The 72,089-nt window shown below is 42.1% G+C and overlaps 1 pseudogene; it reads left to right on the top strand.

Moving 5' to 3' along the window:
- The first annotated feature begins 30,864 nt into the window (after window positions 1–30,864).
- LOC147437423 (uncharacterized) lies at window positions 30,865–39,048 on the top strand (annotated as a pseudogene).
- The last annotated feature ends 33,041 nt before the right edge of the window (window positions 39,049–72,089 follow it).

Raw genomic sequence — 72,089 nt, 5'->3', positions numbered from 1 at the left:
CAAGTTTCCTAAGGCTCGATCAAGGCAAACGACGGGCAAAAATCCTACGGGCCTTCAAAAGTATTATGCTAAACTAGCAAAAAGATACTATGGTCCTTTCCAAATCTTGAAGCCCATCAATGAGACGTCTTATCAACTCAAGTTGCCCAACCATTGGCTCATACACAACGCCTTTCATGTAAGCCTACTTAAGCCCTACAAAGGAGAGCCACCAACTGAACCAATTATTGAAGACCCTCCCGAAGTTGAAGACCAAGAAGAGGTTCTACAACCTGAAGTTGTTCTTTGGCATGAATACAAGGTACTACGACATGGTAAGATTATCAGACAGTATCTTATTAAGTTCAAAAATTATCCTTTTGAAGATGCTAGATGGATGCAAGGAATACAGCTTAAGGATAGTATGAACCTTGTCAATGCTTACAATGCTACATTAGAGTAAGCGAGTGTACAAATTTCTTTTAAATAACTCATGTTTTTGTCTTATAAGACTAGTCCTCTTTTTAATTGTGCACAAATTTAACTAGTATGCATGCTTAGAATCATGTTTGTGATGACGACGTCTCTCAAACACCAAGTAGAATTTGTCACTCTACTTTGGGAGAATGAAATGGACTAAAGAGAAGACATGCTTGCGGCAGCTATGTCTCCCAAGCACCAAATGGATTAGTCATCCATCTTGGAAAGATATCGTAGGGTAAAAAGGGATCCTCTACCCGCTAAGTAAGATTGACTAATGACTAAGGCTTTATCTCTTCTACCTCATAGTCGAGGACGACTATGATTTCAAGAGAGAGGTAATGTCATAAAATCTAATATCTAACCAACCCAAACAATTTTCTCATATTAAATTGATCACTTCATGTGGAAGAATAAACGGGAACAAGTGTTAAGATATAGACATGTGCTTATAGATCTATCTCAACACGGGGCCAATGGTAAAGGGGCCCAAATGAAAGATGGTCTATCAAAGAGCAAGGCTAACAAATGGAGCATAAGACCTTAGGGTTAGCTTCATTGAAGACCTTCAATAATGTGTGTAAAAGGCCTTTGACCTTAGGTAAGCTAGGGCTAAGCTGGAGGCGCGGGAACCCGACCTAGCTCGAGGTGCTTGTCCTGCTTGATGACTAAGGTGCTTGATGATTGAGGTGCTTGAGATGCTTAATTATTGAGATGCTTGAGGTGCTTGGCATGCTTGAGATGCTAGGGTTGCACTTGAGGTGAGAACCCAGCCCAAGCTTAAAGTGCTTATGAGCCAAGCTTGTGGTGGGAACTGGGCCTATGCATGAGGGGCTTGAGGTGTCAAAAAGTCAAACATTCAATCCCTACAAGGAGTGGGCGAGCCCTACATGAGGGGGGGATGAGAGAGAACACCCACACACTCACACAAGGCATGCATGGTACAAAGAAAGCAAAAGGGACACTTGTCAAGTTCCTCCTCATGTTGCCCTCATGGTGTGCCTGAAGCCTATTGGTTGGCCACCCAAGGGGTCCAATAATAATTTAGGAGATTTAATTAATTGATTTAGCATTTATCTAGCCCTCTCTCTCAAAGGGGAAAGGGGGACACTTGTCTCAAGGCTACCCTTGCTGCTTGTAATGCCTCCTACTTGTGATTGGCTAGGCATGGAGGGGTCCAATGAGCTTCAAGTATGAGCTAAAAGGGGGGTTGACCCAAGCAATCTAGGGGGTTGCTTAGGGGGTATAATCACCCACACACACTCACAAACACTCTCATTGTGTGCTATGCAAAGTGCAAGAGCTCCCTCTCCTTCTCCAAGCAAGTAGAGGTTGAGAGCCTACACCAACACTCTTGGATATGGAGTGCAAATCCAACCAAGAGCCATGCTTCAATGCTTAAGCTTGCCATCTCCTTCTTCATTACTATGCTATTATGTATGCTAGCAACAAGAGTTATGATAAGTGAGGAACTAATTCTTTCTCCTACGAAATGTTTCTTCTTCCTCTTCCCTACCCTCATTCCCTGCTAGCTCTCTCCACCTTCGAAGGTGTTTGAGGTCTTGGGATAGTTAAAGCTTTCTTCAAGTTTATGTTATGTTCATGAAGCTTTCCATCTTCATTGCATTACCTAGGTCACAAGGAACGCAAAGATTGTATTGTAACAAGTCTCTCTTAATGGGAGAAATCATAATACAAATGCCTATTGGAGGGGGGACCGGCTCCACATAAATCCAGTCCTCAACTGTTGTCATGTTCTCTAAATTCTCTCGCTTGCAAAAGTATTGTTCATGCCAAGTTAACTAATTGCTATGATTATGTTGCTGTCTTCAATTATGTTCACCCGCTATGCTCACAAAGTCATTTCTCAAAAGTACTCTCATTAATTTCCGCTACTCTCAAATTAAATAGGCCAATTCCATTACATAAAACCTGAGAACTAACAGAGTTGCCAAAGGGAAAACAAGACTTGCCTTGCAAATGGATGTCACAATAACTAATATCTAATTACCCTAAATGATTTTCTCATGTTAACCTGATCATTTATATGGGGAATTACCATGGGAGAAAAAGCTAGATTATTGGTAAGGCTAGCAGACTGGTCACAATAAGGATCCAAAGGAGGGAAAATAGGGATCCAAAGGGGGACCATCCAAAGACCTAAGGTTCAGCCCATTAAGACTTCCAAAATGCTAAGGTACCAAAATTCAAAGGTTAAGTCCAATGGTCATTGCTTAGGAAAATTGGATGCTTGGTAGTGTGCACAAAGTCTTCAAAGACTTCTAAAGAGGAGGGGACGAGCCCTAAAGGTAGGGGAAGTGAGAGAGTGAGGTGAGAGATGACATAATAATCAATATCTAATTCTCGTAAATGATTTTCTCATGTTAAACTGATCATTTAATATGGGGAAGTGCCAGGGGAGAAAAAGCTAGAATATTGGTTAAGCTAGCAGACCGGCCACAGTAGGAATCCAAAGGAGGGAAAATAGGGATCCAAAGGGGCGGCCATCTGTAAAAGAGCCATGTGCAACAATGGGCTAAAAAGACCCTAAGGTTCAGCCCATTAAGACTTCCAAAATGCTAAGGTTCCAAAATTCAAAGGTTGTGTCCAAAGGTCAACCTTAATGAAATTGGATGCTTTGTGTGTGTACAAAAAAGTCTTTGCAATCCCTACTTGGGAGGGGGCGAGCCTTGCATGTAGGGGATGAGAGAGAAAGCCACACACACACACACACACAAGCTCCCTTTACACAAAGGGAATGAGGGACACATGTCAGCTCCCTAGGCCATATGCCCACAAGGTGTGCCCAATTCCTATTGGATGGCCTTGGAGGTGGACCAATGAGAATTAGGCTAGAGTAAATCTAGTTTAATTAATTTAAAAACACTTAATAAAAGAACCAATGAGAATTAAGTCCTCTAGAAGACTATTGGACAGTCTCCCAAGGGGTCCAATGAGCATTCAGCAGCCCAATGGCTTGCCTGATTCCTATTGGCCAGGAGGCAAAGGGGTCCAATGAGAGTTTAGTTGAATTATTAAATTACCTAAAGTTCTCACAAAAGGGAAAAGGGGGACACATGTCAGAAGGCTATCACTTATGCTGCTTAATAGTCATTGGCTTGACTTGGGGAGGTCCAAGGCGGGTAGTGCAAGAGCAAATAGCAAGAGGGCTCGCCCAAGAGAGAGAGGGGGCTGATTTTTGCAAGGCATTATCACACACACACTCACACAATCTTATGTGTGAAGAAAAGAAGACTATCTCTTCCCAAGCTTTAATGGAGAGCTTATCACCTACTCCAAGCTTGTGAGATAGAAGCCTACATCGACACACTCTTGGCATGTGGATGCAAATCCAACCAAGGGCCGAGCTTCAATGCATGCTCATCTCCTCTACCAAGCTAATTACTAAGCTAAGCTATGCTAATATGAGTGATTATGTGAGGAGATGTACATCTTTCTCGTAAGATACTCCTTCTTCCTCTCAATCTACTCTCATACCCTGCTAGCTCTCACCATCTTCGAAGGTGTGTGAGGTCTTGGGTCTGAGACCGGGGATAATTAATGTTGTGTTTGCTAAGTGTTTTGCTTAGTGCTTGAAGCTTTCATCTTCATTGCACTAGCTAGTATTGAAGGAACACAAAGAATTGTATTGAACAATGTCTCTCTTGATGGGAGAAACCATAATACAAAGCCTTTTGGAGGGGGGACTGGATCCATGCAAATCCGGTCCTCAACTGTTGTCAATAGCTTAATTTCTCTCTCTTTTGAAAGTATTTTTCATGCTATCTAACTAGGTGTTATGCTTTTTGTTGCTCTCTCAACCCAAGCACTCTTGTAATTCTCATTAGGAATCTATTCTAATGAAATGCCCACTATGTTCATGCTAATTTCCGCTACACACAAATGTTACAAGAGAATACACACACACATGCACAAAGGCTTCCCTTTACACAAAGGGCATAATGGACACATGTTAGGTTCCTAGCCCAGTTGCCCCAAGATGCATTCAATTCCTATTGGATGGCCATAGAGGTGAACCAATGAGAATTAAGTAGGGTATATTTAGTGTAATTCATTTAAAAACACTTGATAAAATAATCAATAGAAATTAAGCTCTCTAGAAGACTATTGGACAGTCTCCCAAGGGGTCCAATGAGCATTTAGCAGCCCAATGGCTTGCGTAATTCCTATTGGCTAGAAGACTAAGGGTCCAATGAGAGTTTATATTTAATTACCTAAGCTCTCACAAAAGGGGAAAGGGGGACACATGTCACAAGGCTATCACTTATGCTTCTTAAGTATCATTGGCTAAGCTTTGCAGGGTCCAATGGGGTGCCACCATGAGTAAAAATCATGAGGGGTCGACCAAGAGAGAGAGGGGGCTGATTTTGGCAAGGCATTATCACAAACACACTCACAGAATCTCATGTGTGAAGCAAAGAAGACTCTCTCTCCTTCTCAAGCTTTAATGGAAATCTCATCATCTACTCCAAGCTTGTGAGAAGGGAGGCCTACACCAACAACTCTTGGCTTTGTGATGCAAATCCAACCAAGAACCAAGCTCCAATGCATGCTCATCTCCTCTACCATGCTAATTACTAAGCTATGCTAAGCTATTATGAGTGATTATAAGAGGAGATATACTTCTTTCTCGTAAGAATACTCCTTCTTCCTCTCAATCTACTCTCATCTCCTCTACCATGCTAATTACTAAGCTATGCTAAGCTATTATGAGTGATTATAAGAGGAGATATACTTCTTTCTCGTAAGAATACTCCTTCTTTGTCTCAATCTACTCTCATACCCCGCTAGGTCTCACCATCTTCGAAGGTGTGTGAGGTCTTGGGTTTGAGACCTAAGGGAATTGATGTTGTGTTTTACAAGTATTAGCTTGGTGCTTGAAGCTTCCATCTTTGTTGCACTAGCAAGTTATTGAAGGAACACAAAGTATTGTATTGTAAAATGTCTCCCTTGATTGGGGAAACCTATAATACAAAGCCTTTTGGAGGGGGGACCGGCTCCATGTCAATCCGATCCTCAATTGTTGTCAATAGCTTAATTTCTCTCTCTTTTTGAAGTATTGTTCATGCCTATCTAACTAGGTGTTATGCTTTTTGTTGCTCTCCATATCCTAAGCACTCTTGCTATGCTCATTAGGGATTTATTCTAATGAAATGCTCACTATGTTTATGCTATTTTCCGCTACATACAAGTTACTAGGCCAGTAAATATTACATTTGTATTAGAGCACAAGGTTTCTCTTTTCTTGCTCAAGAAGGGAGATCCTCAAGCTAAATATAAATGGTTGGTACTATTAATTGAAAATTGAATAAGTAGAATAGGGATTTTTCAGCCTTGCAGTGCGCCTGCTTTGTGCAGATAACGGGGCATCACCATCGAGAGCTATGGTCTTTATAGTGGAGTCCTACGGGGCTTGCCTACGACTTAACCTCTATTGAGCTATTAGAAGCTTGATAGGAGCTGGCACTGTTTTGGTGTTGAAAGACCCTCTATTCTATTCCTTGCAATTAATGATTTTCGAGCCACGGGTACAGGAGCTTGAGTGCTTTTCTAAAAGGGTAAAGAGGAGTAGCAACTAGGGCTTGAAGTGCAAAAGTACTGTCATAAAAACTAATATCTAACCAACCCAAATGATTTTCTCATATTAAACTGATCACTTAATGTGGGAGAATAAACGGGAACAAGGGTTAAGATATAGACATGTGCTTTTAGATCTATCTCAACATGGGGCCATTGGTAAAGGGGCCCAAATGAAAGATGGTCTATCAAAGAGCAAGCTAACCAATGGAGCAGAAGACCTTAGGGTTAGCTTCATTGAAGACCTCCAATAATATGTGTAAAAGTCCTTTGACCTTAGGTAAGCTAGGGCTGAGCTTGAGGCGCGGGAACCCGACCCAGCTCGAGGTGCTTGTCCTGCTTGATGACTAAGGTGCTTGAGGTGCTTGATGATTGAGGTGCTTGAGATGCTTGAGGTTCTTAATGATTGAGATGCTTGAGGTGCTTGACATGCTTGAGATGTTAGGGTTGTACTTGAGGTGAGAACCCAACCCAAGCTTAAAGTGCTTATGGGCCAAGCTTGTGGTGGGAACTGGGCCTATGCATGAGGGCTTGAGGTGTCAAAAAGTCAAAGATTCAATCCCTACAATGAGGGGGCGAGCCCTACATGAGGGGGGGGATGAGAAAGAACACCCACACACTCACACAAGGCATGCATGGTACAAAGAAAGCAAAAGGGACACTTGTCAAGTTCCTCCTCATGTTGCCCTCATTGTGTGCCTGAAGCCTATTGGTTGGCACCCAACGGGTCCAATGATAATTTTAGGAGATTTAATTAATTGATTTTGCATTTATCTAGCCCTCTGTCTCAAAGGGGAAAGGGGGACACTTGTCTCAAGGCTACCCTTGCTGCTTGTAATGCCTCCTGCTTATGATTGGCTAGGCCTGGAGGGGTCCAATGAGCTTCAAGGATGAGCTACAAGGGGGGGTCGACCCAAGCAAGCTAGGGGGTTTCTTAGGGGGTATACTTACCCACACACACTCACAAACATTGTCATTGTGTGCTAGGCAAGGTGCAAGAGCTCCATCTCCTTCTCCAAGCTCCTTGAGAAGTTGAGAGCCTACACCAACACTCTTGGCTATGGAATGCAAATCCAACCAAGAGCTATGCTTCAATGCTTAAGCTTTCCATCTTCTCCATCTTCATTACTAATGCTATTATGTATGCTAAGCAAGAAGAGTGATGATAAGTGAGAAATTATTTCTTTTTCCTATGGAATACTTCTTCTTCCTCTTCCCTACCGTCATTCCCTGCTAGCTCTCTCCACCTTTGAAGGTGTTTGAGGTCTTGGGACTGAGGCTTGGGATAGTTAATGCTTTCTACAAAGTGCATGTTATGCTTATTGCAAGAAGGCTAATGGTTTATTGAAAGTAGATTAGTTACTTAATGCAAGTAGATTAATTGTATTGCAAGGTAGATTAATTGCTTCTTTAGGCACAAGTTGATGCATAAAAGTATACATATTCATGCACTCAAATGATTCAGGGAACACAAAGACTGATGATGTTCACGAGTTCTTGATTGTTTTCAAGCTAAGATTGATTGTTGATATTATGCAAAAGCTTGGTATATGAAGCTTCCATCTCCATAATGCCAAAGAGGTCTCAAGGAACACAAAGATTGTATTGTACCAAGTCTCTCTTAATGAGAGAATCTATAATACAAATGCCTTTTGGAGGGGGGACCGGCTCCACATAAATCCGGTCCTCAACTGTTGTCATATTCTCTAAAATCTCTCTCTCTCTCTCTCTCTCTCTCTCTCTCGCAAAGGTATTGCTCATGCCTAGTTAATTAAGTGTTATGATTAAGTTGCTACTACCAATTAAGTCCACCATCTATACTCTCAAAGTTGCTCACTCTAATTCTCTTAATTCTGCTATTCTCTAAGTTCATAGGCCATTTCCATTTCATTGGTATCAGAGCATTTGGTTTCTCTTTTCTTGCTTAAGAAGAGAGGTCCTTAAGTAGCCTATAAATGGTTGATGTTGTTAATTATATTAGGGTAAGTGAAACTGGGATTTATTATCGGTTTTGTTGAGCCCACTATGTGGGATATGGTGCACACCTCGGGAGATTTGGACTTAATAATGGAGTCTTTTTAGACTTGCCTACGGCTTTACCATTATTGAGCCATAAGAAGTCCGAAAGGAGCTAGCCCTCAACAACTCTGCTATGTTAGACCTACTCCTCTACTCTCTATAATTAACCACTTTGAGCCATGGGTGTAGATACTTAAGAGCCGATTTTCAAAGGCTAAGAGGAGTGGCAACTAAGGTTTTGAATTGCCAAAGCATATATTAACTACATACATAAATTTTGTTGACATGGCTGACAATAATCAAGAGAGTAGAACGAACATTGATAACTTTGATTTTGCACATGAAGGTTCTAATGATGATGCTCCCATGTTTATCAATTGTCTTATTTCTAAGCTGCAACAAGCTATGGGAAACCCATACCTACAAGGTGAAGTTTTCCAACAACTTCATAGTTATGGGATTCTCCAAACTCCCCCAAAAGAGAGAGCACCTGAGAAGTCTCTTCGAGAGATTTCCAAGAGAGGGCTCTCTACGGTGAGAGTAGAGGAGAACCCATACGAAGCGCTTAAATGTTTACTAGCGGGCTTACCTCCATCCAAGAAGAGAGGTGAAGTCTCTACTATAGAGCCTTCACCAAGGGAAGGAGAAAGAAGTGAGTCTCCCAATACTTCCGAAGATGTGGCTCCAAGAAGACGACAGCCTCAACGATCTCCAACTTCCCCCAAGAGGGAAAGATTTCCGCAAAGTCCTCCTCCTTGTTATCACAAAAAGGAAGAGAAGTACGAAAAGAAGGAAAAGGAGAGAAAGAGGTCACACTCTTCTCCATCTTCATCACCTTCCTCATATTCCAATGAAGGTAGCGGCTCTTCTCTCAAAGAGCCCAAAAGGAAAGGCCATCGCAAGTCCTATCCGGTATGGAGAAGGTCCAAGAAGTTGAAGAAGTTCAAGGAGGGAGGAAAGGACACCACTTTTCTTACCTATGATGGCACCTTTGGTGCTACGGACAAGATCTTGGCCTTCATCCAACAATTTGATGTGGCCTTTGGTGATGAGGACTTCATGGAGTCCTCTAAACTACGTCAGGTATCTATGCATTTTCAGAGCTCCGCTCGTCAATGGTGGGCTAGCCTACAAGCCCAAAGGAAAGCTCCAAGGACATGGAAGGCTTTAAGAGCCTCCATCATGAAACAATTTCTGGCAAGCAACACTAAAGACAATGTCCTTACAGAATGGCAAAGCTTGAAACTCTCTCCCTACAAGTCTATCCAGAAGTATGTAGATAAGTTTTGGGATTTACTTCTCAAAGCCGGTGTCTACAAAAAGATAGGCTTTGAGGAGCAAAAGCAACAATTTTGTGCGGGACTTTTTGAAGAGATGGCCGGGTATATTAACTCACAAAGGCCTAATGCTATATCGGCAGTCATACACTATACTATGGTCGCATCTCAAATCAATTTCCAACAAGGGGTTAAGAGAAAATCTAAGCCCATGGAAGTGAAGGATCAAAATGAGCCTAGAGGGAGGAATAATGCTCAAACTTCCTCCAAAGGCAACTCTAGCAACACCGATAACAAAGCTAAGGAGAAAGGAGTCTACAAAGGTAAGAATAGACTCTCTCCAACAGAGCTAGAGTGTTATCGTAAGGATAACAAATGCTACAAGTGTGGACAGCAAGGGCATGTCTATCATGCTTGTCCCCAAAGAAATGCAAGCAACAGCCTACCTTGAGTTTCTATGCTGGAAACTCCAAAAGAGGATGCTCATAGCAAAAGGCTTTTGTTTTTCCTAAGCTAGGAGATATGTACATACATATTTATGAGTCGGGTAGCATCCTATCCCATGTAAATATGCATGCTTTTCGCAAGTTAATGAAAATCTATATATTCATATACATGATTTTTGTTAGAAAGTCTGTAAATGAATTCAATGTTTCAACCAATAACAATAAAAAAAAGACGGGAATCAAGAGGAATTAGAATTGTCTACATTCCTAAATGGATTCCAAAATGTTTTTATTGATGATACCCCCGTGAGCTATCTCCACAATGAGGGGACAATGACCATGCAATGGAGCTTTTACCACGAAGCTCACTGCCTAATAAGCCTCCTTATTGAGCTTTATAAGCTCCACAAGAGGAGTTCAAAAGGCAATAGCATGAACTGGTAAGTTTTGAGAGAGATTAGGCTTTCCTCTAACCAAAAGAAAAGTGGATTTTTTTAAAGAGATTCAATAATTAGGTCACATTATCTCTAAAGGTGGTATTTGTATGGAACCACAAAAGGTAGAGGTAATAAAAAGGTAGAGGTAATAAAAAGATGGCCTAATCCAAGGAGTCTACATGAGTTGCGAAGCTCTAAAGGTATGAGTGCATACTAGAGATGCTTCATAGGAAAAATTCATGCTTATAGCAAGTCCAATACATGACTTAACAAAAACGAATGTTAAGTGTACATGGACTGCAAAGAGAGAAAAATACTTTTGAAAAGTTCAAAGAGAAACTTATCTCTCAACTTATGCTTACACTACGGGATCTTTCAAAGCTATTTGAGGTCCAATGTAATGCCTGGATGCATGCCTTCAAGCAAAAATTTGCTTCAAGAAGGGAATACCATAGAATACAAGATTCAAAGACTCAAATCCAATGAGCGAATGCTGGACATATACAAAAGGAACTACAAGCTGTTTTACATGCCGTTGACACATGGAAGTACTTCTTGCGGACTCCATCCATGATACGAACCAAGCTCTTTGACAATCAAATGAGGTGGGCAAATTTCTTTTTGCAATTTAAATTTTACATTGCTCACATTGCTGGCAAGCACAACATGTAGCCGATGCACTTTCCCGATGGCCAAGGGTAGATAGGGTATCAATAGCAACTTACAATGAACTATGTTTTATGATAGTTAAAAATGCTTCTAACCCAGGCGTTAGGGATATGATAATAGCCTTTACAAATGGAAGAAAAAGAACCACTCACGTTAGAGGATGGTTATCTTCCATACCTCAATAGGCTATATCTTCCTCACTTCCCATGCTCCTCCCATATGCGGGGCAAAGAGGAATTCGAATTTACTCTGCTAGGAGTAAAAGCATACTTGTATTGGCTTACCAAGAAACGAGAACATACAAGAGTATGTTTCAAAATGTATGGTATACCAAAAGATGAAGTATGATAGAAGGACCATGGCTTGCCAACATCTAATTGTGTCGGATAGAAATCCTACCATGACCACTAATTTCTGATAGAGTCACTATCAGAACTAGAGTAACCTCTTATGTTGGCCTACTATACCAACGGATGGCCAAAAGGAAAAGTACAAAACTAATGATCCTTGATCTACTAAAAGCTTGTGATTCGAGGTAGATCAATGCTCAAAATGGGAGAAATACTTACCCTAACAACAGTATGTCTCTAATAACATGAACATACTTCTAAGGGGAAAGTACCTTTTGAGGCTAAAGACGGAAGATCCAAACGTCCCTTGTAGCTTAAGGTACCTGGGAAGATCTTCATTGAAAAGGAGTATAGCCGAGATCAAAACGAATCTTTTTGGAAGATTAAACAGGCTATATTCATCTATTAGCTAGGCAAAAGAGGCTCCTGCCATTAGGCACAAAAGAGCCTTATCCTTTAAAGAAAAAGAAGAAAAAATTGGGTCTTACTAAAAAAAAAAAAAAACTTCCCCAAGGCTCATCTAAGGCAAATTACACACAAGAATCCTGCGGGCCATTAAAGGTATTATGATAGGTCAGCACAAAGATACTATGGCCCCTTCTAAAATTTCAAGCCCATTCATCAGATGGCTTATCAATTAAAGTTGCCCAACTACTGGCTCATATATATCATTTTTCATGAGAGCCTATTCGAGCCTTATTAAGGAGATTCACCAATAGAGGCTATAAATGAAGACCCACCGGTGATCGAGGATGAAGCAAACGAGCTCCAACCCAAGTTCATCCTTCGACACGAACACAAGGTATTAAGAAATGGTAAGACTACTGACAGTATCTTATTTAAGTTAAGAATTATCCTTTCAAAGATGCTAAATGCATGCAAAGAACATAGCTTAAGGATAATATGAACCTTGTTAATGAGGCTTACAATGACACAAAAGAGTAAGCAAATGTAAAAGAAATGCATTTTAAATGATCTGTAACATTTAATGGCCTAAAAACTTGTGTGTAGCGGAAATTAGCATGAACATAGTGGGCATTTCATTAGAATAGATTCCTAATGAGAATTACAAGAGTGCTTGGGTGGAGAGAGAAACAAAAAGCATAACACCTAGTTAGATAGCATCAACAATACTTTCAAAAGAGAGAGAAATTAAGCTATTGACAACAGTTGAGGACCGGATTTGCATGGAGCCGGTCCCCCCTCCAAAAAGGCTTTGTATTATGGTTTCTCCCATCAAGAGAGACATTGTACAATACAATTCTTTGTGTTACTTCAAGACTAGCTAGTGCAATGAAGATGAAAGCTTCATGCACTAAGAAAAACACTTAGCAAACACCACATCAATTATCCCCGGTCTCAGACCCAAGACCTCACACACCTTCGAAGATGGTGAGAGCTAGCAGGGTATGAGAGTAGATTGAGAGGAAAAAGGAGTATCTTACGAGAAAGATGTACATCTCCTCACATAATCACTCATATTAGCATAGCTTAGCTTAGTAATTAGCTTGGTAGAGGAGATGAGCATGCATTGAAGCTTGGCTCTTGGTTGGATTTGCATCCACATGCCAAGAGTGTGTCGATGTAGGCTTCTATCTCACAAGCTTGGAGTAGGTGATAAGCTCTCCATTAAAGCTTGGGAAGAGATAGTCTTCTTTTCTTCACACATGAGATTGTGTGAGTGTGTGTGTGATAATGCCTTGCAAAAATCAGCCCCCTCTCTCTCTTGGGCGAGCCCTCTTGCTATTTGCTCTTGCACTACCCTCCTTGGACCTCCCCAAGTCAAGCCAATGACTATTAAGCAGCATAAGTGATAGCCTTCTGACATGTGTCCCCCTTTTCCCTTTTGTGAGAACTTTAGGTAATTTAATAATTCAACTAAACTCTCATTGGACCCCTTTGCCTCCTGGCCAATAGGAATCAGGCAAGCCATTGGGCTGTTGAATGCTCATTGGACCCCTTGGGAGAATGTCCAATAGTCTTCTAGAGGACTTAATTCTCACTGGTTCTTTTCTTTAGTGTTTTTAAATTAATTAAACTAGATTTACTCTAGCCTAATTTTCATTGGTCCACCTCCAAGGCCATCCAATAGGAATTGGGTACACCTTGTGGGCATCTGGCCTAGGGAGCTGACATGTGTCCCTTATTCCCTTTGTGTAAAGGGAGCTTGTGTGTGTGTGTGTGTGTGTGTGGCTTTCTCTCTCATACCCTACATGCTAGGTTCACCCCTCCTATGTAGGGATGTGCAAAGACTTTTTTGTACACACACAAAGCATCCAATTCCCCTAGGGTTGACCTTTGGACACAACCTTTGAATTTTGGAACCTTAGCATTTTGGAAGTCTTAATGGGCTGAACCTTAGGGTCTTTTTAGCCCATTGTTGCACATGGCTCTTTTGCAGATGCCCCCCCCTTTGGATACCTATTTTCCCTCCTTTGGATCCCTACTGTGGCCGGTCTGCTAGCTTAACCAATATTCTAGCTTTTTCTCCCCTGGCACTTCCCCATATTAAATGATCAGTTTAACATGAGAAAATCATGTAGGAGAATTAGATATTGATTATTATGACATGATCCATGTTTTTGTCTTATAAGACTCTCTTTTTATGTTTCGTGCACAAATTTTAAGAAGTATGCATACTTAGGATCATGTTTGTGGTGACTACGCCTCCCAAACACCAAGTAGAACTTGTCACTCTACTCTGGAAGTATGATATGGACTAAAAAGAGCAGACATGCTTGAGGTAGACAATGTCTCTCAAGCACCAAGTGGATTAGTCATCCACTCTGGAATGATGTCGTAGGGTAAAAATGGATCCTCTACTCGCTAAGACCAATGGACTAATGGGTGAGACTTTACCATATCTACCTCATAGTCGAGGACGACTATGATTTCAAGAGAGAGGTAATGTCATAAAAACTAATATCTAACCAACCTAAATGATTTTCTCATATTAAAATGATCACTTAATGTGGGAGAATAAACGGGAACAAGGGTTAAGATATAGACATGTGCTTTTAGATATCTCTCAACACGGGGCCATTGGTAAAGGGGCCCAAATGAGCGATGGTCTATCAAAGAGCAAGGCTAACCAATGGAGCATAAGACCTTAGGGTTAGTTTCATTGAAGACCTCCAATAATATGTGTAAAAGTCCTTTGACCTTAGGTAAGCTAGGGCTGAGCTTGAGGTGCGGGAACCGACCCAGCTCGAGGTGCTTGTCCTGCTTATCATGCTTGATGACTAAGGTGCTTGAGGTGCTTGAGATGCTTGAGGTGCTTGAGGTGCTTAATGATTGAGATGCTTGAGGTGCTTGACATGCTTGAGATGTTAGGGTTGCACTTGAGGTGAGAACCCAGCCCAAGCTTAAAGTGCTTAAGGGCCAAGCTTGTGGTGGGAACTGGGCCTATGCATGAGGGTTTGAGGTGTCAAAAAGTCAAAGATTCAATCCCTACAAGGAGGGGGGATGAGAGAGAACACCCACACACTCACACAAGGCATGCATGGTACAAAGAAAGCAAAAGGGACACTTGTCAAGTTCCTCCTCATGTTGCCCTCATTGTGTGCCTGAAGCCTATTGGTTGGCCACCCAAGGGGTCCAATGATAATTTTAGGAGATTTAATTAATTGATTTTGCATTTATCTAGCCCTCTCTCTCAAAGGGGAAAGGGGGACACTTGTCTCAAGGCTACCCTTGCTGCTTGTAATGCCTCTTGCTTATGATTGGCTAGGCCTGGAGGGGTCCAATGAGCTTCAAGCATGAACTACAAGGGGGGGTCGACCCAAGCAAGCTAGGGGGTTGCTTAGGGGGTATACTCACCCACACACACTCACAAACACTCTCATTGTGTGCTAGGCAAGGTGCAAGAGCTCCATCTCCTTCTCCAAGCTCCTTGAGAAGTTGAGAGCCTACACCAACACTCTTGGCTGTGGAATGCAAATCCAACCAAGAGCTATGCTTCAATGCTTAAGCTTTCCATCTTCTCCATCTTTATTACTAATGCTATTATGTATGCTAAGCAAGAAGAGTGATGATAAGTGAGGAATTATTTCTTTCTCCTATGGAATACTTCTTCTTCCTCTTCCCTACCCTCATTCCCTGCTAGCTCTCTCCACCTTCGAAGGTGTTTGAGGTCTTGGGACTGAGGCTTGGGATAGTTAATGCTTTCTACAAAGTGCATGTTATGCTTATTGCAAGAAGGCTAATGGTTTATTGCAAGTAGATTAGTTACTTAATGCAAGTAGATTAATTGTATTGCAAGGTAGATTAATTGTTGCTTTAGGCACAAGTTGATGCATAAAAGTATACATATTCATGCACTCAAATGATTTAGGGAACTCAAAGACTAATGATGTTCACGAGTTCTTGATTGTTTTCAAGCTAAGATTGATTGTTGATATTATGCAAAAGCTTGGTATATGAAGCTTCCATCTCCATAATGCCAAAGAGGTCTCAAGGAACACAAAGATTGTATTGTACCAAGTCTCTCTTAATGAGAGAATCTATAATACAAATGCCTTTTGGAGGGGGGACCGGCTCCACATAAATCCGGTCCTCAACTGTTGTCATATTCTCTAAAATCTCTCTCTCTCTCTCTCTGTCTTTCTCTCTCTTGCAAAGGTATTGCTTATGCCTAGTTAATTAAGTGTTATGATTAAGTTGCTACTACCAATTAAGTCCACCATCTATGCTCTCAAAGTTGTTCACTCTAATTCTTTTAATTCCGCTATTCTCTAAGTTCATAGGCCATTTCCATTACAAGTACACCTAAAAAGATTTACACCTAAAAGTTGCTAGAATGGCTGACAATAGTAAAGTGAGTGAAATTAATGTTGATAGCTTTGATTTTGCTAATGAGCAGGCTAGTAATGATGCCCCTATGCTTGTTAACTACCTTGTTTCTAGGCTTCAACAAGCCATGGGAAATCCATCCCTCCAAAGTGAACTGCAACGGCAACTTCGTGCTCATGGGATTCTCCAAACTCCCCACCAAGAAGAGAGAGCACCTAGGAAGCCTCCTTGTGAGACTTCCAAAAGAGGCCTCTCCAATTTCGGAAGAAGAAGAGGATTCGTACGAAGGGCTCACAAATCTACTACTTGACAATGCATCTCCTTCCCAAAGGAGAACTCAGGGCCTACCAAAAGAACGAGAAAGAAGTGAGTCTCCTGCCACCTCGGCGGAGATGGCTCCATGAAGATGGCAGGAAAAACACTCTCCATCATCTCCTAAACGGAGAAGGCCATCGCACACTTCTCCACACCATAATTCAAACAGGGACGAAAGAAAACAAGAGAAGAAAAAGGCGAGAAAGAGGTCACCCTCTCCTCCATCTTCCTCATCCTCTTCCTCTTATGAAGAAAGTGATGGTGTGGACAAGGAGGAACAAGGGAAGAAAAAGGCAAGAAAGAGGTCACCCTTTCTCCATCCTCCTCAAATTCTTTCTCTTTTGAAGAAAGTTGTCATAAAATCTAATATCTAACTAACCCAAATGATTTTCTCATATTAAATTGATCACTTAATGTGGGAGAATAAACGGGAACAAGTGTTAAGATATAGGTATGTGCTTATAGATCTATCTCAACACGGGGCCAATGGTAAAGGGGCCCAAAAGGGAGATGGTCTATCAAAGAGCAAGGCTAACCAATGGAGCATAAGACCTTAGGGTTAGCTTCATTGAAGACCTCCAATAAATGTGTGTAAAAGTCCTTTGACCTTAAGTAAGCTAGGGCTGAGCTTGAGGTGGGAACCCGGCCCAAGCTCGAGGTGCTTGTCATGCTTGAGGTGCTTGTCATGCTTGAGGTGTTTTTCATGCTTGAGGTGCTTGACTGGCTCCATGCTTGAGGTGCTTGACTTGCTGCATGATTAAAGTACTTGAGGTGCCTTGAGAAGCTTGCCTGAGATGCTTGTGGGAACACCCCCTAGTTCAAGTGCTTTGTCATGCTTGGTGAGTAAGGTGCTTGATCACCTAAAAGTCAAAAGCATTCCTACAAGAGGGGGGGCAAGCCCTTTTCCTAGGGGCTAGAGAGAGAATACCCACTCACACACACAAGGGAAGCCCAACTTGAAGAGGCAGCAAGGACACATGTCAGGCCCCTACCCATGTTACCTTCATGTGTTGCTTGAAGCCTATTGGCTAGGCTTCAAAGGGGTCCAATGATAAATTACATGAATTATCTAATTGTTTTAGCATTTATCAAGTCCTCTCTCTCAAAGGGGAAAGGGGGACACTTGTCCCAAGGCTACCCATGTTTCTTGTAATGGCTCTTGCTTGTGATTGGCTAGGCCTGGAAGGGTCCAATGAGCTTCAGGCATGAGCTACAAGGGGGGGTCGACCCAAGCAAGCTAGGGGGGTGCCTAGGGGGTATACTCACCCACACACACTCACAAGCACTCTCATTGTGTAATATGCAAAGTGCAAGAGCTCCCTCTCCAAGCAAGTAGAGGTTGAGAGCCTACACCAACACTCTTGGCTATGGAGTGCAAATCCAACCAAGAGCCATGCTTCAATGCTTAAGCTTGCCATATCCTTCTTCTTCATTACTATGCTATTATGTATGCTAGCAACAAGAGTATGATAAGTGAGGAACTAATTCTTTCTCCTACGAAATGTTTCTTCTTCCTCTTCCCTACCCTCATTCCCTGCTAGCTCTCTCCACCTTCGAAGGTGTTTGAGGTCTTGGGACTGAGGCTTGGGATAGTTAAAGCTTTCTTCAAGTTTATGTTATGTTTGTGGTGCATGAAGCCTTCCATCTTCATGGCATCACCTAGGTCACAATGAACACAAAGACTGTATTGTAACAAGTCTCTCTTTATGGGAGAAATCATAATACAAATGCCTATTGGAGGGGGGACCGGCTCCACATAAATCCGGTCCTCAATTGTTGTCATGTTCTCTAAACTCTCTCTCTTGCAAAAGTATTGTCTATGCCAAGTTAACTAATTGCTATGATTATGTTGCTATCTTCAATTATGTCTACCCGCTATGCTCACAAAATCATTTCTTGAAAGTACTCTCATTAAATTCCGCTATTCTCAAATTGAATAGGCAAATTCCATTACATTGGTATCAGAGCATTTGGTTTCTCTTTTCTTGCTTAAGAAGAGAGGTCCTTAAGAAGCCTATAAATGGTTGATGTTGTTAATTATAATAGAGTAAGTGGAACTGGGATCTAATACCGGTTTTGTTAAGCCCACTATGTGGGGGATGGTGCACACCTCGGGAGCTTTGGACTTAATAATGGAGTCTTTTTAGACTTGCCTACGGCTTTACCATTATTGAGCCATAAGAAGTCCGAAAGGAGCTAGCCCTTGGCAACTCTGCTATGTTAGACCTACTCCTCTACTCTCTATAATTAACCACTTTGAGCCGTGGGTGTAGATACTTAAGAGCCGATTTTCAAAGGCTAAGAGGAGTGGCAACTAAGGTTTTGAATTGCCAAAGCATACACTAAGTACATACATAAAATTTTGTTAACATGGCTGACAATAATCAAGAGAGTAGAATGAACATTGATAGCTTTGATTTTGCACATGAAGGTGCTAATGATGATGCTCCCATGTTTGTGAATTATCTTGTGACTAGGTTGCAACAAGCTATGGGCAACCCTACCTTGCAAGCTGAAGTTACTCAACAACTTCGTGCCTATGGAATTTCCCTTCCTCTCCAAGAGGAGAGAGAGCTTAGGAGGCCTCTTGAAGAGACCCCCAAAAGAAGACTCTCTCCCATTCGAGAGGAGGAATCCAAAGAGAAAGAAAACAATGAAAGTCTAAGTTCTTCTGAAGATGTGGCTCCACGAAGAAGGCGGTCTAGACGATCGCCTACTCCTCCCAAGAGGAAAAGAGCAACCCATAGTCCTTCTCCTCATCACTCTCAAAGGCAAGAGAGGAAACAAAGGAAGAAAAGGGCTAGGAAGAGGTCACCCTCTTCTCCTTCTTCTTCACCTTCCTTCTCTTCCGATGAAAGTTATGGCTATTCTCCTAGAGAATACAAGAGGGGAGGGCATCGCAAATCATTTCCTGCATGGCGAAGGTCACAAAAGCTAAAGAAGTTCAAGGAGGGAGGAAAGAGTATCTCTTTTCTCACCTACGATGGCACCTTTGGTGCTACCGACAAAGTGTTGGCCTTCATCCAGCAATTTGATGCGGCCTTTGGGGACGAGGGCTTCACAGAGTCCTCCAAGCTACGCCATGTAGCTATGCACTTCTAAAAATCAGCTCGTCAATGGTGGGCTAGCCTTCGTGGCAATGGAGAAGCCCCAAAGACATGGAAAACTCTACGAGTTTCCATCATGAAGCAATTTCTTCCAAGCGATACTAAAGATAAAGTTCTTACCGAATGGCGCGGCTTGAAACTCCTCTCTCATGAGTCTATCAACAAGTATGTAGATAAGTTTTGGGATTTACATCTCAAAGCTACTGTCTTTCAGAAGATAGACTTTGCCGAGCAAAGACAGCAATTCTGTGCGGGATTACCTGAAGAGATGGCCGAATATATCAACTCTTAACTGCCCGGTACTATTACCGAAGTAATCCACCACACCATGGTTGCTTCACGCATCAATTTCCATCAAGGGGCTAGACGTAATGTCAAGCCCATAAAAAACAAAGATAAAAATGATGCAAAGGGGAAATCCAATGCTCAAAATAATTCCCAAGGCACTTCCAACAACAACAACAACAATCGGTCCAAGGAGAAGGGAGTTTACAAAGGTAAAAACAAACTCTCTCCTGAAGAGCTTGAAGCTTTTCGCAAGGACCATAAGTGTTTCAAGTGTGGGGAGCAAGGACATGACTATCATTCTTGCCCCAAGAAGAATACTCGCAATGAGACTCCTAGGGCTTCCACCATCGAAGCTCCAAAAGAGGATGCTCATTGCAAAGGATCATCACTCTCCTATGCTTGGGGAAAGGTACGAGAGCATGATGCCTTCATCTTGTTTGACCCTGGCTCTACTCTCAACTTCATATCAATAGAGTTAGCCACCAAGTTGGGCATTCAAGCTTTTGAGATGGGAGATATAGTAACAGCTGATGCAGCTTTCAAGGGACAACAAGCCTCCGTTACTCCCTTGATTGGGAAGTTGAGGCTTCATGTCCAAAGCTATGTCGACAAAGAAGACTTCTTCATCTCTCCCCTCCAACATCAGGATGTTATCCTAGGGGCACCATGGTTTGATCGCATGGCTGCCAACATGAAGTTCCCTGAAAGGAGAATTTACTTCACCTACAAGGGAAAGAACATGTATGTAGATGCTAGTGAGCGTGGTCGCACTATTCCACTTGTAAATCCTCTTTCTTTTGATAAATCAATGAAGAGCTCAATTTCTGCGTACATGATTTATGTCAAAGAGTCTCTAAAAGCTAATAATGTTTCATCATTTTCATCATTTTATGTCAAAGAGTCTCTAAAAGCTAATAATGTTTCCTATCATTTTCATTTGATGAAAATGATAGGAATCAAGAAGAGTTAGACTTGTCTACTTTTCTAAAAGGATTCCAAGATGTGTTCATCGATGATATCCCTATGGACCTACCTCCAAAACGAGGGGATGATGACCATCGTATTGAGCTCCTTCCAGGAAGCTCACCGCCTAACAAACCTCCTTATCGAGTCTCACAAGCTCAACAAGAGGAGATCATGAGGCAAGTACAAGAGCTGGTAGACAAAGGGATGGTGAGGCCTAGTTCCTCTCCCTTTTGTTCTCCAGTCCTTTTAGTGCAAAAGAAAGATGGTACATACCGTATGTGTGTGGACTATCGAGCACTAAACCATATCACTATTAAAAACAGATTTCCCGTACCTCGGGTAGAAGATCTGTTTGATAAGCTACAAGGCTCTACCTACTTCAGTAGGATTGACCTTAAGAGTGGCTATCATCAAATAAGGATAGTGGATGAGGATATCTTAAAGACTGCGTTTCGCACAACCTTTGGTCTTTATGAATATCTAGTCATGCCTTTTGGCTTGACTAATGCACCAGCTACGTTCAATCGTTTGATGGAGAAAATTTTTAGACCATATCGAAAATTCACTGGAGTGTTCTTCGATGATATCATCATCTACTCCAAGTCTTTGGAGGAACATAAGCAACATCTTCAAGTGATTTTTCAAGCCTTGAGGGAGAACAAACTTTTTCTCAACCAAAAGAAAAGTGAATTCTTCCTTCAAGAGATTCAATATCTAGGCCATATTATCTCTCACGATGGTATTCGTATGGATCCATCAAAGTTAGAGGTAATAAAATCATGATGCTTGTGGTGATTGCCTTGGAGCGGTTTTGCTTCAAGAAGGGCATGCCATAGCATATGAGAGCCGAAGGCTCAATGGTGATGAACGAGTCTTGGGCATTTATGAGAAAGAGCTTTTAGCTGTTCTACATGCCCTAGACACATGGAAGCACTACCTATTGGGGACTCCATTTATCCTATGAACCGACCACCAAAGTCTCAAGTATTTCATGAGGCAAACCAAGCTTTCTGACAAACAAATGAGGTGGGCAAATTTTCTTTCGCAATTTAATTTTCATATTGCTCACATAGCTGGTAAGCACAATCAAGTTGCCGATGCACTTTCACGACGACCAAAAGTTAATGCGGTGTCTATAGCTACTCACAATGATCTATCCTCTATGATAGATGAGTATGCTACTAACCCTGACTTTAGAGACATAATGTCAGCCCTTGCTTTGGGGAAGAAAGAGGAACCATTCACCTTGCAGGATGGTTATCTTCTTCACGGCAATAGGCTATGTGTTACCCATTCCCTTCGTGAGAAGGTTATGTATGAATCCCATGCTCCTCCATATGCAGGGCATAGAGGTATTCAACCTACTCTTCGAGGAGTAGAGACGTATTTCTATTGGCCTACCATGAAAGTGGACATACAAGAGTATGTTTCAAAATGTGTAGTATGCCAAAAGACCAAGTATGATAGAGGGAAGCAACCTGGATTACTCCAGCCATTGCCTATTCCAAATTCACCATGGGAGAGTATATCCATGGATTTCATCTTTGGATTACCCAAGTCTATCCATGGGAATACAGGAATATGGACAATAGTCGACAGGTTTAGCAAGCAAGCACATTTTATTCCTGTCAAAAAGACTATTAAGGCACATCAAATGGCAACTCTCTTCATATCTCAGATTTTCAAACACCATGGATTACCCACATCCATCGTGTCAGATAGAGATCCTAGAATGACCAGTAATTTCTGGAAAGGTCTCTTTGAAAATCTAGGAACAAGATTGAATTTCTCTTCTGCCTATCACCCACAAACGGATGGCCAAAGTGAGATAGCCAATCTTACGATACTCGATCTACTCAAGACTTATGTTACCGAAGTAGATCAACGCTCACAATGGGAAAAGTATTTACCGCTAGTAGAGTATGCCTACAATAATACTGTACATACTTCTACGGGCAAAGCACCTTTCGAGATCATAGAAGGAAGACCTAAAAGTCCCTTGCTACTGAAAGTACATGGGAAAATCTTCGCCGCCGATGAGTATAGCCGTGACCTACAAGAATCTTTTCAAAAGATTAGGGAGGCTATAGCCATCTCTCAACAAAAGCAAAAAGCTGCTGCTGATAAGCACAGAAGAGCCTTAATGTTCAAAGAAAATGATTGGGTCTTACTCAAGTTTCCTAAGGCTCGATTAAGGCAAACGACGGGCAAAAATCCTACGGGCCATCAAAAGTATTATGCTAAACTAGCAAAAAGATACTATGGTCCTTTCCAAATCTTGAAGCCTATCAATGAGACGGCTTATCAACTCAAGTTGCCCAACCATTGGCTTATACACAATGCCTTTCATGTAAGCTTACTTAAGCCCTACAAAGGAGAGCCACCAATTGAACCAATTATTGAAGACCCTCCCGAAGTTGAAGACCAAGAAGAGGTGCTACAACCCGAAGCTATCCTTCAGCATGAAGACAAGGTACTACGACATGGTAAGATTATCCGACGGTATCTTATTAAGTTCAAAAATTATCCTTTTGAAGATGCTAAATGGATGCAAGGAGTACAACTTAAGGATAGTATGAACCTTGTCAATGCTTACAATGCTAGATTAGAGTAAGCAAATGTACAAATTTCTTTTAAATAACTCATGTTTTTGTCTTATATGACTAGTCCTCTTTTTAATTGTGCACAAAATTTAACTAGTATGCATGCTTAGAATCATGTTTGTGATGACGACGTCTCTCAAACACCAAGTAGAATTTGTCACTCTACTTTGGGAGAATAAAATGGACTAAAGAGCAGACATGCTTGCGGCAGCTATGTCTCCCAAGCACCAAATGGATTAGTCATCCATCTTGGAAAGATGTCATAGGGTAAAAAGGGATCCTTTACCCGCTAAGTACGATTGACTAATGACTAAGACTTTATCTTTTCTACCTCATAGTCGAGGACGACTATGATTTCAAGAGAGAGGTAATGTCATAAAATCTAATATCTAACTAACCCAAATGATTTTCTCATATTAAATTGATCACTTAATGTGGGAGAATAAACGGGAACAAGTGTTAAGATATAGGTATGTGCTTATAGATCTATCTCAACACGGGGCCAATGGTAAAGGGGCCCAAAAGGGAGATGGTCTATCAAAGAGAAAGGGTAACCAATGGAGCATAAGACCTTAGGGTTAGCTTCATTGAAGACCTCCAATAAATGTGTGTAAAAGTCCTTTGACCTTAAGTAAGCTAGGGCTGAGCTTGAGGTGGGAACCCGGCCCAAGCTCGAGGTGCTTGTCATGCTTGAGGCGCTTGTCATGCTTGAGGTGTTTTTCATGCTTGAGGTGCTTGATTAAGATGCTTGAGGTGCTTGACTTGCTGCATGATTAAAGTACTTGAGGTGCCTTGAGAAGCTTGCCTGAGATGCTTGTGGGAACACCCCCTAGTTCAAGTGCTTTATCATGCTTGGTGAGTAAGGTGCTTGATCACCTAAAAGTCAAAAGCATTCCTACAAGAGGGGGGGCGAGCCCTTTTCCTAGGGGCTAGAGAGAGAATACCCACTCACACACACAAGGGAAGCCCAACTTGAAGAGGCAGCAAGGACACATGTCAGGCCCCTACCCATGTTACCTTCATGTGTTGCTTGAAGCCTATTGGATAGGGTTCAAAGGGGTCCATGATAAATTACATGAATTATCTAATTGTTTTAGCATTTATCAAGTCCTCTCTCTCAAAGGGGAAAGGGGGACACTTGTCCCAAGGCTACCCATGTTGCTTGTAATGGCTCTTGCTTGTGATTGGCTAGGCCTGGAAGGGTCCAATGAGCTTCAGGCATGAGCTACAAGGGGGGGTCGACCCAAGCAAGCTAGGGGGGTGCCTAGGGGGTATACTCACCCACACACACTCACAAGCACTCTCATTGTGTAATATGCAAAGTGCAAGAGCTCCCTCTCCAAGCAAGTAGAGGTTGAGAGCCTACACCAACACTCTTGGCTATGGAGTGCAAATCCAACCAAGAGCCATGCTTCAATGCTTAAGCTTGCCATATCCTTCTTCTTCATTACTATGCTATTATGTATGCTAGCAACAAGAGTATGATAAGTGAGGAACTAATTCTTTGTCCTACGAAATGTTTCTTCTTCCTCTTCCCTACCCTCATTCCCTGCTAGCTCTCTCCACCTTCGAAGGTGTTTGAGGTCTTGGGACTGAGGCTTGGGATAGTTAAAGCTTTCTTCAAGTTTATGTTATGTTTGTGGTGCATGAAGCCTTCCATCTTCATGGCATCACCTAGGTCACAATGAACACAAAGACTGTATTGTAACAAGTCTCTCTTTATGGGAGAAATCATAATACAAATGCCTATTGGAGGGGGGACCGGCTCCACATAAATCCGGTCCTCAATTGTTGTCATGTTCTCTAAACTCTCTCTCTTGCAAAAGTATTGTCTATGCCAAGTTAACTAATTGCTATGATTATGTTGCTATCTTCAATTATGTCTACCCGCTATGCTCACAAAATCATTTCTTGAAAGTACTCTCATTAAATTCCGCTATTCTCAAATTGAATAGGCAAATTCCATTACAAAGTGATGGTGCAACTTTTGAACCACCAAAAAGAAGAGGCCATAGGAAATCCTATGCCGCATGGTAGAGGTCATCCAAGCTCAAGAAGTTCAAAGAGGGTGGAAAGAACATCTTTCCTTACGTATGTGACACCTTTGGTGCTACGGACCAAAAGTCCGCCAGGCAATGGTGGTCTAACCTACGGGCAAAAGGTGAAGCTCAACAAACATGGAAAGCTTTAAGAGCTTCCATCATGAAGCAGTTTTTGGCCACTGATTCCAAAGACAAAGTACTCACCGAATGGCAAAGCTTGAATCTCTCTCCCTATGAATCTATCCACAAATATGTAGAAAAGTTTTGGGACTTACATCTCAAAGCCACTCTCTACTAAAAGATGATGGATTTTGGAGAGCAAAAACAACAGTTTTGTGCGGGTCTAACTGAAGATATGGCGGAGTATATTAACTCCCAAAGGCCACACACCATATCCGCGGTAATACACCATACCATGGTGGCTTCACAAATCAATTTTCAACAAGGGGCTAAGAGAAATCTTAAGCCCATAGATAACAAGGACCGTAACAACGAGCCTAAGGGGAAGGACATCGTCCAAAAGTCTCCTAAAGGCAACTCCAACAACAACAAAGCTAAGGAGAAGGGAATTTATAAAGGCAAAAATAAACTCTCTCCTGAAGAGCTTGAGCGTTATCGTAAAGATAATTGCTGTTTCAAGTGCGGGGAACAAGGGCATGCCTATCGTGCTTGTCCCCACAAGAATACACGAAATGAGCCTCCTAGAGCTACCTTGGTTGAAATCCAAGAAGAGGATGCTCACCACAAAGGATCTCCTCTATGCCATGCTTGGAGAAAGATAAGAGAACATGATGCTTTTATTCTCTTTGACCCTGGTTCTACTCACAATTTGATATCCACAAAGTTGGCCACCAAGCTAGGCATCCAAGCCTATGAGATGGGAGATGTCCTACCCGCCGATGGTGCTTTCAAGGGTCAAGAAGCTTCAATCACTCCCTTAATTGAGGAGATGAGGCTCCATGTCCAAAGCTATGTGGACAAGGAGGACTTCTTTATCTCTCCTCTCAAGCACGAGGATGTAATCCTAGGGGCACCATGGTTTGATCGCACGACTGCCAATTTTAAATTCCTTGAAAGGCAAATTTACTTTAGGTTCACGGAAAAAGATATGTACATAGATGCTAAGGAGTTGGGTAACACCATACCCATTGTACATACGCAAGCTTTCAATAAGTCAATAAAGAGCTCTATTTTTGTGTACATGATTTTTGTTAAAGATTCTAAAAAAGAATCTAATGCTTTAGCAAAAGAAAATGAAAACAATCACAAAGAATTCGAGTTATCCAATTTTCTCAGGGGATTTCAAGATGTTTTTATTGAGACGACATCCCTTGTGAACTACCTCCTAAACGAGGCAATGACGACCATGCAATTGAACTTCTTCTAGGAAGTTCACTGCCTAAAAAACCTCCTTATAGAGTTTCCCAAGCTCAACAAGAGGAGATTATGCGGCAAGTGCATGAGTTAGTTTGAGAAGGGCATGGTTAGGCCTAGATCATCTCCATTTTGTTCTCGTGTTACTAGTGCAAAAGAAAGATGGCAAATATCGTATGTGTGTCGACTATAGAGCACTAAATAGGATCACTATCAAGAACAGGTTTCCCATTCCACAGGTAGAAGACCTATTTGATAAGCTTCAATGGTCGACCTTCTTCAATAGGATTGACCTAAAAGTGGCTACCATCAAATAAGGATAGTTGATCAAGACATTGTAAAGACCGCATTTCGCACTACATTTGGTCTTGACGAATACATTGTCATGCCCTTTGGTTTGACCAATGCACCGGCCATATTTAACCGCTTGATGGAGAAGCTATTCAAATCTCACCAAAGTGTTCTTTGATGATATTATCATCTACTCTAATTCATTAGACGAACACAAGCAACAGCTCCAGGTAATATGTCAAGTCTTACGAGAGTATGTGCCCACGATTTTAAGAAAATCGTTGATTCATTGCAATCAAAACTGATCCCAGGCAGCGCAGCAAAAGAAACAGTAGCGCAGCAAGTCGAAAGCGATGACTGCCAGTCATTGCGTGGAAGGGTGCAGCAAAACAAAATCGGTGACCGCCAGTCATTACATGGGAATTTTGTAGCGACTGCCAGCTCCACTGTATTACATAGGTCGTAGGTCTGCAGGTCGAAGGCAAGGCTGATAGAGTCCCATCGCCAGGTGCTCTTTCTCTCTCTCTCTCTCTCTCTCTTCCTATCCCATCACAGGTGCTATTTCTCTCTCTCTCTCTCTCACACACACACACACACACACACACACACACACACACACACACACACACACACACACACACACACACACACACACACACACACACACACACACACACACACACACACACACACACACACACACACACACACACACACACATACACTTAACTAGTTGGCAAGTTTTTGGCCAACCTTTGGCTGACAGCTTCCCTTTCTCGTGTGCTAACCTAGAGCTGCTATTCTCTAGAAAAGTTTCACTGTGTCTCTATAGAAGACCACAGGTAATGGTTCATGGTACCAAATCTCTACAACACCCACCCACACCCTTGCTTATTAGATAAAGATACTATTCTCTATTTTGGCCCTGCTCCAATCACTACCTAGTGAATAATAATGTGTGTGTTGGTGTGTATTAGTGCTTCCCTCTTCACCGTTAATAAACAGATATTTTGATTTATAGGTCTCAATGACAATTAATGGGCACTATCTGTCTTTGAACTGCTTTCGAGCCCCTTATCTCTCCCCACACACATGCACGATCGATAAAGCGAATAGTAGCTATAATTTACTGAATTATTGGGCATTATCCCTCTTGGAACTGCTTTCGAGCCCCTTCTCTTTCCCCACCCATATGCACTATTGATAATAGCTTGGTTTACTGAATGCTTTACATATATTTTTTTACGCAACTTGGGATTTTTGATGATGTGTCTTTTGGCTTAGATGGAGCTGTGAATATGTGGATACCCTATCTTGTTACATATGCATAACCCACCTCTAATTTTACGACAAACATCCTTAGTGATTTTCACAAGACAACTGGGCATGGTTGTGACCTTTGTGCTCGCGGGTCAAGCTGACAATTCAGAGGGTTTGTATTGATGATTCTCTGAAGATGTAATAACATCGCAATGATCTATCGAAAGAACAAGTATTTGTACAATAGAATGAGAAGATCACTCACTTAAGAGTCAAATAGCATAGATTGCTAACCAATGCTAACAACCCCTCGTAGTGACCTAGCAAAAAACTATTTATTACATCTTCTTGAAACATATTACTAAATAGCATGCATAAAACAGTCACAGTTGTTGTAGCATGGACCAGAGGTCGGTTTATTAATGATAATCTGCTGATGTTTTTGAAGGATTGCTAGTCCCTTTTTGATGACCAGTGGACCGATTTGGTTGATCATTTGGAAGGCTACTCTTGGAAGCATAATGTCTCTTGTTTTTTTGAATCTAACACATGTATTTTTTGAAGGATTGCTGGTCCCTTTTTGATGACCAGTGGACCGATTTGGTTGATCATTTGGAAGGCTACTCTTGGAAGCATAATGTCTCTTGTTTTTTTGAATCTAACACATCTTTTTTGGCGCAAAAGTGATGTTAATCATAGTGATAAGTGCAATGGCATGCTTGTTCTGAGAAATTATAGGACTTTTTTTGAGTTTGGAAGTTATGGTTTTTTGTAGTTGTTGCCGATCCTTTTCACATTCATTGTGGCAGGAATATGACACGTATTAACCTTGGTTTTGTGGTGAATTTATTAATAGGTTTTGATACAAATAACAAGAGAAAGGGATTGTTGACACCTATCCTTTTATATAATGCTAGAGCTTTGAATATATTCACCTTGTAAATATGGGAATTACTTTTCAACATTTTTTCCTCGTTTAATAGATGCATAGCTTTCGAATTTAGGGATAGTACTTTACTTTGAACATACTACAATGTTTTTGAATAAAGCCTTAAACCTCACGTGAGGGTCTCGGATGAGATGGCAGTGGACTGGACTTTTGAAAATTAGCTCAAAATACGAAGGAGATGCTGTCCGATTTTTTTTGGAATTAAACGATGAAAACATTATGATAAATTAAGGACTCATTATTTAAACATAATATTTGATCTAGGTTATGGTGTTAGTTTCTGTTGTAATTTTTGACACCAATAACAAGGGGAGGGAGTCGTTGACACCTGTCTTCCCAAGTGATGCCAGGTCTGATAGGCTTGTGTTTCTTGGATGGTGATAGGTAAGAGATTCTTTCCTTGGGATTACAACAAAAACTGCAGGAGCAGAAACAGAAGATCGTCCAATGTACCAACAAATGTACTAGCTGGATTCTTCTACATGTAGATGTAGTGGAAGCTCATCCCAAAGGATGGGCACATACGATACAGATATTACATTGTAGTGATCAAAGATCAAATTTTTGATCTAAATAATTGTATTATCCATTAGATACAAAATGTTGTATTGGTGTATATGAAATGATTTATGACATCTTGTTTTAAAATATTGTTATTTAACTCAATTTTCTAAGTATGGTTCAATTATGAGGGGATTTTTCATACTTAAACACACACACACACACACACACACACACACACACACACACACACACACACACACACACACACACACACACACACACACACACACACACATACACAGAGTGGGTGGTCTCAAAAGAGTTTTCGCCCTATGTGCAGAGTGTGTGTGTGTGTTAGTGAGAGAGAGAGAGTGAGGGAGAAATGTATTTTTACAGCAGTAGGTACCGAAAACTGTGTGTGCAGAGTGTTCGTTTGGGATTTTTTTGTTGTTTGGGAGGGTTTACTTTCACCCCTTTCGCCCAGTGTGCAGAGTGTGTGTGTGTGTGTGTGTGAGTGAGTGAGTGAGTGAGTGAGTGAGTGAGAGAGAGAGAGAGAGAGAGAGAGAGAGAGAGAGAGAGAGAGAGAGAGAGAGAGAGAGAGAGAGAAATTGATTTGAACAAGAGTAGCTCTATTTATCCGGGGAGATTGGAGATGGTAACTTTGTGTGTGTGTGTGCGTGTTAGTGAGAGAGAGAGAGAGAGAGAGAGAGAGAGAGAGAGAGAGAGAGAGAGAGAGAGAGAGAGAGAGAGAGAGAGAGAGAGAGACAAATTGATTTTTACAGTAGCAGCTTTATGTTCTTTTTTTGCTTTATTTAGAGAGAGCACGCAATTACAATGGCTTCGTTGAAAAATAGTGCAAGGGTTGCGGCCAGTAGCGCGGGTGAAGAAGGCGTCCCCGTTAAGAGGAGGGGGCGTCCTCGAATGACCAGAGAGGAGAGGTCCTCAAATGAGTCGAAGAGGCTGAAAAAGTTAATGGAAGCGAGTGTGACAATCTCCGTGAGGGGGGAGGACATAGATACATGTCTTCTTCCACGCGTTGATGAATTCTTGCAGAAGGAGACATTAGCGGGGATGTGCGCAGTGGAAAGAGGAGGCAGTGTTTTCCATTTGCATTTTCAAATGGTGGTTCGTATGCTGTCGTCGTCTCTTATTGCCATCAACAAGAAGCTGAAGTCGTACTTGGGTTGGGACAAGGAAGGTCCGGCAGGTGCTAACATCCTATGTAGAGCTCTAAAGCAGAAAAATATTCATACCTTCCAGGGGATGGTAGGCTACTGCATGAAGGACGAAGGTGAGCCGCACTTCCAAGCTGACTCACAATATCACCGTTGATGATATCAACAAGGGTGTAGAGTTGTATACCCTTTACGGTGTAGACGACCTGAAGAACAGGGTATTCCTAACTCCGAACAATATTTTCGACCGTGCTGCAATGTATTGGAAGTTCAAAATGCGGCACCCTCTAGGGAACGATTTCTTGTCCACCTTGCACATTATGTTGCGTACTGGAAAATACTACCCTTCATCGTCGTGGATCATTCCTTACCAAGGCCGAGGAATGTACCTGAAAAAGATAAGAGCGATGTGGCGCTGCATGGCTTTTCCCTCAACCGTGACTTACCAGGACATAGTGAGCATTTTTGTGGCCGATGACTCGTACGCCAATGCACAACCAAGAGCTGATTGGTTTAGGTCCCGATGGGAGGCTATAGAAAGGTTAGCATCATATTATTCTGCTTTCTTTTCCATGCGTTCATTGCTTTAGGTACTTGTCACTGTCTTTGAATAGCAAGGAGCTTACCGATACGACCGCATTTAAAGAGACCAACGTGGACGATCCAAAAGCTAATGTTGTTATCATTGATGACACGACGAAGGCACACAGATAGGCGATGATTTCATGCCTCTCGTGCATCGCACAGAGGCAATACTTGTTGCATCTTGAAGGTTTATAATTCATGACAATTTGTTTTCCTTGAACCACATTTCTCTGCCATTAGATTCTAACTTGTTGGGTTCGTTCTTTTTTGTGCAGATCGTAATGGAGGAGGAGGTCATTTGAATGCTGTGGAGGCCAATGACACGCAGGACACGTTTGAGGGTGTGGTGGAAGATGTTGTTGAAAGATTAAAGGCAATCCTACTACAGATTTGGACTGAGGTCCATTGTCATAATAATCAATATCTAATTCTCCTAAATGATTTTCTCATATTAAACTGATCATTTAATGTGGGGAAGTGCCAAGGGAGAAAAAGCTAGAATATTGGTTAAGCTAGCAGACCGGCCATAGTAGGGATCCAAAGGAGGGAAAATAGGGATCCAAAGGGGGGGCCATCTGCAAAAGAGCCATGTGCAACAATGGGCTAAAAAGACCCTAAGGTTCAGCCCATTAAGACTTCCAAAATGCTAAGGTTCCAAAATTCAAAGGTCGTGTCCAAAAGGTCAACCCTAGGGAAAATTGGATGCTTTGTGTGTGCCCTAAAAGTCTTTGCACATCCCTACATGGGAGGGGGCGAGCCCTAAAGGTAGGGGATGAGAGAGAAAGCCACACACACACACACACAGGCTCCCTTTACACAAAGGGAATGAGGGACACATGTCAGCTCCCTAGGCCAGATGCCCACAAGGTGTGCCCAATTCCTATTGGAAGACCCTTGAAGTGGACCAATGAGAATTAAGCTAGAGTAAATCTAGTTTAATTAATTTAAAAATATTTAATAAAAGAAACCAATAAGAATTAAGTCTCCTAGAAGACTATTGGGCAGTCTCCCAAGGGGTCCAATGAGCATTCAGGAGCCCCATGGCTTGCCTGATTCCTATTCGCCAGGAGGCAAAGGGGTCCAATGAGAGTTTAGTTTAATTATTTAATTACCTAAAGCTCTCACAAAAGGGGAAAGGGGGCCACATGTCAGAAGGCTATCACTTATGCTGCTTAATTGTAATTGGCTTGACTTGGGGAGGGCCAATGAGGCTTCAGCAAGAGCAATTAGCAAGAGGGCTCGCCCAAGAGAGAGAGGGGGCTGATTTTTACAAGGCATTATCACACACACACACTCACACAAGCTCATGTGTGAAGAAAGAGAAGACTATATCTTCCCAAGCTTTAATGGAGAACTCATCACCTACTCCAAGCTTGTGAGATAGAAGCCTACATCAACACTCTCTTGGCATGTGGATGCAAATCCAACAAAGAGCCAAGCTTCAATGCATGCTCATCTTCTCTACCAAGCTAATTACTAAGCTAAGCTATGCTAATATGAGTGATTATGTGAGGAGATGTACATCTTTCTCGTAAGATACGCCTTCTTCCTCTCAATCTACTCTCATACCCTGCTAGCTCTCACCATCTTCAAAGGTGTGTGAGGTCTTGGGTCTGAGAACGGGGATAATTCAAGTTGTGTTTGTTAAGTGTTTTGCTTAGTGCATGAAGTTTCCATCTTCATTGCACTAGCTAGTCATGAAGGAACACAAAGAATTGTATTGTACAATGTCTCTCTTGATGGGAGAAACCATAATACAAAGCCTTTTGGAGGGGGGACCGGCTCCATGAAAATCCGGTCCTCAACTGTTGTCAATAGCTTAATTGCTCTCTCTTTTGAAAGTATTGTCAATGCTATCTAACTAGGTGTTATGCTTTTTGTTGCTCTCTCCACGCAAGCACTCTTGTAATTCTCATTAGGAATCTATTCTAATGAAATGCCAACTATGTTCATGCTAATTTCCGCTACACATAGGTTATTAGGCCATTAAATGGTACATTGGTATCAGAGCTCAAGGTTTCTCTTTTCTTGCTCAAGAAGGGAGGTCCTCAAGCTAGCTACAAATGGTTGGTATTATTAATTGCCTGTGAGTAAGTAAAATAGGGATTTTTCAGCGTTGTAGTGCGCCTGCCTTCGTGCAGTTAACGGGGCATCACCATCGAGAGCTATGGTCTTAATAGTGGAGTCCTACGGGGCTTGCCTACGGCTTAACCACTATTGAGCTATTAGAAGCTTGATAGGAGCCGGTGCTGTTTTGGTGTCGAAAGACCCTCTCTTCTATTCCTTGCAATTAATGGTATTCGAGCCGCGGGTACAGTAGCTTGAGTGCTTTTTCTAAAGGGGTAAAGATGAGTAGCAACTAGGGCTTGAAGTGCCAAAGTACACCTAAAAAGTTTACACCTAAAAGTTGTTAGAATGGCTGACAATAGTAAAGAGAGTGAAATTAATGTTGATAACTTTGATTTTGCTCATGAACAAGCTACTAATGATGCTTCAATGCTTGTTAACTATCTTGTTTCTAGGCTTCAACAAGCCATGGGCAATCCATCTCTCCAAAGTGAAGTGCAATGACAGCTCCGTGCACTTCACCATGACGAGAGAACACCTAGGAAGCCTCCTTGTGAGACTACCAAAAGAGGTCTCTCTCCGATTCGAGAAGAAGAAGAGAATCCATATGAAGGGCTCAAGAATTTACTTATTGATGATGCATCTCCTTCCCAAAGGAGAACTCGAGAGCCTCCACCGAAGGAACGAGAAAGAAGCGAGTCTCCCGCCACCTCGGCGGAGATGGCTCCACGAAGACGGCGGGCTAAACGCTCTCCATCACCACCAAAGCGGAGAAGACCATCACACTCTTCTCCACGCCATAATTCAAAGAGGGATGATAAAAATCAAGAGAAGAAAAAGGCGAGAAAGAGGACACCCTCTTCTCCATCTTCTTCATCCTCTTCCTCTTATGAAAGCTATGGTGAAGACTACAAAGATCAAGACAAGAAAAAGGCGAGAAAGAGGTCACCCTCTTCTCCACCTTCTTCAAATTCTTCACCCTCTGAAGAAAGTGATGGTGCAACCTTTGAACCATAAAAAAGAAGAGGTCATAGGAAATCCTATGCCACATGGAAGAGGTCGTCCAAGTTGAAGAAATTCAAAGAGGGAGGGAAGAGCATCTCTTTCCTTACCTATGATGGTACCTTTGGTGCTACGGACAAAGTCTTGGCCTTTATCCAATAATTCGATGCGGCGTTTGGAGATGAGGGCTTCACGGAGTCCTCTAAGCTACGCCATGTAGCTATGCACTTTCAAAAGTCCGCCAGACAATGGTGGTCTAGCCTACGAGCCAACGGTGAAGCTCCACGAACATGGAAAGCTTTAAGAGCTTCCATTATGAAGCAGCTTTTGGCCACCGATGCCAAAGACAAAGTACTCACCGAATGGCAAAGCTTAAAGCTCTCTCCCAATGAATCCATCCACAAATATGTAGACAAGTTTTGGGACCTACAACTCAAAGCCACTGTCTTCAAAAGGTTGGATTTTGGAGAGCAAAAGCAACAATTTTGTGCGGGCTTAACCGAAGAAATGGTGGAGTATGTCAACTCCCAAAGACCACGTACCATATCGGTGGTAATACACCACACTATGGTCGCCTCTCGAATCAATTTCCAAACGGGGGCAAAAAGAAATAATAAGCCCCCAGAAAATAAGGGTTCCAATGAGCCTAAGGGGAAGAACAATGTCCAAAAGTCTCCTAAGGGCAACTCCAACAAAGCTAACGAGAAGGGAGTTTACAAAGGTAAGAATAAACTCTCTCCTGAAGAGCTTGAGCGTTATCGTAAGGATAACCGGTGTTTCAAGTGCGGAGAACAAGGACATGCGTACTGCGCTTGTCCCCAAAAGAACAACCGCCAAGATCCTCCTAGAGCTTCCTTGGTTGAAATCCAAGAGGAGGAGACTCACCCAACTCACCACAAAGGATCTCCTCTATGCCATGCTTGGGGAAAGGTAAGAGAACATGATGCTTTTATTCTCTTTGACCTTGGTTCTACTCACAATTTTATATCTATAGAGTTGGCCACCAAGCTAGGAATACAATCCTACGAGATGGGAGATGTCCTACCCGCAAACAGTGCCTTCAAGGGGCAAGAAGCTTCAGTCACTCCCTTAATCGGGAAATTGAGGCTTCATGTCCAAGGCTATGTGGACAAAGAGGACTTCTTTATCTCTCCTCTCAAGCATGAGGATGTAATCCTAGGGGCACCATGGTTTGACCGCCTGCTGCCGATGTTAAATTTCCTGAAAGGAGAATCTCCTTTAAGTTCGGGGAAAAAGACATGTATATAGATGCTAAGGAAAACACCATCCCCATTGTACATACACCAGCTTTCATCAAGCCAATAAAGAGCTCTATTTCCGTGTACATGATTTTTGTTAAAGACTCTCAAAATGAACCTAATGCTTTAGCAAAAGAAAATAAAAGCAACCAAAAGGAATTAGAGTTATCCAATTTTCTCAAGGGGTTTCAAGATGTTTTTATTGACGACATCCCTTTTGAGCTACCTCCTAAACGAGGTAATGATGACCATGCAATTGAACTTCTTCCAGGAAGTTCACCGCCTAATAAACCTCCTTATAGAGTTTCTCAAGCTCAACAAGAGGAGATTATGTGGCAAGTGCATGAGTTAGTTGAGAAGGGTATGGTTAGGCCAAGCTCATCTCCATTTTGCTCACCTGTGCTATTAGTGCAAAAGAAAGACGGCACATATCGTATGTGTGTCGACTATAGAGCACTAAATAGGATCACTATCAAGAATAGGTTTCCCGTTCCACGGGTAGAAGACCTATTTGATAAGCTACAAGGATCGACCTACTTCAGTAGGGTTGACCTAAAAAGTGGCTATCATCAAATAAGGATAGTTGATCAAGACATTGTAAAGACCGCATTTCGTACTACATTTGGTCTTTACGAATACATTATCATGCCTTTTGGCTTGACCTATGCACCAGCCACATTCAATCGCTTGATGGAGAAGCTGTTCAAGCCTCATCGAACCTTCACTGGAGTGTTCTTTGATGATATTATCATCTACTCTAATTCATTGGAGGAACACAAGCAACATCTCGAGGTAATATTTCAAGTTTTGAGAGAGAATGAACTTTATGTTAATCGAAAGAAAAGTGAATTTTTCTTGCAAGAGATTCAGTATTTAGGTCACATTATCTCTCAAGATGGCATCCAAATGGATCCATCCAAGTTAGAGGTAATAAAAGGATGGCCTAAACCAAGGAATCTTCATGAACTAAGAAGTTTTATAGGTATGTGTGCATACTATAGACGCTTCATAGAAAAGTTCTCACAAATTATGGGACCATTACATGACCTAATAAAGAAAAGCGTTAGGTATACATGGTCTGCTAAGGAAAACAATGCTTTCGAAAATCTTAAAGAAAAGCTTATCTCTCAACCTGTGCTTACACTACCGGATCTCTCAAAACCATTTGAGGTCCAATGTGATACTTGTGGTGATTGCCTTGGAGCTATTTTGCTCCAAGAAGGGCACGCCATAGGCTATGAGAGCCGAAGGCTCGACCCTGTTGATCAAGCTCTAGGCATATACGAAAAGGAACTCCTTGCAGTTCTACATGCCTTAGACTCATGGAAGCACTATTTATTGGGGACTCCTTTCATTCTGCGAACGGATCACCAAAGTCTTAAGTACTTCATGACGCAGACCAAGCTCTCCGACAAACAAATGAGGTGGCCAAATTTCCTTTTGCAATTTCATTTTCATATTGCTCACATTGCTGGCAAGCACAATCAAGTAGCCGATGCACTCTCAAGACGGCTGAGAGTGAATGCGGTTTCCATAGCAACTCACAATGATCTATCTTCAATGATAGATGAGTACGCTATTGATTCCGACTTTAGAGATGTGATTTCAGCCCTGGCATTAGGGAAGAAAGAAGAACCATTCACTTTACAAGATGGTGATCTTCTCTATGGCAATAGACTATGCGTCACTAACTCACTACGTGAGAAAGTAATGTATGAATCTCATGCTCCACCTTATGCGGGGCATAGAGGCATTCAGTCTACCTTAAAGGGAATTGAAACATATTTCTATTGGCCTACCATGAAAGTGAACATACAAGAGTATGTTTCCAAATGTGTGGTATGCCAAAAGACAAAATTTGATAGAGGGAAGCAACTTGGATTGCTTCAACCCCTGCCAATCCCTAATTAACCATGGGAGAGCATATCGATGGATTTTATCTTTGGATTCCCTTAGTCTCTCCATGGGAATACGGGAATATGGACGATAGTAGACAGGTTTAGTAAACAAGCTCATTTTATACCTGTCAAAAAGACTATCAAAGCCCATCAAATGGCAACCCTCTTTATTTCACAAATTTTCAAGTACCATGGCTTGCCCATGTCCATAGTGTCGGATAGAGATCCTAGAATGACCAGTAATTTCTGGAAGGGTCTCTTTGAGAATTTAGGGACAAGGCTAAACTTCTCTTCGGTCTAACATCCACAAACGGATGGCCAAAGTGAAATAGCTAACCTAACCATTCTCGATCTACTAAAAGCCTATGTAACGGAAGTAGATCAAAGATCCCAATGGGAGAAGTACTTACCCTTAGTGGAGTATGCTTACAATAACACTGTACATACTTCCATGGGAAAAGCACCTTTCGAGGTAATTGAGGGAAGATCAAAAAGTCCCTTGCTACTTAAGGTACATGGGAAGATCTTCGTTGCAGATGAGTATAGCTGAGACCAAGCTAATTACTAAGCTAAGCTATGCTAATATGAGTGATTATGTGAGGAGATGTACATGTTTCTCGTAAGATACTCCTTCTTCCTCTCAATCTACTCTCATACCCTGCTAGCTCTCACCATCTTCGAAGGTGTGTGAGGTCTTGGGTCTGAGAACGGGGATAATTCAAGTTGTGTTTGATTAAGTGTTTTGCTTAGTGCATGAAGCTTCCATCTTCATTGCACTAGCTAGTCTTGAAGGAACACAAAGAATTGTATTGTACAATGTCTCTCTTGATGGGAGAAACCATAATACAAAGCCTTTTGGAGGGGGGATCGGCTCCATGAAAATCCGGTCCTCAACTATTGTCAATAGCTTAATTGCTCTCTCTTTTGAAAGTATTGTCAATGCTATCTAACTAGGTGTTATGCTTTTTGTTGCTCTCTCCACCCAAGCACTCTTGTAATTCTCATTAGGAATCTATTCTAATGAAATGCCCACTATGTTCATGGTAATTTCCGCTACACATAAGTTATTAGGCCATTAAATGTTACATCCATGGCCATGACAATGGCACCCTTAAGTTCTTCATAAAAGAGTCTGTAGAGTCAATAAAAAATGTAGTTCAAGATTGTCAAGTAAATGTAGCGGATATCCAGGTAACTCAACTAGAGGAGCAAATAGTGTCATTACGCAAAGAGGTCGCATCTTTAAAAGTGCAATTGAATAAATTGAATGCACTTGTGATAAGACTGAATAATGTAATCGGACGTTTCCGTTCATGAATTTAATGTGATGGCTTATCCTTATCTATCGGTCGTGTAATTGTCTTTTCTGTTTACGTGTCATTACACATCAACTTCAATTTATGCCTTACCAATTTTTATGACTTGTTGTTTGTTATGGCGTTCCTTCATAAGGTTTTCAAAAGGTTGGATCTCATGTATCCGCTTCATGTGAAATTGTCGTAGATAATTGCATTTCTTACTCAGATCTAGAATGACTAGTTTTAATGCCTGCTAATACTATTGTTTAAATTGAATGGATTGAGGCTGCTCTCTCTCTCTCTCTCTCTCTCTCTCTCTTCACCTTCAAGATTCCTTGGCATCTTCAAAGAAATGATTTTATTTTGAAGCCTACCAGTATGTACCTATATGAGTTTATATTAATCGAAAGAAAAGTGAGTTTTTCTTACAAGAGATTCAGTATTTAGGTCATATTATCTCTCAAGATGGCATCCAAATGGATCCATCAAAGTTAGAGGTAATAAAAGGATGGCCTAATCCAAGGAATCTACATGAACTAAGAAGCTTTATAAGTATGTGTGCATAATATAGACGCTTCATAGAAAAGTTCTCACAAATCGCGGGACCATTACATGACCTAACAAAGAAAAACATTAGGTATACATGGTCTGCCAAGGAGAACAATGCCTTCAAAAAGCTTATCTCTCAACTTGTGCTTACACTACCGGATCTCTCAAAGCCATTTGAGGTTCAATGTGATGCTTGTGGTGATTGCCTTGGAGTTTTTTTACTCCAAGAAGGGCAGAGGCCATAGCCTAGGAAAGTTGAAGGCTCGACCCTATTGAGCAAGCTCTAGGCATATATGAAAAGAATCTCCTCGCAATTCTACATGCCTTAGACTCATGGAAGCACTACTTATTGGGGACTCCTTTCATTCTGCGAACGGATCACCAAAGCCTTAAGTACTTCATGACGCAGACCAAGCTCTTCGACAAACAAATGAGGTGGGCAAATTTCCTATTGCAATTTCATTTTCATTATTGCTCACATTGCTGGCAAGAATAATCAAGTAGCCGATGCACTCGGCCGAGAGTGAATGCGGTCTCCATAGCAACTCACAATGATCTATCTTCTATAATAGATGAATATGCTATTGATCCTGATTTTAGAGATGTGATTTAAGCCCTTGCACTAGGGGAAAAAGAGGAAGCATTTACCTTACAAGATGGTTATCTTCTCTATAGCAATAGATTATGCATTACTAACTCACTATGTGAGAAAGTAATGTATGAATCTCATGCTCCTCCTTATGCGGGGCATAGAGGGATTCAGTCTACCCTAAAAGGGATATAAACATATTTCTATTGGCCTGCCATGAAAGAAAACATACAAGAGTATGTTTCTAAATGTGTGGTATGCCAAAAGATGAAGTTTGATAGAGGGAAGCAACTTAGATTGCTTCAACCTTTGTCAATCCCTAATTCACCATGGAAGAGCATATCCATGGATTTTATCTTTGGATTGCCTAGGTCTATCCACAAGAATACGGGAAAATGAACGATAGTAGACAGGTTCAACAAACAAGCTCATTTTATATGTAACATTTAATGGCCTAGTAACTTGTGTGTAGCGGAAAATAGCATATACATAGTGAGCATTTCATCAGAATAGATTCCTAATGAGCATAGCAAGAGTGCTTGGATGGATAGAGCAACAAAAAGCATAACACCTAGTTAGATAGGCATGAACAATACTTCAAAAGACAGAGAAATTAAGCTATTGACAACAGTTGACCGGATTTATATGGAGCTGGTCCCCCCTCCAAAAGGCTTTGTATTATAGGTTTCCCCCCTCAAGGGAGACATTTTAAAATACAAATCTTGGTGTTCCTTTAATAACTAGCTAGTGCAATGAAGATGGAAGCTTAAGAACTAAGCAAACACTTATAAAACACAACATCAATTCCCTCACGGTCTCAGATCCAAGACCTCACACACCTTCAAAGATGGTGAGAGATTTCGGGGTATGAGAGTAGATTGAGAGGAAGAAGGAGTAGTCTTACGAGAAAGAAGTATATCTCCTCACATAATCACTCATAAAATCTTAGGATAGCTTAGTGATTAGCATGGTAGAGCAGATGAGCATGCATTGAAGCTTGGCTCTTGGTTGGATTTGCATCACAAAACTAAGATTTGTTGGTGGAGGCCTCCTTCCAAGCTTGAAGTAGATGATGAGCCATTAAAGCTTGGGAAGGAGAGAGAGAGAAAGTCTTCTTGCTTCACACATGAGATTGTGTGAGTGTGTGTTTGATAATTCCTTCTCAAATTCAGCCCCCCCTCCCTCTCTTGGTCGACCCCTCTTGGAATTTACTCATGTTGGCACCCCATTGGACCCTGCAAAGCTTAGCCAATGATAATTAAGAAGCATAAGTGATAGCCTTGTGACATGTGTCCCCCTTTCCCCTTTTGTGAGAGCTTTAGGTAATTAATTAATGCAATTAAACTCTCATTGGACCCCTTAGTCTTCTGGCCAATAGGAATCAGGCAAGCCATTGGGATGCTGAATGCTCATTGGACCCCTTGGGAGATTGGCCAATAGTCTTCTAGAGAGATTAATTCTTATTGATTTACTCTAGCCTAATTCTCATTGGTCCACCTCTATGGCCATCGAGTAGGATTTGGATGCACCTTGTGGGCAATTGGCCTAGAAAGTTGACATGTGTCCACTATGCCCTTTGTGTAAAGGGGCTTGCATGAGTGTGTGTGTGTTTCTCTCTCATCCCCTACTAAAATGGCTCGCCCTCTCCCATGTAGGAGCTTGTAGAGACTTTTTGGCACACTACAAAGCATCCAATTTTCCCTAGGGTTGGACCATTGGACATAACCTTTGAATTTTGGAGCCTTAGCATTTTGCCAAGTCTTAATACACTAACCTTAGGGTCTTTGAAGCCCATTGTTGCACATTGCTCTTTTGCAGATGGCCCCCCCTTTGGATCCCTATTTTCCCTCCTTTGGATCCCTATTGTGGCCAGTCTGCCAGCTTAACCAATACTTTAGCGTTTTCTCCTTTGGTACTTTCCCATATTAATAATCAGTTTAACATGAGAAAATCATCTAGGAGAATTAGATATTAGTTATTATGACATTATGACTGTCAAAAAGACTATCAAAGCCCATCAAATGACAACCCTCTTCATATATCAAATCTTTAAGTACCATGGCTTGCCAATGTCCATAGTGTTGGATAGAGATCCTAGAATGACCATTAATTTTTGGAAGGGTCTCTTTGAGAATTTAGGGACAAGGCTAAACTTCTCTTTGGCCTATCACCTTCAAATGGATGGCCCAAAGTGAAATAGCTAACCTAACAATTCTTGATCTACTAAAAGCCAACGTAATGGAAGTAGATCAAAGGTCTCGATGGGAGAAGTACTTACCGTTAGTGAAGTATGCTTACAATAATACTATACATACCTCCACGAGAAAAGCACCTTTCAAGGTAATTGAGGGAAGATTCAAAAGTCCCCTGCTACTTAAAGTACACGGGAAGATCTTCGTTGCAGATGAGTATAGCCAAGACCTACAAGATATTTCCTAAAGATTAAGGATGCTATCTCTATCTCACAACAAAGGCAAAAGGTTGCTGATAAGCACAGAAGAGCCCAAGACTTTAAAGAAAATGATTGGGTATTTCTTAGATTTCCCAAGGCTCGATTAAGGCACAAGACGGGCAAGAATCCTACGGAACACCAAAAGTACTATGCTAAATAGCAAAAAGGTACTATGGTTCCTTTTAGATTCTTAGACCAATTATTGAGATGGCCTATCAACTCAAGTTTCCTAGTCATTGGCTCATACACAATGCTTTCCATGTGAGCCTACTAAAGCCTGGAGAGCCACCTCAAGAACCAACTATTGAAGACCCACCGGAGATCGAGGACCAAGAAGAGGTGCTGCAACCCGAGTTCATTCTCCGACATGAAGACAAGGTATTGAGAGGCGGTAAGATTATTCGATGGTATCTTATTAAGTTTAGGAACTATCCTTTTGAAGATGTTGGATGGATGCAAGGCATACAATTAAAAGATAACCTAAACCTTGTCAATGCTTACAATGATTTCCTAGAGTAAGCAAATGTAAAAATGTCTAAAATGAACAAAGTTTTTGTCTTATAAGACTCTCTTTTTCTTTATTGTGCACAAGTGTTAAGTAGTATCCATGCTTAGGATCAAGTTTGTGGAGATGACGTCTTCCAAACACCAAGTAGAGCTTGTCACTCTACTATGGAAGATTGATAGGACTAATGCGCACACATGGTTGCGGCAACTTAGGCTCTCAAGTGCCAAATGGATTAGTGATCCATTCTGGAACGATGTCCTAGGGTAAGATAGGGATCCTCTTCCCGCTAGAAAAAGGACTATTGAATAGGCTTTGTCTTCTCTATCCCATAGTCGAGGACGACTATGATTTCAAGAGAGAGGTAATGTCATAATGACTAATATCTAATTCTCCTAAATGATTTTCTCATGTTAAACCGATCATTTAATATGGGGAAGTACGAGGGGAGAAAAAGCTACAGTATTGGTTAAGCTGGCTGATCGGTCACAGTAGGGATCCAAAGGAGGGAAAGTAGGGATCCAAAGGGGGGGGCATCTGCAAAAGAGCATTGTGCAACAATGGGCTTCAAAGACCCTAAGGTTAAGCCCATTAAGACTTCCAATATGCTAAGTTTCCAAAATTCAAAGGTTAGGTTCAATGGTCAAACTCTAGGTAAATTGGATGCTTGTGGAAAGACTCAAAAGTCTTCCCACATTCCTATCTTGGAGGGGGCGAGCCCTTTTAGTAGGGGATGAGAGAGAAGCACACACACACACACACACACACACACACACACACACACACACACACACACACACACACACACTTGAGCAAGCTCCCTTTACATAAAGGGAATAAGGGACACATGTCAGCTCCCTAGCCTAGTTGCCCCCAAGGTGCATTCAAATCCTATTGGATGGCCATAGAGGTGGACCAATGAGAATTAGGCTAGAGTAAATATAAATTTAATTAATTTAAAAACACTTGATAAAAGAACCAATAGAAATTAAACTCTCTAGAAGACTATTGGGACAGTCTCCCAAGGGGTCCAATGAGCATTCAGCAACCCAATGGCTTGTCTGATTCCTATTGGCTAGAAGACTAAGGGGTCCAATGAGAGTTTAATTGCATTATTTAATCACTTAAAGCTCTCATAAAAGGGGAAAGGGGGACACATGTCACAAAGCTATCACTTATGCTTCTTAATTATCATTGGCTAAGCTTTGCAGGGTCCAATGGGGTGCCAGCATGAGTAAATTCCAAGAGGGGTCGACCAAGAGAGAGAGAGGGGGCTGAATTTGACAAGGAATTATTAGACACACACTCACACAATCTCATGTGTGGAGTAAAGAAGACTCTCTCTCCTTCTCAAGCTTTAATGGAAAGCTCATCATCTACTCCAAGCTTGTGAGAAGGGAGGCCTACACCAATAACTCTTGGCTTTGTGATGCAAATCCAACCAAGAGCCAAGATCCAATATTATGAGTGATTATGTGAGGTGATACTCCTTCTTCCTCTCCATCTACTCTCATACCCCGCTAGCTCTCACCATCTTTGAAGGTGCGTGAGGTCTTGGGTCTAAGATGGTGAGGAAATAAATGTTGTGTTTTCAAGTGTGAGCTTGGTGCTTGAAGCTTCCGTATTCTTCCTCTCCATCTACTCTCATACCCCGCTAGCTCTCACCATCTTTGAAGGTGCGTGAGGTCTTGGGTCTAAGATGGTGAGGAAATAAATGTTGTGTTTTCAAGTGTGAGCTTGGTGCTTGAAGCTTCCATATTCATTGCACCAGCAAGTTATTGAAGGAACACAAAGTATTGGATTGTAAAACGTCTCCCTTGATGGGGGAAACCTATAATACAAAGCCTTTTGGAGGGGGGACCGGCTCCATGAAAATCAGGTCCTCAACTGTTGTCAATAGCTTAATTTCTCTCTCTTTTTGAAGTATTATTCATGCCTATCTAACGAGGTGTTATGCTTTTGTTGTTCTCTCCATCCAAGCACTATTGCTATGCTCATTAGGAATTTATTCTAATGAAATGCTCACTATGTCTATGTTATTTTCCGCTACACACAAGTTACTAGGCCATTAGATGTTACAGACACCATTCTAGACATTGCATTTGCAGATTTGTGACAAATCGTGGCCAAAAGCACTAGGAGACAATGAGACATATTTTGAGATACCTTAAGGGTATCACAAGCTGAAGGGTGCGTGTGCGTGAATGCAGTGCGGTGTGCATGCGGGAAGGAGAGAAGGAGAGAGTAGAGGGTGTGGGTGGAGCAAGACTCAACTTATGAGCTGCCCCTTATTCTTTGTATATGTACACAAGAATAAGGTGTCAGTGGGCGGACGGGCAAGGCACAAACGCTTGTACCCCAACAACCTCCCACTTAAAGGCGAATGTGCTGATAAGTGGGTCCTAGTAGCTAAACTACTAGTATGTACAAGAAAACAGGTGAGAGACTCTCTCAACCTACGCCCATTGGCTCGCTCACTCAATCTACATGCAGCCGTATTGGCTCTTGTAAGAACTAGGAACTAGACTCGTGCAACTTGGACAAGGACCTCGCATGCAGGAAATACGGCATCTACTGATCCAAGCCAACCCGATTAGGCATGTTGATGCAAGTATTTCACAAGACATCACATAAGGCATCGATGGTGAAGAAAGTTCTTGATCTTGGCCGGGACACGAACGGATTATCAGGTTCGTGATTTCAAGTTCTTGCAATTTTCATCGTTTTATGTATCTAATTGTATTGCAAGACTATGTTCTTATGTTGATCTTGGCCATGGTGTCCGGAGAAATTATCTACGGGTCTAGTATAACCAAGGTCAATCCTATTCGTGCAACTTGGACAAGGACCTGGGCTGCAGGAAATACGGCATCTACTGAACCAAGCCAACCCGATTAGGCATGTTGATGCAAGTATTTCACAAGACATCACATAAGGCATCGATGGTGAAGAAAGTTCTTGATCTTGGCCGGGACACGAACGGATTATCAGGTTCGTGATTTCAAGTTCTTGCAATTTTCATCGTTTTATGTATCTAATTGTATTACAAGACCATGTTCTTATGTTGATCTCGGCCATGGTGTCCGGAGAAATTATCTACGGGTCTAGTATAACCAAGGTCAACATAGTACGTCCAATTTTGGTAGTCATTACAATGATTTGGACTACGGAGCATGGCTTAGATAGAGATAACCTCTACACGGGTTTCTACGAGGCACAATTGTCTAGTAGTAGGGGCAATTCAGGCATGGCCTGTGCCTTATAAGGCATTGGTGATTGGCAAGGCCGATTATTCTTTCAATTCTATGAAGCAGGTAACTCAAAATGGTGAAGTCGAATCCACTATTGACCATGTCTATTGAACCAAACATCAGTATCCGGCGGCGGCAAGCTTTGTCGGTAAGTATACTTAAGAAATACGCAATTGATTTTTGATTATGAAGCATCTGATTGATAGCTACGATATGAGACAAACATGCAGACACTTTAGGCCTGCACATCACAAGCATGGCTTGTGACAATTACTGTAAGCACAAGAAATTTGATTGGTTTAAAGATTATCTCAAGGAGACATGCATCACCTTTTACTGCACCTGTTTGAAGGCAGCGTTTCTCGGCATGGCCGACTCTTCGTCACAATTTTTATACGCTGATGAAGGATGCTTATACAGCACTGATTTCAGCACAAAGATTTTTATGTAAGCAAGGCTTCAATCTACGACTCTTCAAATGACATTTTCCCCGTTTGGGATATGCTATGAGCACATGCTTTTGGGGAATTTCTCCATATGCCTGCAGGATATTTCAGGCCAACTTTCTCTCGTGCAACGGAGATGAAGATCTACATTTGAGCGAGTTTTTCTTCCCACAGCTCAAGATAACTGGTTACAGCAGGATGACCAGGTTAGACTATGTTCAGTATTGTTTATTTTTTCCATGTTTATATATTTACATTGGAAACTAATGCTTTTGTACAAAGAAAATTTCTTTGACATTTTTTCATGAAGCAAAGCTTCTCCCTTGTGCCAAGGTACTTCCCAATGACTTGGAATCACGAGCAGTGGCCCACAAGATTGACAAACTGGCAAAATAGGGAATACCACCTCACAAAATCCCAACCAGTTTAAACTGTTCAAGGCACTAATGGTTTTGGCTCTCACATTTGAGGCCATCACTATCGCCAAGGGCTTCACAATCTGTATGCACGGCATGATAACCAGGTGGAATAACTTCCACTGCTTCAGAGATTACCCTTCCGCTATCACACCAGGCACTCTGTCTCACAGACATCCTAAGTTCTGGATAGTTTAAATTTATGGTTGCTGTCAACGCACACTACCACTAAATGGAACCTAAATCTACAACATATTTCACAGGCAAAGTGCCATTTTAAGTCATTTTTCTAAAGTCACGACTCCATACATGGTAAGAGGGTCAAGCTGTGGCTTGTGTTTTCTGTCCCCTCTCTCGATGAGAGCGTTATACAGGCCGATTATTGCATGCTTATAGGATAAGCTACCACTCAGGCATAAGATGTCTAAGAGCACACATTCTGGGCACACACACACTAGAAATTTACGGAAAGTTCCTCAGCCTAGCATAAGCTTTTGATACATATTCTGCTCGTGAGTCAGCTTGAGCCCAGGTGCTCTAACGCACAGCTAGCACGTGGCTAAGATGCTACTCAAATTAGTCTTCATCGGTTCGTCGATTGGCAAACTATTTTTCATAAGGGTTAAGAGCCGTTGTCAGGCCAGGGGCAAGGCCCAACTGTTGGCATTCTTTGGGTGATTGCTTTCAAGATATAATCACAACAGCTGATCTCTACAAGAACGTATAGATGCAGCAATCAGTTGCGAAAACATGGCTGTCCATAAGAGCTCGACAGTTCAATTGTGTGGATCTCTTGCTCTCTCTATAGCACTACGGAGTGTCTATGGACATACGGTTTTGGGGTAAGACCCGGCGGGTGATTGTTACATCACCCCATAGGCATTAAGGATCACAATTTGATCTGCATTGAGGATCACAATTGATCTCTCCCAGTTATACTTTCAAGGAAAGAATTCCGCAATCTACCAAATGCGGTAGCGGACGGACACACTTTTCAAGTTGATTCCAATCATTCTGTACACGGTTGACTATGTTGGTTACCGTTACCTGCTTGTTGTGCAATTCTACAAAGGATCTTACCAAGGCGTTTGACTACGTAGCTTCTACCCAACGGGTTTGGATTGCGAAGGCAACACCCAGGGTTTCTAGTGCAATGTTGCTTGTTTTTTCACATGTGGACGACGTGTTCCTCTCCATTTGAATACAGGTAAGTGTACATTACGTTCAAATCTCCAGGTACGCATCTATTGATTTGGTGTTATTCCATTTTTAGTATGCTTTGCTTGGTTTTTCAAGACGTCCAAGTACGCTTGAATGTTACGGAGCCATGACAAAGGCATGTCGGCACAAAGTATTTTGGGCCAAGTGTCCAATCTATCTTTCTGTCTTATGCTGTTACGAACCTACTTGTAGAGTTCAATTTGGCACATGTTGTCACATGGGATACAACATGGTCTAGGAACTCAAGGCGTTCGGTTTAGCCAGTGTGGAGCAAGCTAATGAGAGTCCTTCTCACTCTTGTCGCGGAGTGTTTTGCAGTTCCTCCACGCACAAGTACATCTTGTACTTGATGGATGTCGCTTTTTCGGCCATCCTCCTTTGAGACATATTCCACATGTGGTGAATATGAGTCTCTGGGACCGACACTGGTGCCTAATTCCTAATGATGTGTCGCGATGAAGTCCCTACGTGCTGGTCGCATCCGTTTATTAGACCATTTGGAGCATACCATATCAGGAACAATTTCAGTGTTGCCAGAAATTGTCGGGTACTGAGTACAAATTTGTTGCAATGACAAAGTGCTGTGAAACCGCCTTAACGGAGGGTCGTTTCTACATATAGCCAAGTATGCTAAGTTACTGAGAACGTCTCATTGTTGGTACCTAGGTGTGACTGATATTTCACATTCTGTTATGGTCCAACTCTTGTTGAAAGGCTTTCACTTACGTACCGTGGAAAGTCTCGTCATGGAATTGCGGTTTGGATAAATTTGTGTTAAATTCATGCACACTAGGTGTTATGGACCCTAATGTTTAACACTAAATTTTTTGGAGTGGCATGCCAATTCATAGACTTTTATTCTCTCTGCACCTTTTTTGCACTGCATGTGCAATCTCGCCTGCAGATTTATTATGCGTTTACACCTTGCCATACAAGGCACTAGCTCGGGTGTCTATGGGTTGGATGGTCTAAACTCTAGGAGCTTACTCCAATCCACCCGCTTTCAACCTAGTTGGTTGTTTTCACTCCATATAAAATATATGGCTGGATACTCAATGATTGAGTCCTAGTTTATCCACAGTAAGGGAAGACTGTCTGTAAGTGGTTAGGGAACAACACCTTACTCTTACTGTTGCTATTCATCTCGTGTTGGATGGGCAACTTACAAATATTTCTTTTGCTAAAGGATCTGCTACGAGCATACGTTAGCACAATGCATTTCTGAATAGATGATTTTCTCCCTATTCTAGAATTTGCTTAAGTACGATTTTCAGCTTTGAACACCTGTTGTGGTGGGGTTGGAGATTGTTTCAATAGTTTCATACGTCAAGGACTTACCAGGTGTGCTGACAAAGTATGTTGGAAAGTAACCTTCATTAGGGATGAACATGTAGTTCTTTGTGTTCCAAGCTATTGAGAATTCTAATAAGAGGACACTCCCTATCTATGAACTTTTCAAGATACTCACGCGAGTAGGAAATCTGGCTCACAACTGCATGGAAAGTTACGCCAAGGTTTCCTTGCATTATTCCAGTACCTTCAGAAGATCTGAAAACTGGTTATGCTTTTGGACAACTCTTAGTTGTGGTTACTCCTTTACAGTACTCAAGTGAGTTATAAATGGAGTTACCATTTAGACCCAAGTGGTTGCACAAGGACAACAATGTTGAAAATCAAGATGTTGCTCTTGGTTTCATCGAACCTCCTCACTGCACGAATTCTCGGTCATACAAACTACTTGTGTTTTCGAGGACGAAAACTCTTCCTTAAGGGGTAAGTAATATTAGGACAAGGGTCCTACGGGGCAAGGCCCAACCTAGGGGGTCAGGGGCCTCGACTGGACCAGTGTGGATTGGGGATTCGCTAAGGGCAAGAGCTAGGAGCTAGGCTTATATAAGGGGCGCTAGGGAGGAGGATCCCAGGTCTTAGTTCCCTAGCTCCATGCATGTGAGCTTTGGCTTCATTAAACCACGCCATATTCACATTGGTGAGGCCCTTTGGCCATAAAACATAAGCTTTGGCCACTACAAGCGGCCCTTCCCACAGGCAAGGCAGCGCCTTTGTGTGCCGCCAAGCCTCCGGTGAAGCAAGCCCGAGCAACTCAAGCAAGAAAAACTCAAATCGACTCTCCCAAGGTCGGACTACGCTTCGTAACTGCAGAAGATTATAGCACCTGCAATTTTCTTTTTTTTTAGCAAACGACTTCAAGAGTCGTTTAAGCGATGACTTCAAAGCAACATACGAGTCGACCATACATGGTAAAGCTTCAACCATACACGGTGCGGAGTTCACTTTCAATTACGCTTCGACTCAAAGATAACGCTTCAACCATATACGGGGTGGAGCTCGATTACGTGCTATGACGATTCACTGCTACGACGTGGAGTTAGCTATACTTTGCAAGTGCTACCAACATCAGGTGTTTTTTCTGAGTACTTCTTACACTGCACTGTGTAGCCATGGATTTGGATATCAACATGACATTCGATTTTGAGCAAAGTACTCCCGATCCTGCCAAGGACGGCTCGCGGGCGGATACTCTCAAGGAGAGTACCTGCGACGCTACGAAAGGAGAAGATACTTATGAATTGCTCGATATTCAGGAATTTCGTGCACTTCAGACACACATGACAATCATGGATGAAAATTTTAAGGCATTAAATGAAAATGTTACTAAACTTTCCACTTTAGTCATTCAATTGATGCAACAACAGACTAAGAGTCTGGCTGACACCCACATGCATGAGCACGTTGGAACACAAGGGCAAGGCCCAATTAATGAAAGACTGCATACTCTCACTGCCAAAGAGGTAGATGATTTGTTGAAGAATTTCAAACCACCTGTTTTCAAAGGCGAAGACCGGGACTGCAATAAGGATGCAGTGAACATCTTTCTCAGTAAATGGGATGGAATTCACGCCTTACGGCGAACTCCAGATGCAGTAAGAGCTCTGCAAACGAGCTTAACCCTGGAAGGCAAGGCCTACAAATGGTGGATGTCTCTCAAGGAGAAGAACATCATACCACAGAGTTGGAAAGCCTTTGAATCAATGTTTAGCAAGGAATTTTTGCCTACAAACGACGCCGATCGGAATTGGACCGCCTGGAACACGTGTTCCATGCGCCAATTTCCGTCACTCCTTGAATATATCTCTCACTATAGGGACATCATCCTCAAGTTGGAAGGATTGGATACCTTTCAACAAGTACGAGGGTTCATATAAGCTCTGACTCCAGAACTTAAGAAGTATGTCAAATCTCAGGACCCTAAAACACTTGAGGAAGCCATAGTGAAAGCACATATTCATGATGACCCTGATGATAAGAAAACACATAATAGTAACGTGCCTCCTAGTACACATAGTAACACACGCACTCAGTACGGGCACAATAAAAGAAAATTTATAGTTGCTAATTCAGATGCATCTAAAAAACCCAAGGGGTCCAGGGGTCCTCTCTCCCGTGAGGATTTTGATAAGGCCAAGAAAGAGAAGCTATGTTTTCAATGCTTAGGAAGAGGCCATGGAAAAAAGGATTTTCCCAAGGGGAAATCTGTTGCCCAGGGGAGAAAGCAATGCACACGGTGCAACTACTGCCTCTCGAGTCTTCCTCCAAGTTCTCTATAGTGGAAGTAACACACATTGAGGTGGTGCATGAATGCTGTCTCACAGCTTCCATGTGGCAACAACAGACCTTTGGACCACATGAGTTAGTACGTATGCACGGATATCTGCAAGGGCACAAGGTGCGCATCTTGGTAGATGACGGTGCTACGCACAATTTCATCAATTATGGATTGGTGAAAAAACTCAAACTGCCTCAAACTCCGAGTACCCACCGCTACAAGGTAGCAATGATGAATGGACATGACAGCGAAGTATGGGATACTCAATGCCGAGCTGTTCCATTGGAAGTACAGGGGTACTCTACCTGTTTGGATTTTCAAGTTATGAACATGGAAAGGGCTGATGTGGTTCTTGGTAGGGAGTGGTTGCATAGCCTAGGACCATCACTGAAGAGTAGCTATGAGCACAACAGTTTGATGTTCGATTCCCATGGCACACATGTGTTGTTGTTAGGAGAAAAGGATATACCATCATCACCACTGATTTGTACTGCCGAGCTTGTGCATCTCGTTTCTGATAATGAAATAGAACAGGTTTTTTTGTGTTACTCACTGTCTCATTTTCTTTCTAACATTGAGTCTGTTGAACATTCCTCAACGCCGCATGCTTCTCTCTCCTCTATGCCACCACTTTCTAGTTCTACACAAGCAAACGTTGCTAACCAGTTACAAAAATTGTTAAAGGAATTTAAAGATGTTTTTCCTGATGATTTGCCATCAGGTTTACCACCGACATGCTCAATGTAAGATGGCATTGACGTGGCTGCAGGTTGTAAATTTGTTAGTAAACCACCTTACTATATGAGTTACTCAGAGGCTGCTGAGGTGGAACGTCAGCTTGATGACTACCTTAGCAGAGGGTTTATACAACCCAGCTCGTCACCATGGGCTTCGCCTATACTCTTGGTGAAGAAAAAGGATGGTAGTATGCGCATGTGCGTAGACTACCGGGGCTTAAATGCGGTTACAGTTAAGAACAAATACCCATTGCCAAGGGTCGATGAGTTATTTGATAAGCTAACTCATAAACGTTTTTTTTCAAAAATTGACTTTCGGTCAGGATATCACCAAGTCCGTATTCGGCTTGCTAATATACCTAAGACTGCATTCCGAACACGGTTTGGACATTACGAGTTTTTGGTGATGCCCTTTGGGTTAACCAATACGCCCGCAACATTCATGACACTTATGGATAGTGTCTTGAAAACCATATTTGGGCAAATTTGTCATTGTGTTCCTCGATGACATTCTAGTTTATAGTGCTTCTGAAGAAGAGCACCTACAACATCGCAGGTAGGTGTTTGAGTTGTTACGTGCAAACAAGTTATATGCCAAGGAATATAAATGTGATTTTCTCAAGGAAGAAATTCGTTATTTAGGGCATGTCATTTCAGCTAATGGCCTATACATGGATGAATCCAAAGTGGATACCATCCGGAAATGGCCACCTCCTAAAAATCTGGAAGAATTACAGATCTTTTTAGACTTTGCAGGTTTTTACCGAAGGTTCGTTAAAAACTATGCTCACCTTGCTGTAACTATGATGGACCAACTAAAAGGCAAAGGTAAGGATTTTCTGTGGGGTTTCGCTCAACAACAGAGTTTCGAAACACTCAAAGATGCATTACCTACAGCTCCTATACTAGCTATTGTAGATCCTTTCAAACCATTGGTTTTGGAAACGGATGTCAGTGACCGTGCTATTGGAGCAGTCCTGTTACAAGACGGACGACCAATTGCATTTGAAAGTAAGAAGCTGGATGCCGCTCAGCAGAATTATTCAGCTTACGAACGCGAACTCTATGGGTGGTCGTAGACAGGTTGACTAAACTCTATGGGTGGTCGTAGACAGGTTGACTAAACTCTGTAAGTTTATTCCGACCAAACCAACGGTTAAGACACCAGAACTAGCAAGATTATTTATGGACAATCTATACAAATTGCATGGGTTGCCAAGTAATATTGTCAGTGACCGTGACCCAAAGTTTAACAGCCACTTTTGGAGAGCGGTATTTAAACGATTGGGTACACAACTCAACCTCAGTACGGCTGACCATCCAAAAACAGATGGTCAAACGGAACGGGTTAACCAGGTGCTAGAGGATATGCTAAGAGCATACGTCAGCAAAAAATAGACAGACTGGGAAGAATACTTACCTATTCTCGAGTTTGCCTACAACAGTTCTAAGCATGTCACAACAGGCTTCAGTCCTTTCATGCTCATGTACGGCTTTCAACCTAGGTCACCAGTTACGGTGGGGTTGGCAACCGAAAAACTCCAACAGGTTAAGGATTTTCTCCAAGACCACATGGATATGTTGAAACTTGATCGTCAGAACATGCGACATGCACAGGATCGTTATAAAAAATACGCTGATGAGAAACATCAGCAAGTTACCTTCGAAGAAGGGGAGGAAGTATTTTTACGTGTGCTCGAACATTCAGAAAGTTTGAAAACTGGACCGACACCTAAATTATCTCCCCGATATTGTGGGCCTTTCAAAATACTCAAGCGAGTTGGTGATCGTGCCTACAAACTACTACTACCATCACACTCTCACATTCATCTGGTGTTTCATGTAAGCCGTTTACGCAAGCGGTTACATGGGGACGACAACGTCATCGACCAACAGGTTTTGGTTGATTACATTGAACCTCCTACGTTACTGCATGAACCTGAACGTGTTCTGGCTTATCATGAGTTGCGTACACGCCATCATGTAAGACAACAAGCCTTAATCAAGTGGAAAGACCGACCTGAAGAAGGTGCCACTTGGGAAAACATTAGTGTTCTTAAGAAGAAGTTTCCCACTTTTGTTTTTGAGGACGAAAAATCTTCTTTAAGGGGGGAGTAAACCACTTGATACTTTCATGGTCAAACACAATCTCGAACTGAGCACCATACAAATAGTGATGCCATGTCTTTAAGGCGGACACTATTGCATAGAGTTCGCGTTCGTAATAAGCAGAATATTTCTGCTGGGCTGCATCCAGCTTCTTACTTTCAAATGCAATTGGCCGTCCGTCTTGTAACAGGACTGCTCCAATAGCACGGTCACTAGCATCCGTTTCCAAAAGGAATGGTTTCAAAGGATCTACAATAGCCAGTATAGGAGCTGTAGCTAATGCATCTTTGAGTGTTTCGAAACTCTGCTGTTGAGCGGAACCCCACTGAAAACCCTGCTGAGAGCCTCTCCTTGACCTAGTGGTGATGAACCTCAATGTGCTTTGTGCGAGCATGAAGAACTGGGTTCTTAGAACTGTCAATGCGTTATGACTGTCATTGTAGATAGTGTTGGTAGTGTCGTGACCAACACCCAAATCAGCCATAAGGCGTCTGAGCCATACACACTCAACTGTAGTTGTGAAGACTGCCCTGTACTTAGCCTCACAACTAGAAGTGGCACGGTAGGTTGCTTATTGCTCAACCATGATATACATGAATTGCCAAGCATGATACAAAAACCACTTGTGGACACTCGTGTGTCAAAACAACCAGCCCAATTTGAGTCCAAGAAAGCATGTAAGTCAGGAGGAAATGATCCCCCCTTGGGGTAAAACAAGCCAAGATGTAAAGTGCCACTAAGGTAGCGGAAAATCCTCTTGACAAACTGCCAATGCTTAGACCCTGGGCTATGCATAAATCTGTTAACCTGTGAAGTCGCGGAGCGGAGCGTGGGTCGACTCCCTCACACACACACACACAGTGAGCTTACACAGTACAGTACACAGAGAACTGTTAGAAGGGTTATCTCCCAATACCTTAGTATTCACAAAGTATATGTGAGTATATACAAAGAGTTAGAGGTAAGTGAGTTAGGCGGGCGGGCGGCCATATCCGCATAAGAGGCCACTTGGGCTTTAATCCCAACAACCTCCCACTTAAAGTCCAATGTGGCACTTTAAGTAATTGTAAATCTATGAACATAAATGTACAAAGATTTACATGGCTGCCATCTATCCAATGCCCAATAACTCATGACAATGCACAAAGCCCTCTCCTGGATGTCCCTTTGTGAGTAGATCAGCAGGATTGTCCTTGGTGTGGATCTTCAGTAGTTGTATCTGCTTGTCTTCAAGTGCTTCCCTAATGAAGTGATATTTGACATCAATATGCTTAGTCTTCGAATGGAACACTGGATTCTTTGCCAATTGTATAGCACTTTGACTATCACAATATAACTATGGAATATCTACTTTGATTCCCAAGTCTGCAACCAATCTACCAAGCCAAATAGCTTCTTTGCATGCCTCATTTGCTGCAACATACTCAGCTTCTGTAGTAGACTGCGTAACACAATCTTGTAATCGAGATCGCCATGATATGGCACCTCCAGCCAATGTAAAGACATAGCCTGATGTAGATCTCCTCTTATCCAAGTCTCCTGCATAATCTGAGTCAGTTTATCCTCTGACACTCAAATCCTGACTACCATAGCATATGCGCATACTCTTTGTATGTTTTAAGTATCTCATGATACCTTTCACTGCCTCCCAATGTTTCTTGCCGGGATTTGACATATATCTGCTAACCACTCCCACTGCAAATGCAATATCCGGACGTGTAGCAATCATTGCATACATCAAACTACCCACTGCAGACGCATATGGAATCTTATCCATTTCAGCCTTTTCTTCCTCAGACACAGGACAATCTTGTTTGCTAAGTTTCACATATGGTGGCAATGGAACACTCAATGCCTTTCCCTTCTCCATATTGAAACGTTGCAAAACCTTGTCAATATACTCTGTTTGAGATAACCAAATCAACTTCTTTGATCTGTCTCTCTCAATGCGCATACCAAGTATATGACTTGCCTCACCCATGTCTTTCATGTCAAACGATTTTGCCATCTTTGACTTCAAAGCTGAAATTTCTTCCAAGTGTTTGCCAGCAATCAACATGTCATCCACATACAAAATAAGAATCAGCCAACTGCCATCCTTAGCCTTCTTTGTATATAGACAGTGATCGAACTCACTACGTTTGTAGCCTTGAGAAAGCATAAACTGGTGGAACTTATGGTACCATGCCCTCGGTGATTGTTTTAAGCCATAAAGACTCTTTAACAACTGGCATACCAAATGTTCCATGCCTTTCTCAACAAACCCTTCTGGCTACTGCATGTAAATTTCCACATCTAAATCACCATGCAAGAACGCTGTCTTGACATCCATTTGGTGCAACACCAAATCCAATATAGCAACCAATGCAAGAAAGCATCTCAATGTAGTCATCTTGACCACTGGAGAGAAGACTTCATCAAAGTCAATGCCTTGTTCTTGCTTAAAGCCCTTGGCAACAAGCCTTGCTTTGTACTTTGGCTGACTATCATGAGCGGTGATCTTATACCTATAAACCCATTTACAAGGTAGAGCCTTTTTGCCCTGTGGTAATTTAACCAACTTCCATGTCTGGTTTTTATGCAGAGCTGTCATCTCTGACTGCATGACCAACTGCCATTTTTTCGAGTCAACCACTTGTAATGCTTCCTTGTAACAAGATGGTTCTCCGCAATCTGTGAGCATGACATAATTTAGAGATGGCACATAACAATCAGGTGGTTTGGAGACACGCTCAGAACGTCTCACCACAACTGATTCTGCCTCTCTAGCCACTATAGGCTGTTCCTGAGCCTGACCATGCTGTCTTGATGTGCTAGCACAAGGTCCATCTTCCCTGAAGAAAACTCTTCTGATCTCCTCTGTCTTCTCTGGCTTAGCGTGAAACTTGGCTTCATTGAAATGCACATCATTGCTACGAATAAGCTTTCTAGACTCAGGATCCCAAAGCCGGTAACCCATCTCGCCCGATTCTCCGTAGCCAAGAAATATACACTTCTTGCTCTTTGGTTCTAACTTTTTCCTGAACTCCTTAGGAATATGGCTATAAGCTTCACAACCAAAGACTCTAAGATGCTTATACGAAGGTGCCTTGCCTTTCCATAGCATCTCGGCCACTCCACTCTTATCCAGAACCCTACTAGGAGACCTGTTGATCAAATGGACTGCTGTAGCCACTGCTTCCGCCCAAAATCCATCAGGCAACTCAGCATTTGACAACATGCTTCTGACCTTCTCTTGTATGGTCCTATTCATATGTTCTGCAACCCCATTCTGTGAAGGATTATATGGTGCAGTAAGTTCCCGCTTAATCCCTTTTGCTTCACAAAAGTCTTGAAAAGCTTTGGAAACGTACTCTCCACCATTGTCAGTTCTCAAGCACTTCAGCTTCTGACCACTCTGATTCTCCACCAGCTGCAAGAATGTCTTAAAGACCTTGAGCACCTCATCCTTGTGCTTCAAGAAGTAAACCCATACTTTGCGAGAATAGTCATCTATGAATGTACAAAAGTACGCTGCTCCCCCTAGTGACAAACTAGGCATTGGTCCGCATAGATCACTGTGTACAAGAGCTAACCGTTCGTCCCTACGATTCCTCTTTGATCTGTGCGGTTCTTGTGTTTGCTTACCATAAACACAATGCTCACAAAACTCGAAATCTTGAAATGAAAAGCCAGGAAAATAACCATAATGAGAAAGTATTTCCATTCCTCTTTTTGACATATGTCCCAACCTACGATGCCACAGTGACACACTTGGCTGCTCAATCACATTAATGACATGGTTTTTAATCTCTGAAACATGTAAAGTGTACAGAGTTCCTGACTTGCTGCCATGTGCTACAGTCATCGAACCTTTGGAGATCTTCCAAGCGCTGTTCCCAAAAACTGTCACATAACCCGCATCATCCAACTTCCCTGTACTAATCAAGCTCTTTCGGATTGCTGGAACATGTCTGACATTCTTGAGCCATAAAGAAGAGCCATTCTGAAACTTCAACTGCACATCTCCCACTCCAAGTATGTCACAAACCTGCTCATTGCCAAGTCTGACATAATCTTTAGTAGCCACATATGATGTAAACCACTCTTTGTGCGGAGAAACATGTAAAGATGCCCCTGAGTCGATAATCCAATCACTCATAGCATGTCCATCCTCTGCAGTCAAGAAAACAGAATCAAGATTGCTTGTAAGGAAGATGTCACTAGCTGCTATACCAGAATCACTGTCTGAACCAGATCCTGTGACATTCACCTCTTCAATCTTCACTAAACTCTTCTTTTCATCTTGCTCAGAACTCTTTGTTTTTCCTTTTTCTTGTTTCCACTTCGTACAGTCTCGCTTCATGTGACCCTTCTTGCCACAATGGTAGCATTCTATGTCATCCTTTGACTTCGAATCACGAGACTTACTTCGGTTTTGTGCCTTCTTACCCTTCTTCTCTTTAAACTGTTGTCTCCCTCGAACGACCAAAGCACTATTGCCTTTGCCTTTGTCAATGTTCTTCCTGTTCACTTCCTCTGTGAGCAAGCTGCCTTCTACATTGGCACTTGTAAGACCTTCTGGCGAGACAGAATTACTTAACGCTGTACAAAAAGTATCCCAACTGTCTGGCAAAGTGATTAAGAGAAACATAGCCTTCACTGAATCTGGAAAGACTATCTCCTGTGCTGTTAACTGGCTGAAAATTGTGTGAAATTCATTCAGATGATTTGACATGGCTGTCCCTTCCTTCATCTTCAAATCCACCAATTTCTTGAGCCAGTAAATCTGAGAAGCAGCACTTTGTTTCTCGTACATACCACATAGCTTTTGCCATACGCCATACGATGTAGTCTCTTCTGCTACGTTGAAGTAAACATTTTCTGCCAGTGTCAGCATGATTGCGGAACAAGCTAACTCGTCAAGCTCTTCCCACTCATCTTCAGCCATACCTTCTGGTCTCTCCCCTTTGAGCTTCAGTGGCTTCACTTGTTTTTTCTGCACCAAAACCTGCCAAATCTGCTTCTTCCAGAATGGAAAGTTTGTGCCATCCAGCTTCTTTATGTTGTAAAGAGTCTCACTTTGAGAAGATGCCATATCTACCAAACTGCTTACTCTTGAGAAAAATCCGGCAGAGTTTCCCCTGTAAACTGGCCTCTGTACACAATAAACAAGCTGTAATCAACAAGCTGAACACCTCTCCTCAGGAACTGTCAGTATTTTGAAAATTTTTGACAGAGTCTACCCTATAAACTGAGCTCTGGGAACCAAAAGATAGCTCAAAAAACAATCATAAATAGCTGACCAGTGACAAATCTAAAAAATCTCTGTAATATGCTGTTCTGTAAGCATACACTGTCTCCTCTCTGGGCGATGACAGAACCTGTATCTGTCTCAAGACTGAACCCTGAACAATGCCTCAACGGCCTGACTCATAAGATGCAATCCAGTGTCTACACAAAGTCATACATCCTAAGGGATAAAAGTCGCCGAAGAGGATGCGTGTAGAGGGGAACTCCAGCAACCTAATCCACCTCACACTGGGTAACCCAGCCCCCAGTGCTTGGCTTCAAAAAACCTCACACACGACCCTCTCAGATGGCTCAGCAAACTGCCCAGAACTAGCATACATCCTATAATAGACCAATCACTGTCCTATGACCGCTGCGGCGGTCTGTCTGCTAGCGTGACTCACAACTAGCAGACCCACAATCACAGTACATCAATCTACAATACATGCCAGTGGTGTCAAGCCGTCGTATGGCCACACCTCCCCTGGAACCTGGCAAGCACAAGAAGTAGCAATGCAGACTGCAATATATATATCTGATGATATATATGTGTACCTGGTCTATAGATGATGCTCTGAAGACTAATAAGTGATGTATGTCGATGCCGATATTGATGTCGACCACCTCCTGCTTGCCAATCTACACAAGACGGATTTCTTTGCAGCTGAAATCTATCTTCAGCTGTAGTGCTCAGAACGAAATTTTGAGGGCATAAACGGCTTCGAAAGGGGGGTAAAACCGCAGGTCACCTGTCGGAAACGCTCCTGGAACGCCGAGTGTGAATTTTCGAACTCCAGATCCAGAATCTGCCGGAAAAGTGTGCGCGCGTGCGATTGCGCAAATCCGCACTGAACCAAGGCTCTGATACCAATTGAAGTCGCGGAGCGGAGCGTGGGTCGACTCTCTCACACACACACAGTGAGCTTACACAGTACAGTACGCAGAGAACTGTTAGAAGGGTTATCTCCCAATACCTTAGTATTCACAAAGTATATGTGAGTATATACAAAGAGTTAGAGGTAAGTGAGTTAGGCGGGCGGCCGGCCATATCTGCATAAGAGGCCACTTGGGCTTTAATCCCAACAACCTGTGAGACTGCAAACTGAATATCTGGCCTCGTGTTGCATACATAAATGAGGCATCCAACTGCAGTTTGGTAAAGGGTGACATCTAGAGGATCACTAGCATAATGAAGAATCAATTTCAAACATGTTTCCATGGGAGTGGCAATAGGTTTGCAATCCTCAAGTCCAAATTTACTTAGCAATGTCTCCTATGTAACTTTCTGAGACAAGGCAATACCACCATCACATTTCTTAAATTGTATACCCAAGTAATGATGCAACAACCCCAAATCTTTCATCTTGAAAGTAGCATTCGAATCAGCCTTAAATTCAGCAACATGTCTCTCATTTGGTCGAGTGATCAACAAACTAGCTACATAAAGAACCACAATGAGAAGTACATCACCCTCACACTTTACATACAATGTGCTTTCTGTTGGAATGTTACAACAGCCTTGTCTGACCAAATGAGCATCAACTTTCTCATACCAAGCACGAGGAGATTGCTTCAATCCATATAAAGCCTTCTTACATCTGCACACTTTGTCCTCTTGTCCGTTCTTGACAAAACCGCGAGGTTGTATTACATAAACTTCCTCAAATATGTCACCATTCAAGAAAGCAGTAACAATATCTGATTGATGTACATCCCAACCAAAATGAGATGCCAATGCACATAGAAAACACACAGTAGTCATACGAGAAGTGGGAGCAAAAGTCTCTTCATAATCTATGCCTATTTGCTGTACATAACCCTTTGCAACAAGTCGAGCCTTATGGCAATCATCTCACCATCCGGCTTGCTTTTCAACTTGTAAACCCACTTCGTACCAATGGCCTTTTTGCCAGGAGGCAAATTACATAAAGTCCATGTGCCATTTTCTATAAGTGCATCATATTATGATTGCATGGCAGCCATCCAATTTTTTCAATTCTGTGCTTCATCAAAAGACAGAGGTTCCTCAACATCATGTAAGCTGGACACAGCCAAAGCATAAAAATCTGATGCATAAGATGCATGGCGAGAGCCTGAACGAGTATGACTAGACAAATGTGCATCCAAGTACATCATGTACATCTGCATTAGTAATAGGCTGATCTATAACATTTTTGAAACACCCCCATAGGCTGTACATTTTCCTCATTGGAATTTACATTCGAACTTCTACCACTAAAAGGAGACAACAAAGTGTCATAAATGTCATGTGAGCTTACATTACTGTCTCTTGTACATGACCTTAAGGGCTGAATAGAATCTTCCACAAACACTACATCCCGTGAAACCAGAATACGCTTTGTTTGTGGATGATACAACATGTAACCTTTGATTTCAGTACTACAACCAACAAAAATACATTTGACAACCTTATCATCCAATTTTCTGCGCTGTGTTTGTGGCACCAAAGCATATGCCAAACAACCAAAAACATGCTTGTGCTCAATAGAAGGCTTTCTATCATGCCATGCTTCATATGGAGTAATAGACTACAAAGCTTTTGTAGGACACCTGTTAAGTACATAAGTGGCACACATGATGGCGTTAAGCCAAAAAGAATGTGGCAAAGCTTGACTTTTGACCGTACATCGTGCCATTTCCGTAAGAGACCTATTTTTCCTCTTAGCAACACCATTTTGCTGAGGCGTATAAGGCACTGTACATTGGTGTTTTATCCCACAACTAGCGAGAAATGCATTAAATTCATGAGACATATACTCCCCCCCTCGATCAGAATGGAGGGTGCCCATACTACATTTTGAGACATTTTCAGCCATAGGCAGAAATTGTTTGAAGCACATAAAAAACTTCAAACTTTGCTTTAAGCGGAAATACCCATGCATGCCTGGAGTAATCATCAATGAAAGTCACGAAGTACAGGTAATTGCCCCAGGACAGAGTTTGCATGGGCCCACAAACATCACTATTTACAAGCTGTAACCTGCATGTGGCCCTAATTGAACCATCCTTTGGAAACTTAGAATGCTGCATTTTACCCAAAAATTACAACCTTCACAAACATATTTAAGAGGTGCTTCAAGCGGCGGCAAAGAAGCAACCATATCAAATTTCTGCAAACGTAGGAAACTGGCAAAATTCACATGACCGAAACATGCATGCCAAAGTTTTGCATCTGAAATAGCCCTTGAATCTGCAACTGCATTTGCAAAATTTTGTCCACACTTGTCATACAATGTGAGCTTATACAGCCCACGGCACAAAAGGCCAGATGCAACAATTTCATCACCAAAACTGAGATCATGAACTGTACATGTGTTGTCCACAAATTTGACTACAAGTCCAAGTCTAGCAAGTGCAGATACAGACAAAAGAGTCTTCTTGATTTCAAGTACATAAAGTGCATCAACAAATGTGAAAGAACTACCATTTGCACCAATAAGCACAATCTTTCCAACTCCTTGAACCGGATAAGAGGCATTGTTGGTACAAGTGACTGAATTCCCATGAGGGATAAGAGTCTAGAGAGGTGAACAATTCACGATGTGAGGTAATATGCTTTGTATCACCACTGTCAAAATACCACACATGTGAATCTGCAACAACTGACATGCATGCATCATGGACAACATGATTGTAAGTGCACTAAAAGCCCATTCTGCATCAACATCAACATCACAGTCTCCTTTTACAGAAGACTCAACATTGGCTGCATTTGTAGTGGAACCAGCATTTATAGTGGAACCACCCTCTTTATTCTTAGCCTCTTTGGCCTTATCACGAGAATTTCCAGACGAATTGCTGCCAGCAGAAGCATTAGGAACATGTGATTTTTCACTCGTAGAAGAACCATAAGAAGTGGCTGCATTGCTGTTACCACCCTTTCTTTGAGAAGCAATAAAAGCCTATTCAACTGCACGCTGTCTAGTCCTGTTTTTCCTGGAAAGTGACTCTTGCAAGAGCAATGCACACAATGCATCAAACTTGACAACTTCAGGATTTCCTTGGGTCATAAGTCTCCAACTACTAGCAAAAGTTTGGTAAGATTTAGTAAGGCATCACAAACAGTCTGCACAAGGGAATTGTCTGAAATGACTTCACCTGCAAAAATAAGTTGCTCATTGATATCCTTGACACCAGCAAGGAAAGTGTACCATATAATCTTCCTCATGCATAATCTTCGACTCCAGCTCTTTACGCAGCAAAGCAATTTTAGCCTCATCGCGGCTTGAATAAAGACTAGAACATCCCAAGCGTGTTTTGCAGATTTTGCTGAACGAATGTGAGGAACAATGGTGCGCTTCACAGAAAATGCAATCAATGCATGAGCCTGTGCATCCTTACATCCTAGTGAGCTTGTTCTGCTATAGGCAAAACAACTTTAATAGCAGCAATCCTTGCAGCAAGACCTGCAACATCCTCAACATCGTCTACATCCTTAGAACCAGGACGTATATCAATGCCCTGCACAATATTCCAGACGCCCTTGACACAATAATGTGTGGCATCATATAAGCCCACATAGGGTAATTGTGCCCATCCAACCTATCCTTAGCAACAGTAAACATCTTGAAGACATCTGTGTTGTTGTCAGCCATGGAAAATGCCTGCACCTGATGTGAAAACTGCCCGAAATGAGGAGAAATTGAGTGAGATCAGCACGTGTTGTATAGCACAAACCACAATAGACTGTATAGGACCTGTTATGCAGTATTTGGCACTGATAGAAATTTTGCACAAAATGACAAAATTGCCTTTGCAGACCTAGCTATAGAGGAAACGGAGCCTGAGCCTGAATCAAAAATCTGAGCAGACTAAGCTCTACGAGCGTTCCAAAAATTTTTTGACCTACAAACGCTCGCCAAAGCTCACTAAAATTGGAGGAAATGAGTAGGCATGTGCTGGAGCTACTGGCGACTAAGCCCGGGAGGACGCAACCTACTTTGATACCAATTGTTGGAATTAGGGTTGTAGGAAAACACACACAGCTTGGAGAAGATGACGGAAGCTCAAGGCACACAACGGAGAGTGTCTTACTTAGTGTGCAACAAAAAGATAGATAGCCCTAGAGTGATGGGTGTATATACAATGCACGCGGGGAAAAACCTCCTTAAGAGGGAAAAAATGCCCCGACGGTCCTAGTGTGTCCACACACATCACTACCACATGTATATTGTAACAATAAGTGAATGTCAAAAGTGGGAGATCACTCGACCACCGCGCTAATCAAGCATAAACCAACCAGTAGCTCAAGTGTGAAAACGTGTAACGTGCATGATGTAGTCTCACACTCGGAATATGCGTCGATGTGAAAACATGAGGCAAAATGAAAGGAAACCTGTAACCACTACACGCATATCATAAGTGAATGTCAAGAAACCAAACTCTGGCGAGAAATCTAGCAGAGTCTCCCCTATAAACTGAGTAAAAAACTCAAGTACAATCTCTACCATAAGCCATGCATTTGGCAACAAATTGGAAGATAACTCAACTACTATCCGTCCTCCACAAAGGGGAGTAAGGCCAAAGCTTTGCAGAAAGCTTCGAGCTTCTCATGAAACAATGCCTTTGTGAAAAGATTTGCAAGGTTGTCCTGTGTTGGCACATAAGCCAAGCTGATCTCTCTTGCTAAGAGCCTCTCCCTAACATAGTGGTAATGCACTTCATGTGCTTTGTGTGAGCATGAAAAATTGGGTTCCTCGCAACTGCCAATGTGCTCTGACTGTCAGTGTAGATAGTGTTGGCAGTGTCTTGTCCAACACCCAAATTAGCCATAAGGCGTCTGAGCCATACACACTCAACCGTAGCTGTGAAGACTACCCTGTACTCAGCCTCACAACTTGAAGTGGCCACAGTAGGTTGCTTCTTGCTCGACCATGATATACATGAACTGCCAAGCATGAAACAAAAACCTCTTGTGGACACTCGTGTGTCAAAACAACCAGCCCACCAATTTGAGTCCAAAAAAGCATGTATGTCTGGCGGCAATGATCCCCCCTTGGGATAAAACAAGCCAAGATGTAAAGTGCCACTAAGGTAGCAAAAATCCTCTTGACAGCCTACCAATGCTTAGACCCTGGGTTATGCATAAATTTGCTAACCTGTGAGACTGCAAAATGAATATATGGCCTCGTGTTGTATACATAAATAAGGCATCCAACATCAATTTGGTAAAGAGTGACATCAGCAGGATCACCAACATCATGAAGACTCAATTTCAAATCTATTTCCATGGGAGTGGCAATAGGTTTGCAATCCTCAAGTCCAAACTTACATAGCAATGTCTCTATGTAAGTTTTCTGACACAAGGCAATACCACCATCACACTGCTGAAACTGTATGCCCAAGTAATGACGCAACAGCCCCAAATATTTCATCGTGAAAGTAGCATTCAAATCAGCCTTAAATTCAGAATTATGTCTCTCATTTGGTCCAGATATCAACAAATCATCTACATAAGGAACCAGAATGAGGCAACAAAGTGTCATAAAAAGAGGCAACAAAGTGTCATGAATGTCCTGTGAGCTTACATTACTATCTCTAGTACATGACAGCAAGGGCTGAATAGAATCTTCCACAAACACTACATCCTGTGAAACCAGAATAGCTTTGTTTGCGGATGATACAACCTGTAACCTTTGCTTTCAGCACTATAGCCAACAAAAATACATTTGGCAGCCTTATCATCCAATTTATTGAGCTGTGTTTGTGGCACCAAAGCATATGCCAAACAACCAAAAACACACATGTGCTCAATAGAACACTTTCTATCATGCCCTGCTTCATATGGAGTAATAGACCGCAAAGCTTTCATGGGACACCTGTTTAGTACATAAGTGGCACACATGATGGCATCATGCCAAAAAGAATGCAGCAAAGTTTGACTTTTGACCACACATCGTGCCATTTTCGTAAGTGACTTGTTTTTCCTCTCAGCAACACCATTTTCTTGAGGTGTATAAGGCACTGTATATTGGTGTTTTAACCCACAACTAGCCAGAAATGCATTGAATTCATGAGACATATACTCCCCCCCTCGATCGGAATGGAGGGTGCCCATAGTACAGTTCGAGACATTTTCAGCCATAGCCAGAAATTTTTTGAAGCACATAAAAACTTCGGACTTCGCTTTAAGTGCAAATACCCATGCATGCCTGGAGTAATCATCAATGAAAGTCACAAAGTAAAGGTAATTGCCCAAGACGGAGTTTGCATGGGCCCACAAACATCACTATGCACAAGCTGCAACCTGCATGTGGCCCGAATTGAACCATCATTTGGAAACTTAGAACGCTGCATCTTACTCAAAATACAGCCTTCACAAACATGTTTGACAGGTGCTTCAAGAGGCGGCAAAGAAGCAACCATATCAGATTTCTGCAAATGCAGCAAACTGACAAAATTCAGATGATCAGAACGTGCATGCCAAAGTTTTGCATTTGAAATAGCCCTTGAATCTGCAACTACATTTGCAAAATTTTGTCCATGCTTGTCATACAAAGTGAGCTTATACAACCCACGGCACAAAAGCTTAGATGCAGCGATTTCATCACCAAAGCTGAGATCATGAACTGTACATCTGTCATCCACAAATTTGACTACAAGTCCAAGTCTAGCAAGTGCAGATACAGATAAAAGATTCTTCCTGATCCCAGGCACATAAAGTGCATCAACAAGTGTGAAAGAACTACCATTAGCAGCAATAAGCATAATCTTTCCAACTCCCTCAGCCGGATAAGAGGAATTGTTGGTACAAGTGACAGAATTCCCATGAGGGACAAACTCGCGAGAGGTGAACAATTCACGATGTGAGGTAACGTGCTTTGTAGCACCACTATCGAAATACCACACATGTGAATCTGCAGCAACTGACATGCATGCATCATGGACAACAGGATTGTAAGTGTTACCACTCTTTCTTTGAACTGCATGCTGCCTAGTCCTGTTTTTTCTGGAAAGTGACTCTTGCAACAGCAATGTGCATAATGCATAAGTTGCTCATTAATATCCTTGACACTAGCAAGGAAAGTGTCCATATCATCTTCCTCATGCATAATCCTCGACTCCAGCTCTTTACGCAGCAAAGAAATTTTAGCCTCATTGCCGCTTGCATAAAGACCTACTAGAACATCCCAAGCCGGTTTTTCAGATTTTGCTGAACGAATGTGAGAAACAATGGTGCGCTTTACAGACAATGCAATCAATGCATGAGCCTGCACATCCTTTACATCCCAACGAGCTTGTTTTGCAGTAGGAAAAACAACTCTAATAGCAGTAATCCTTGTAGCAAGACCTGCAAGATCCTCAACATCGCCTACATCCTCAGAACCAGGACGTACATCAATGCCCTACACAATATTCTAGACGCCCTTGACACAAGAACGTGTGGCATCATATAAGCCCACATAGGGTAATTGTGCCCATCCAACCTGTCCTCAGTAGCAAACATCTTGAAGACATCTATGTTGTTGTCAGCCATGGTAAATGCTGCACCTGATGTGAAAAGTGCCCGAAAAGAGGAGAAACGGAGGGGGAACAACACGTGCTATATATCACAAACCATAGAAGACTGTAAGGCACCTATTATGCAAAAAACGGCACTGAAAAAATTCTGCACAAAATGACAAAATTGCATGTGTAGACCTGCTTGTAGTGGAAATGGAGGCCGAAATGATCCCGAATAAAAAATTTGAGCAGATTGAGCTCTACGAGCCATCACGAAATATTTGTCGACCTGCAAACAGTAGCCAAACCTCACTGTAATCGAAGAAAGTGAGCAGGCATGTGCTAGAGCAGCTGGCGACTACGCTTGGGAGGATGCAACCTGCTCTGATACCAATTGTTGGAATTAGGGTTCTAGAGAAACAAACACAGCTTGGAGAAGATGAAGGAAGCTCAAGGCACACAATAGAGAGTGTGTTACTTAGTGTGCAATGGAAAGATAGATAGCCCTAGAGTGATGGGTGTATATACAATGTAAGGGGGAAAAAACCTCCTAAAGAGGGAAAAAATGCCTCAGCGGTCCTAGTGTGTTCACACACATCACTACCACATGTATATGGTAACATTGAACATAATCTTCCACAAACACAACATCCTGTGAGACCAAGATACGCTTTGTTCGTGGATGATACAACCTATAAACTTTGCTTTTAGCACTATAATCAACAAAAATACATTTGACAACCTTATCATCCAATTTTCTGCGTTGTGTTTGTGGAACCTGTAACATTTAATGGCCTAATAAATTATGTATAGCGGAAATTAGCATGAACGTAGTGGGCATTTCATTAGAATAGATTCCTAATGAGAATTACAAGAGTGCTTGGGTGGAGAGAGCAACAAAAAGCATAACACCTAGTTAGATAGCATCGACAATACTTTCAAAAGAGAGAGCAATTAAGCTATTGACAACAGTCGAGGACTGGATTTTCATGGAGCCGGTCCCCCCTCCAAAAGGCTTTGTATTATGGTTTCTCCCATCAAGAGAGACATTGTACAATACAATTCTTTGTGTTCCTTCAAGACTAGCTAGTGCAATGAAGATGGAAACTTCATGCACTAAGCAAAACACTTTAACAAACACAACTTGAATTATCCCCGTTCTCAGACCCAAGACCTCACACACCTTCGAAGATGGTGAGAGCTAGCAGGGTATGAGAGTAGATTAAGAGGAAGAAGGAGTATCTTACGAGAAAGATGTACATCTCCTCACATAATCACTCATATGTAGCATAGCTTAGCTTAGTAATTAGCTTGGTAGAGGAGATGAGCATGCATTGAAGCTTGGCTCTTGGTTGGATTTGCATCCACATGCCAAGAGAGTGTTGATGTAGGCTTCTATCTCACAAGCTTGGAGTAGGTGATGAGTTCTCCATTAAAGCTTGGGAAGAGATAGTCTTCTCTTTCTTCACACATGAGCTTGTGTGAGTGTGTGTGTGATAATGCCTTGCAAAAATCAGCCCCCTCTCTCTCTTGGGCGAGCCCTCTTGCTAATTGCTCTTGCTGAAGCCTCATTGGCCCTCCCCAAGTCAAGCCAATTACAATTAAGCAGCATAAGTGATAGCCTTCTGACATGTGTCCCCCTATGTGAGTGTGTGTGTGATAATGCCTTGCAAAAATCAGCCCCCTCTCTCTCTTGGGCGAGCCCTCTTGCTAATTGCTCTTGCTGAAGCCTCATTGGCCCTCCCCAAGTCAAGCCAATTACAATTAAGTAGCATAAGTGATAGCCTTCTGACATGTGTCCCCCTTTCCCCTTTTTTGAGAGCTTTAGGTAATTAAATAATTAAACTAAACTCTCATTGGACCCCTTTGCCTCCTGGCCAATAGGAATCAGGCAAGCCATGGGGCTCCTGAATGCTCATTGGACCCCTTGGGAGACTGCCCAATAGTCTTCTAGGAGACTTAATTCTCATTGGTTTCTTTTATTAAATGTTTTTAAATTAATTAAACTAGATTTACTCTAGCTTAATTCTCATTGGTCCACTTCAAGGGTCATCCAATAGAAATTGGGCACACCTTGTGGGCATCTGGCCTAGGGAGCTGACATGTGTCCCTCATTCCCTTTGTGTAAAGGGAGCCTGTGTGTGTGTGTGTGTGTGTGTGGCTTTCTCTCTCATCCCCTACCTTTAGGGCTCGCCCCCTCCCATGTAGGGATGTGCAAAGACTTTTAGGGCACACACAAAGCATCCAATTTTCCCTAGGGTTGACCTTTGGACACAACCTTTGAATTTTGGAACCTTAGCATTTTGGAAGTCTTAATGGGCTGAACCTTAGGGTCTTTTTAGCCCATTGTTGCACATGGCTCTTTTGCAGATGCCCCCCCCTTTGGATCCCTATTTTCCCTCCTTTGGATCCCTACTGTGGCCGGTCTGCTAGCTTAACCAATATTCTAGCTTTTTCTCCCCTGGCACTTCCCCACATTAAATGATCAGTTTAATATGAGAAAATCATTTAGGAGAATTACATATTGATTATTATGACAGAACCAAAGCATATGCGAAACAGCCAAAAACACGTATGTTCTCAATAGAAGGCTTTCTATCATGCCATGCTTCATATGGAGTAATAGACTGCAAAGCTTTTGTAGGACACCTGTTAAGTACATAAGTGGCACACATGATGGCCTCAAGCTAAAACGAATGTGGCAAAGCTTGACTTTTGACCATACATCGTACCATTTCGTAAGTGACTTGTTTTCCCTCTCAACAACACTATTTGCTGAGGTGTAAGGAACTGTACATTGGTGTTTTATCCCCCTTGATTGGAACGAAGGGTGCCCATAGAACATTTCAAGACATTTTTAGCCAGAGCCAAAAATTGTTGGAAGCACATAAAAACTTCGGCCTTCTCTTCAAGTGGATACACCCATGCATGCCGAGAGTAATCATCAATGAAAATCATGAAGTAAAGGTAATTGCCCAAGGACGAAGTTTGCATGGGCCCACAAACATCACTATGCATAAGCTGCAATCTGCATGTGGCCCTAACTGAACCATCCTTTGGAAACTTTGAATGCTCCATCTTACCCAAAATACAACCTTCACAAAAATGTTTGATATGTTCTTCAAGAGGCAGCAAAGAAGCAACCATATCATATTTCTACAAATGCGGCAAACTGACAAAATTCAGATACCAAAATGTGCATGCCAAAGTTTTGCATCTGAAATAGCCTTTGAATCCACAACTGAATTTGCAAAATTATACCCACACTTGTCATACAAAGTGAGCTTATAGAGCCCACAATATAAAATTCCAGATGCAACAATTTCATCATTGAAACTGAGATAATGTACAATATATCTGTCATCCAAAAATTTGACTACAAGACCAAGTCGAGCAAGTGTAGATACAGACAAGAGATTCTTCTTG

Source organism: Adiantum capillus-veneris, chromosome 17 (assembly GCF_014529385.1).
Source record: "Adiantum capillus-veneris isolate H3 chromosome 17, ASM1452938v2, whole genome shotgun sequence".
In the NCBI taxonomy this organism is placed as follows: domain Eukaryota; kingdom Viridiplantae; phylum Streptophyta; class Polypodiopsida; order Polypodiales; family Pteridaceae; genus Adiantum; species Adiantum capillus-veneris.
The sequence above is the reverse complement of the archived record's forward strand: the minus strand, read 5'-3'. Positions and strand labels throughout refer to the sequence as shown.